Below are 61,005 nucleotides of genomic sequence, written 5' to 3'. Positions count from 1 at the left end.
AATCTAAGATGCTAATTGCACTCCAAGAACAAGAAGCTTTCAACTGTATTCACATTCTATGTGCAAACCTGCCAGTAAATGTCCGTCTGCTTCAAGTTCTGCTTCAATTTCTAATAATTGTCCTACACTCAATGAGTGACAGTGAGAACCAGAATCTCTCCAAGACTTTCCCAGCCTGTGGTTTTGTGTGTGTGCTAATGCTACATTTCATGGCTCAGAATTTAAGGAAAAATAAAATGTTGTCAAACATGTCAAAATGTAAGGAAATCTTATTTGAGATGTTTGAAGACAAATGGCACCTAACTGCAATGAAGTTGAATATCCATTTACGTAACTTGCACAATGCATATTAAATCAATTGAATATGTATACGTTAGCCTAATACTTGATGATATAATTAGAGAAGGTTTTAGAAGGTCTACTTTTTCAAATTAAAGTATCAGAGTGTAATATAATATAAATAATATAAAAAATATAATGTCCCTTAATTCAACATAAAATCCACGTAGTTATAATAAGAAAGCAAATAGGGAAACTTTCCACCCCTTGTTATGGGTGAATGAGCTCATTAACCTGTAACAACAGTGTGACCTTATGTGTCGACATTGAACACTATGTGGTGAAAAAATGGAGAGCAGCAAATGATGGCATGCTGGAGGCAGACAAGACGAAAGAGCTGTGCTAAAGGACTTCCAGTGCATGCTCATTTTAGAAAACGGTACCTACCTTCAACTGACATTCATGTCTTTGTCTCACTTTAAGAGAAACGCGTTCCCCAACATCAGCATGATCATCATGATCGTCATTAGCAACCCTGTAGGGAACCTCAGATACTGGAAAACTCTTTACATTTCCCCTCCCAAAAAAAAATCACCTACATATCATTTCTGATATACAAATGATGGCCTGTGACATTATTATGCAGAGCAGAGCGTCAGAGCCCTTATTTCATCCAATTTGAGATCTCCAAAGATTTATATTTAAATGAATGTCAGTTAAGTCACTGTCTATCACAGAGTGAAGTAACACATGGGGATATAGTCTTTGGCCCAGTGATAAATGCACTTGCAGGATTATAAATGGAACAGTGGAGACATTCCCGACATGCATTCAAATCCCAAGCTGTGCAGTGAGTGATGTGATTTATATCACCCAGCAGTTGTTGTTCCACCAGAGATGATAGACAGAGCCACAAACTCACTTGTGTGTGTAGTGCGTATAACTTTTTTCTCGCCATAGATGGCGCCAAATAAACTGAAATGGGTATCTTTGAGATTTTAACGCAAAACACTGGGTTTTTGACTGATGAAATGGAATATTTTTTGACTGCTTTCAACTGTTTAACAATAAGCATTTAGAGAGCCTGATGCTAAGTGAATTGATGGATATTTTTTTAAAAGGGCATTAAAGCCTACTGCATCTGTGCTAATGGATCTTATGAATATGTTGGCGTTAAGAGAGTTACATGAAGAGTCTGGAGAGAGATGTGGAAGACAGGATTCAGAGAAGGAGAGCAAAGGAGGAAAGGGCAAACGGTTTGTAAACATCTGTTCCCTCGTTTTTTTGTATTGAGATAAAACCCAGTTTCATTGCTGGTGTCAATCAAACCGTATTGCTACATGCACATAACGTCCCCTTTGGTTTTTGCCGCAGAACTCAAAGACAAAGGGAACAAAGCTTATACCCGACAAGACTTCCAACTGGCCGTGGAGTTTTACAGTGATGGGCTGGCAGAATTACGTGACATGCAGCCACTATACACCAACAGAGCACAGGTTAATCTTAAAATGCCTTCAATTAATGAATCAACCTGTTTGAGACTTGGTGCCCTGTCGATTGTTATTGTTTTTACATGAGGAGATGTGAGTCCAGTACCTGTTGAGTGGCTGATCAGCAGGAAGGTCTGATCACACCTGTCGAGTGTCTGGTCAAACTTTCTTTTGCAGGAGGAGGAGCAGTGTTGAGCTAACCCCAAGGGGTTCAACTCGTGTCTTGGAGTGCAGATTTTACTCCTTCATTAATGAGCCACAGTGTTTCTGATGTCTTCTGCCAAACAGACTTGTCTCAAGTAGTGTACAGTTAGAGGAATGGGGTCCGAATTGAATGCTCTGCTTTTAAAATCTAAAACATTTTCCCTATTGACGGAAATACTTCACTGCACCATTTTTGCCCACACAACGACCTAATATCCCTGCTTAAGAATCACCTGCTTTACCTCCTGCCGTCAGATTTATTCACTGTGGTTTGTTAGCGATTACTTAACGTTGTCTAACGCTGAACAATACCTTCCTATAGGCCTATATTAAGCTGGGAGAGTTCAACAAGGCCGTCAGTGACTGCGAATGGGCCCTGAAGGTGAGCTCTACTTTGGAAACTGCAGGTCGCTCAGTTGATACCTCATTTTTCATGGTGTCATCTCATGCCGAAGTTTCTGTAATCCTGGGTACTCAGAGGACCTAAGGTTTGGTGTTGCAGAGATCTAATAATGGGTATTGGTTTTTGTATTTTTTACACAAGGCTGCACTCATTGCACTGCATCGCTCGATGATGAGCTTTTCAGGTTGGATGAAAGAAAAAGAAAAATAATAAGAAAGGAATTTGGTATTCCTTCTCTTGTACTTGATTGCCTCTAGGCAGTAAAGATTTCAGAGAAAATGTGAATACACCGTTTGCTATGATAAATAGGCTCTTTAAAGCATCTGTTTGTTTCATGTTGAACAATGTAATCAAACATAACAGTTCACATGTAGCGCAAAATCTCAAATGTTCTGTTGAACTTCATAACGTGTCTTCAATCAGTGGGACCGTATAAAACAACTTGTAAAACATAACTGGCAGGATAGAAAGGTTGTGTGTGTGGTAAAATATATAATGTAACCTGTCCCTGTTTCTCTTACTTTCTGCCCGGTCTGTCAGTGCAATGAGAGATGTCTCAAAGCTTATGTACACATGGGCAAAGCATATGTTGGCCTACGGAATTATAAAGAGGTGAGCATGATCACCCCTCATTAAAACTAATCCCTCCCCCACATTTTATCATTGTACATATATCAATCTATATATACCAATCTCTCTGAAATACAGTCACCTGACATCTGCAATACATCTGTTTTTTTTTTAAATCTCGATTATAATAATTGCGATATGTATAAATGTTCGGTCACGCATATCCTGCAGCTTTCTGAAATCCTTAGTGGTAAATCTTGGCAAAGCAATATCTTACTGGCACCTGGCAAATGGTAATTAGAATGTAAATACTGCAGAATGCATGGTTTACTTCCTATCATGGTTTTACATTTCTCCTGGCCACTTATTCGTGCTGAGAGAGTACATATTGCTGATGCCACAGTCCTATTGATTTCCATGGTCCTGGAAGACATCAGGGGAGAACAACAACCTATCCTATTACAAGGGTGATGTACCAAAAAAATTCTCTCTTTTTTTTTTCGCAGGCAAGAAACTGCTATGAAAAGATTGTGGAAATTGAACCTGAGAGGCGGAAAATGGTGAACGGTAAAGAGAAGTTTAACAATAACATGCACAGCAGTGCGTAAGAGATAAGAAAGTTAATGTTGGAAACATATTGCTAGTTCTGTCCTCACTCCTTAGGCCTTATAATGTCAGACTATTGCAAATGTGACGTGAGGCAGGGTTGGGGGGTGTGGTTGGGGGATATTCTTTGTTATTATAGGTGACAAAAATTTCTCTATTCCCAAATAGTTTCATTATTATTCTTTGAATGCTTTCACATTGTCAAAGAAACTAATTCTGATTTTTATGACCAAACCATAAAGGAGACATCCTCTTTTCACTTTTCTCCCCTTTTAACACTTTTCATAGTGTCGCAATCATCCAACTCCTTAAATTATTCCAGTGAAAGGGACATTTAGGACGACAAGAGGGATTGTGTTCAATATTCATTTTAAAAGTTAGTACTTCTGTTTTTGCCAGGGCATTTAGCAAGTCTGGTTTGAATTTGAGTGAGCTGTGAAATGTAAATGGGTGTATGAAAAAATGAAAGGTATATTATTTTATACTATGCTCTGTGTAATTATTTCTTTGGCATTTGTCAGGAAAATGACAGTTTCTTTCAGGGGGGTTAGAAAGTAGCGTTACATTGATAATTCATTACTGAGGTAAGGTCAGTAATGGAAGATGGTGGGGGGAAGACGGCTTCATAGGAGGCCTAGCCTACTAAGTAGGGGGAGGGGACATGATGGCTCATCTACCTCTGATACCATCTTTTTTCGCATCTTTCATCTTCTTCCTTGCAGAATACCTGACTCAGCTGGAATGGGAGGAGGAGCGAGAGAGGCAGGAGTTAAGTGCCACAGAGGAGTTTGACAGGGGAGGACAGAAGGCCTCCACAGTGCCTCAGCTGCTGGATAAACTCTCAAGGCCCAACCAGAGCCCCCTATACTACTGCGGAGGGCTGCAACTTCTTTCGAAAGCCATTACTGACTGTGAGTGCACTATGGGGACATCCTCTCCAATCATTTTCTTTGATACGTTCTCCCTCTCATGTTGTTCGACTACCTGCTCAACTGGTTGCCACAGGTTCCTTGTCTTCTAAGGCCTACAGAGTCAGAATTTTTGAAAAAAGAGAGAGAGGGAGCCCCATTAGGTCAAAATAGGGAAGAGAAAAGGCGGGAAACAATTAGCTAGGCAGGTCACATTGACTTTCTATACTGCCTCATTTGTTTATACATGAGTGGATGAGGGAGACTTTTCAACACTTGGCGAAAGGTGAAACATCAAATTAAAAAGTCTGTTTGTTGTGGGTAACGGTCAATTTGTCGATGCCTACAAAAACGGAGGTGAAAGAGAGCCCTTACCATGGTCGTTATTGATCGCTCTTCATGTTCCATTTGCTCGTCCCAGTGAGAATGTTTTCCAATAGTTCTTGTAAACCCATGGTCAAAAGGCAAATATTGTGTTCTGCTTCGGGAGCCAATGGGCAAAGAACAGTTAAGCAACAGAAGTAATGGTAAAAAGTTATTACTCGTTTATTGTATCTTAGGGAATAAGTCTATTGGAAAAGCGACTACCGTAAATGTCGTAATACTGATGCTTTGGGCCTGTTATGGCTGCATGTATAGATTGGGGCCTAATCTAACAGCCTCATGCTTCAAATGCCATCTTGTTTGTAGCTATCTTTTCCCTGTGTCCTTCACAGGCCAGAGGTTTGCCTCTTCCTATGATATTAAGGAAGTGGCTGAGCGAGACAAAGTACAATGGTAATAGGGTTTGGGAGAATAAATAGCATATTTACAGCTAAAGCATTTCAGAGAGAGGAAGCGATGATTGAACATTAAATGACGGCAAATTAAATGGGTGGATTTACATTTGGGATGACATTCAAATGTTGGTGTTTAAATAGAGTATTACCGGCTTACACAGCACATTGGTTAGCCAACTGATCTAGGAAATAGCCACCGATATTACATTTTACATATTCTAAGCAAGTTGTAGCTGTTTATATGGTTTTATAAACTCATTTCGCTCTTCATATTTCTCCCAAATGACTTCACAGGATTACCATTAAATTACTAGTCGGCGTGATTAGTATTTTCTAAATTGACTTATCTGGCATGCTTCAAGAAATGTACAGCATCAAACTAGCTCTTATTTGAATGAGAATTTGAGGGTAACATTTGGGAAAGTGCACGTCAATTGGGAGTTGAAGTAGCTTTTTATGACGGCATTATAATTTTTATTTCTATATTCTCTTTATTTCAGGAAAATACTATTTCCCCAATAATCTCTCTAACACATACAGGTGGGTAGAGTAGATATCAGGTAAAATTATTGTTACGTTAAATTGATAATGACTCAAGAAGATGTCAAAGTAGTTATTCAAATAATTCGTAGCAAGATGTTCGTAAATATCCAGATTTCCAAATTATGTTTTATAAATGCTTGTGGAACATAAATTTAGCAAATATAAATATTGACATTCATTGGCATTTATGAGCTTGCAATGGAACTTATCTGTATGCATTTAATCTCACGCAAGTGTCGATTTAACACGGGTCTGCTCATTGAGGACGATAGGCTAGATCTCCCCCTATAGTGGATATCCATTCAAGACATTCCAATGTCACTAGGCAAATTAATGTTTTTTATAAATGAGGCTATGCTACGTTTCACAATGTCAACTTAAACCTTACCATGCAGAGTTTCATGAAAAATTCTCAAGAGGCGTTGCCTTGCTAACCCACATCAATGACACATTGACATGCGTCAATGAGTCGTTCATCACTGTAAGCCCTGTGTGGAAAAGAGTTTCCTCGACGCACAATGTTGTTGGTAAAAAGCATATTTTTACTTAAAAACAATACCACAACAGTCGAGTCACTTGCACAACTCAAGCCTCCCTCCAGTCTAGAACTCTGGCCCTCTTAAGGAGCACCAGAATGGGTGTGGCTCAATTAACCTATGAGCCACAGCTGCAGGCTATTACAGGGCTAACAGCCGGACAGGAACACGTGAATCTTTTAAAACATGTTAACACAGTGAAGATGCCCATCACATCTTCACACCCTGCAAAGGGCCTCTTGTGTCTTCATCACCTTGCTCAGCGTTTATTGTCCTACTCTTCCCTGTGTTGCATTTCAGCGCTCAGCTGCTCATCGCGCTTACGCCCATTTTCACACCGCTTTGTTCTTTTTGGTCATACTTGCGCTACTACCACCATCACGACTACTCCGACTGGTTATGTTTGATTGGTGAATGCAAACACCAGTCAGTCTCTTTGACTGAATCCCTCTGAGAGAACGAGTGGAATGTAGCCGTAAGCACAGTAAAATTAACAAGAATGTTTTCACAAATATACGTGAGTGAAAGTGAATGCTATGTAACAGAGTAAATATGACGCTTTACTACCCATATCTGCAAATATGAGATGATAAAGTATGTGCTATGCCTCTCAAAAAGAAAATTCTCAGTTGACTTTACAACATCTGTCCGATAGGATTCATTGAACGGCTTACAGTTGCTTACATTACACGATGACAACCTCATTTTTTTTTTACTTGAAAACGTTCACGGCTCTTTCACTTCCAGAGTGAAAACACCAGATCGTGTGCCGTGGCTGTTTCATCCACCTGACCCCTCTGTTGTTGACCATAATCCCACAATTACTCTTTGGACACCCCACCCTTCACAAGGAACCTCAATCCAGCACTTTCTGGCCTCTGCTCCTCCACACGCATTCTGCTCAAAGCTCTGCTGTGTGTGTGTGTGTGTGTGTGTGTGTGTGTGTGTGTGTGTGTGTGTGTGTGTGTGTGTGTGTGTGTGTGTGTGTGTGTGTGTGTGTGTGTGTGTGTGTGTGTGTGTGTGTGTGTGTGTGTGTGTCAACTAATTCATAAAAAATTGCACGATTATACATTTTATCTATTTGGCAAATAATGTTTACAAAAAACAAGTTAATGTACATCACAGTTTTAAACACTGATAGTAGCTGGTTCACATAATTGACAGCATATGGGAAATACAGGCATCAGTAGAATAGCGATACACTTAAAGTATAGTGTCACAAACACAGTGACAGTGATAGTGTAAAACAGTGAGTTGTCAGTAGCCTAGGGGCTACAGGCCCACATCTAGGGGGATGGATCGGGGAAGAGAGGCCTCCATTCGCAAAAGTAGGGGAAGACAGGGGTCCCTGTAGTAATCCCAGTGATTGCACTGAGCGCCACAACAAAAAGCCAGGGTAGGGATCCGGTGAGGGTTGCTCTGAGTAAGGCTTCTGTGTGTGCATATTTTATCCGGGTATCTGGTTCAAAGGATTCAACAATTCTGGGCCAAACTTAGTGAATTGTTGTGTTTGAGGTTGTTTGGTTTCAATTCCAAATGGTAAACATAGCCCAGAATGAATTGGATTAATGTCAGAGAACCTGAGCTGTATCTTCATTGATCGATGATGTGTAAGTGTAGTGCTATTGCGGGTAAGGTATCTGAAACTGAACAGCAGGACAAGCGCATGCACAAGCACGTCAAGAGCACAGACACGGGAAAACATTCTGGATGAAGATACACCAGAGAGGAAAAAACACCTTGTTAATTTAATTAGCAGGAAAAGTCTCTGAAATCCCAAAGCTATGATTGCAGGAAATTTCCCTATTGGCGTTGCAATCTCAAGTCTCCTTTCCTTAAATCTTTTAAATAACACTTAGCCACACTCTGCGATTGCTTTAAGCATTGCAGAGTTGTACGATGATTCCAAAACGAGTCAATTTTTCCAGTAGTTGAAAAGGCACAGTTGCTCAGCAGACATACAACTCAACAAGGGGTCCAAGCAGCTCTCACAATGCTCTCTGTCAAGTAGTTTTATAAGCGTCCTCGTCTGTTGCACAGCGGTTCTGTACACTTGCTGTTGCACTTGTGTCTCGGTGCACTAGGTCTCTGCACTTGAAATTAGACTGGAGATTTATTGTATTCTAACTTAAGAAGACAACTTGACATGGAAACTCAAATGCGGATATTGCAGGGTTGTGGTTTTTTTTGTTGCCATTTTGGCCATCCCCTACGGTTGGCTTGTCCATATTGGTTGACAGTACTAGTTAGGGCTGCTCGATTATGGAAAAAGTCATAATCACGGTTATTTTGAGTTTGAAAACATTATGTATTTGTTCAGCATGTCCCTCCGAAAAAACACTTTGTTACTGAGAACTTAAAAAAATACGCAAAATTGTCAAATAGAAAATGTTCAAATCTAAGATGATGTACAGATATGTATCCAGCTAAAATCAAAATCGCAATCAAAATTTGATTAATTAATCGCCCAACCCTAGTACTACTAAGTTTGTCAAGGTGCGGAGAACTGTCATGTTTGTGCAAACTGCATACGTTTACGTATTGTCAGTTAGTAGCTCACTGTTTACTTCTCCCACACCATGCACACAGTCTTTTGCTTGTATGCATTGGCTTCTTCCAGTGCTGGAAAATTGTACACCACATGCTTCCGGCTCTGATTCATTCATCGGTTTTGGTTTCATCATTAATGTATTCATCACCGATTGTATTCTGTAACTTGATTCTCTCTCTCTCTCTCTCTCTCTCTCTCTCTCTCTCTCTCTCTCTCTCTCTCTCTCTCTCTCTCTCTCTCTCTCTCTCTCTCTCTCTCTCTCTCTCTCTCTCTCTGTGTATCATGAAAAGGCACAAGCTGCACAAAATGAAAAGAGAGCAAGGCTCTAGGGAGAGGAGGAATGGTAATGCCAGCGTTGACTTGACAGATTCCTTCCCCTCAAAGCACAGCCCGGTCACCGGTCTGCTGTCTGCTGGGTTCAAGCTCTGTTTCAACTCCTTTTTCATACTCATTCTAGTAGGGAGATCTCACCAGTGTGGATGATCAAACCCCCGTAAACGTATCGTCAAGACACATCTGTTATCATTTATCATTTGTGAAATTGCCCTCCTTGTACAGAATCTGCCGGAGACCATTTATTTTCCACGTGCCTGTAAACAATGGCAATACTGCACTTTCATCCATCGGAATCCATGTGCGACTGTCAGTAAGGCATTTGTTGACCTCATATCAGTGAAATCCCATGCAAGCACCCATAACACAAAGTGTGGCGAGGATTTCCGTTTAACAAAGGATATCGGCAACGGATGCCAGGAGGCTCGGTTACAATGGATTGATAAGCCAGACCGACGTTTATGGAAGCATATATGTAGCAAAATTCAAATGGCAATGCAATTTGGAATTACATTATGCATTTGACAATTCATTATGCAATTTTATAATGTGATTTGTAAATACGTTATTCAAAGTGTATTTTAACATGCAAAGTGACAATGCAATCCTCAATTAAATTTGCAAAAGTTATAACAATACAAATAGAATAACATTTTGTCTTATTCTTTGAGTTCCTTTATACAAATTGAAAAGCTATAGCGTCCCCGTGATTGCAATCCACTTCGCCACGCTCCGTGTGTTGCGATATTCAAATGACATCTCAATCCGCAAAACGAACGCTTTGCAAAAGATTTGGCAAAACGGAATCCAAAGAGGAATCCAAAGAGGAATCCAAATAGGAATACAAATAGGAATCCAAAGAGGAATACAAATAGGAATCCAAAAAGTCAATATGCAAAGTGGCAAACGTATCAGCCAATCAGCGTCTGGGCGGCAACTACGTCACTTGCTCGTAATTTCCTTGTTCCCTTCTAGTTCGTAGCCTATGGTCCATGGTCACCAATGGAGATTATTGATACTCTCCGAAGTTTGGCCGATGATGTGGAGAACAATCGTGTTGAAGACACAGATGCAGTAGATAGAGTGCGTGTTCTGGGAGATAGGATACGACTTATCCTCACTGGTACGTTTTGACGCCAGTGTGGTATACACAAAGATTTCCCAAGTGCTACAGGCACTGGGTGCAAAACATAGGGTCGGGAGACCCACCGTCTCCACCCACTCCTCACCTACAAAGCTCTCCACAACCTAGCCCCCAGTTACCTCTGCGACCTCCTCCAAGAATACACTCCCTCCCGCTCCCTCCGCTCAATCTCTGCTGGACTAGGCCTACTATGTATCCCCACATCACGACTCATTACGAATGGGTGCCCGGTCATTCAGCTGTTCAGCACCCAGGCTCTGGAACTCCCTCCCCCCACACATAAAACAGTCATACACCATTACAACCTTCAAGTCACAACTCACCTGTTCAAACTCGCACAATACGTCTAACTGATCACTGTCTTGATTGTTTGTTTGTTTGTTTTGTCTTGTTTTTGTTTTATTTATTTATTTATTTATTATTATTATTTTTCCACAATGTGTTGTTTTAAACTATTTATGATAACTTTATGCTCTGTAAGGTGACCTTGGGTGTCTTGAAAGGCGCCCTTTAAATTAAATGTATTATTATTATTATTATTACCGTGGAGATATTTGGAGACAATAGAAAGTGACGTCCAGACGCTGATTGGCTGATACGTTTGCCACTTTGCATATTGACTTTTTGGATTCCTATTTGTATTCCTCTTTGGATTCCTATTTGGATTCCTATTTGGATTCCTCTTTGGATTCCGTTTTGGATTCCTATTTGTATTCCTCTTTGGATTCCGTTTTGGATTCCGTTTTGGATTCCGTTTTGCGGATTGAAATGTCATTTGAATATCGCAACACACGGAGCGTGGCGAAGTGGATTGCAATCACGGGGACGCTATAGCTTTTCAATTTGAATAAAGGAACTCAAAAGAATTTGACAAAATGTTATTGTATTTTTATTGTTATAACTTTTGCAAATGTAATTGAGGATTGCATTGTCACTTTGCATATTAAAATACACTTTGAATAACGTATTTACAAATTACATTATGAAATTGCATAATGCATTGTCAATTGCATAACGTAATTACTTATTGAATTGCAAATTGCAAATTGCATTGCCATTTGAATTTTGCTACATATATGCTTCCATAGACGTTGTCCTTGAACTAGTGGGCAAATTAAGCTTCACAATAAAATTTCTTTATTTGAAAAGATTATGTGTTAGAACGACCAAAATAAAACTACAACTGAACCTCCACAATGAATAAAACAACAAAAACTGGTGTCTGGAAGGCAGGAAGTTGTGTGTGCTGTAGACTTCTCCACTGAGGATTCAGGAGTTCTTGCTGTTCATGACTGATCATTGAGCGTTCTCTGTCACACAGGTACTGGTCAGACCCTCTTCCGGCTGAATAATGGATTCAGCATCGTCATCAGCAGTGACACAGTAAGGAGGTAAGAGGAAGTGGGCCAGAGGGGGAGTGTGGTGGGCAGATGACAGCTCTCACTGGGGCTCTGACTGACGATGACTGCACAACGGCTGCCCAGCGAGTAGAAGGCCGGTCAACTCTTTAACTCTATAAAAGCAGGGTATTTTGTCCTTGCCTTGGTACGTGTCTCTCCTACTCAATGACTTTTAAAAAACAAATGAGCGAGGCGACTCGGACTTGTCCATGAATTAGTGTTTTTTTTTCGTCCCTGAAACCCAAAAAAGATTCACTCCGAAAGGGCGGGAAGGAGGCTGGGGGGTGATTATGTTTCCCCTATGTCCGATTAGGACCAGGATAGTATTGTCCGTCACTTGATCCCAACGTCCCGGACATCATTCAAGGCCCCCGGAAATGGAGCGTCTCAGAAAGTTGTCCGATCTGATTGTGTAAAAAGTGTCAAGCATGATGAAATGGCCGACAGTGGTTAATAGAATGAGGGGGAGCCACATCTTACCGAGATCTTCAAGAGGCAACGTGTTGAGTGAAGGGCCACATCAGTCTTGCCCAACGCAGGCGAGCTGTATCACACTCCTGCCACACTCAAAAGGAAGCATGAACTAATGCCCTCGGCCTCGCTGCTGGAAACAGCCCAGGCTCAAGATCCAAAGAACCATGGGTCTTTTTATATTCTTTTCTGCAATTAGCCTAATCTGCACTCAAGGTGTTCTGTATTAACTCCCCCGCCCAAAACGCTGTATAATTTGTTCATGCACTGAACAAACCTTCTGACTGACTATTTGGTGATATTGTCAAACTTTTCCGCTTTTCCTTATACCATTTATCGTTTGTGCGTATCTGTTTTTATTTACATTTTGTGTCTCTCAGTTCCCTTTTCCTGCCTCATTTTTATTTGCTGATATAATTGTTTGTGTTTATGCACTGATGGCCAACCTTTAGACTGACTATTTGGTGATATTGTCAAACTATGTTTGTTAAGTCGTTTATTTGCTTTTGTCTACACGGTGGTCTCACTGTGCTTTCACGTGTTCATTCATTTAATGGTCGTCGTCGATCATTGTAGTTCGTCAGTGCACTGCCTGACACCCACTCGCCTTTTCATGGGACATTTAGGTTTTTATTATTAAGGTTGGCGACCTCTTCCGACGAGCTCCTTCACTGAGAACTCCCTCCTCTAATTCCTCCCCAGCGGTTTGTCCCGTGGTTCGAGGACTTTGTGCGCCCCAGAGCTGTGTGCTTCGCTGCTGAGATTATGGCGGGTGATTTGCAGTGGAAACGGTTGGTGGATTTTTAAGTTATATACTTCATTTCCCTTCCCCTTCACCCCCCCCCCCCCAACAGCCACCCCCGCGGACCCTTTCAGTCGAGCGACAATTCGTTCCCACCATGTTCAGGTGGGCAGGATCATGAAGGGAGAGACGCTTGAAGGGCCGTATATGCTTAATTACACCATTGTGTTATTACACAGCCTGTCAAGGAGCTGATCTGATGCCTCCCCTGTGATTAAGTCCTCGTGTTTCTTTTGAGTCAAGATGTGCGTGTGTGTGTGGGCGAGAGAGTTTTCATATTTCATTAACCCGTTTCTTTCGTTCATTTCTGTGTATGCTGATGCTAAATACATAGAACATGCATGTCGCTTTGGCAATATTGTGATTGTAATTGCAAAAGCGATTCTTGCAATTGAATTGCAATTATCCATATTCTCATAATGAGAATATGAGTGAATGAATATTGACTGGTAATATAATTTATTTTCTCACTATTCTTTTGTTTTTGTGTGTGTGCGTGTGTGTTTGTGTGTGAGATGAGCAAGTGTGGCGTCACTCCCCACTCAAAGAATATAACTGATGCTTTGTGTGTCTGTCTCTCCACGTCCGCATCCACTTTGATTCAATGTACTTCAGATGAAAACCAGAAAACACTGATGGCGTGCACCGTCTCCAGCCAGTCCATCGTGGACTGTCTAGCCTCGGAACACATGGCGGTGCGACAAGAGAGTCTGTCCCTCCTGTGCCTGTACTCCCAGACTCAGCGCAGCAGACACATGGCAATTGAAGGCCTGAATGTGCAAATGTATGACATTGCACCTTGTTTTCATCAGGCCACATTCAGCAGGATCAATATGACGATACAAAATGAAAAATGAAAATCTGCGACTCCTTACCCTGGCTAACAAGTTGTTTTTCTTCTGGGGAGCCCTATTAAAAATGAACTTGATTAAACGTAGTCCCTGCTGGGTCCCTGCAGATGGTAGTAAAATCGTGTTAGTATTTATAACTGCAATTTTGGAAGTTATACAGTAAGCTAGCTCTGTTGTATCAGCACAAGTTCCATCTTGTTTATTTCAATTTGATGCATTTATATGTGAATACGTTCTCTTCCTGTCTGTGTCAACATTGATTTAAAGGTTGATGAAGAATCTAATGCAATGCATCGCAAGCCCAAAGGATCAGGAAGAGATCAGAGCTCTGGCTGTGCTGGAGAACTTTGCATCTGAAAACAAGTATAACCCAGCTTTCTACTTTTCCCCTTTCTAAAGTGTATGCTGTAAAAACATGGAAGCACCTATTCAGTTGAGTTGAGTTAACGAATTGCCCATTGGTTTTGGGTCAGAGATCTGAATATTATTTAATTATTTCAAATTTTCCCCACAGATTTTGCATGCAGCTACGGGATAAGCTATCTGAAACTGTCTTAGTCCCGGTCACAACAATACTGGTAAGTATGCATTGTGTATACATGCACCAGCTGCATTGGAATTTAAATTTGATATACAAATGTAATGGTAAACTGAATTACACGGAACCCTTTTGGACCCACACTGTGTGTGTGTGTGTGTGTGTGTGTGTGTGTGTGTGTGTGTGTGTGTGTGTGTGTGTGTGTGTGTGTGTGTGTGTGTGTGTGTGTGTGTGTGTGTGTGTGTGTGTGTGTGTGCATCAATCCTATTTTAGAAAACCTTCGACCTGACCAATCAGCATGTTCTTCCATCTTTGATCTCATCAATCGGCTGTCTGGTCCGTGATGATGTCATCCGTCATAATATGGCTCACTCACCGAAATGTTGGGAGGCGTTTGTGGTTGCCTTGGTGAGTATAGATGGTGTCAGACTGTGTTGTCAGAGTGTGGAGTCTGTGGATGGTTTCCCCTGGCTATGTGTGTCTCTGGATTAGATTCATGGACGGCCCCAATCCCATGGATAAGGAAGTGAAATAAGTGGATGGAAATTCAAATAGCATCTTAAATGTCAGCCAATAAATTCAGCATTAAATGGATTAGGGAGATCCATCCCATTATCATAGTGACATTACTATACCTGGACACCTGCTGTTGTTTCTATATATATATAGATTATTGTTAACATTTGAATGGCTTTTGATGTTGCCGTGCAGAAACAGTGCAGTAGCAGTGAATACAGAGACAACCTTTATCCGCTGCTTGGACTGATCTTCAACATTTCAACCGTGGTCACCTCTCCTGGCCTCCAGGTAGGACATATGCTTTCTGAGGAGGAGAATAAACAACACCTTGTGGCTTTGATTTAGCGCCCAAGCCTTGATTTATGTGAGAATATTTCATGGGAAATAGAAAAATTTCAATATCTGTTTTTGTTTGAAGTGCAGTGCTGTCAAAGTATACCTCCCAAAATATAAAAGTTGTGAAGTGAAGTTCAAGCATCTCAAAGTTGTACTTAAGTGTAAGTACTTGGAAGTCCGCCCTGCTTAGGAGATGAAAAACGAGCGTCTGTGTGGAATAGATGTTCGGATAGCATTAAATGAACCTGTGTTGTGTATTCTCACCAGACAGAATTTTTACCTGTAGGAACACGGCATTCCCCTCTGCACATGGTGTCTGGCTCTGCTGAGTGATAGCCACGGAGGAATAATCACTGTGAGTAATGGAGCACTTCTTCTTCTTCCTCTTCGACTTCTTCTTCTTCACATTCAGAAAAGTCGGCGTCAAACAGACATAGTTAACTTTTGTTTGCTGTCATAGCTTCTGGTGAAACTCTGAACTGAATTTTGCTGCTTTTTTGGACTGATGGATATCCGACAACTCCCCCAGGTACAAAGAGACAAAAAACAAACATATTTCTGACAATGTGAGAAAATAAAACCATTCATCATGGGTAATTGGATGTTACGAATGTGATGTCAGTTTCACTGGCAATGCCCGCCCAAACAACAGAGAAATAACACCGCTTGCCGGAATGTGCAATGGCCCTGCTTTGTTCTGAGCGAGCCCGTCTGTGTTTGTGTGTTGTTCTTTCCGTGTGTCATCATTGTTGATTAAAGTCCTGGCTCCAGGAGCTGCTCTGTGTGCTAATGAGTAACACGGTAGTGTGTTCGTTGCCCTCTATGCTAATGAGTATTACTGCTGTACGCAATCTGTCCCCGTATGCTCCCGTCATACCCCCGTTTGTCCTTGAGTCATTTTATGGACTATATAATTCATTGTGCAGATTTTTCCATTTTGATTTAATCTTGACCTTTATCTTTTGCGCTCTGATCGTTTACATTTTCAACTTGTCACTTCAGCTACCGTGCCGTCTTAAGCGCAACACGTGTCCTATTCCGATAGCCAGTGAGAAGTACACTTAAGTTATACTGTGCCTCTTATATAGTCCTTCAGTACAAACTGATCTGATATTGTAATCCGTTTTACTTTATTCCCTAATGGATAAACTCTTTACCTGACTCGATAGTTTAGAGGCTCTGCATGGGAATGGTGTCCTGGGACCATACCTGGTGTGTTTATTTAGAATAGGACGCCTCCATGCCTTAAATTAAACTAAATTTAAACTTGCACGCTCTGTTTATTTTTGGCCCATCTGTTCTCTGTGAAAAGCTCCTCAGTACCCTGGTGCTGTACACAATTTATAAAGCTGACTACTCTCCAACTAAGGGGAAGAAGTGTTGTAGTGGATTTGTGTCTGTGTGGGTGGGGGTGGAGGTATTGCACAAAAGAACCGGATTAAAATGTGAGGTTGTTTTATTGGGCTGACTGGAGAAAGTAAGGGAGTTGGGGTACCTCTGATGGCCTTTTTTCGTCATCCTTCACTTTTGCTTCTGCCGTCTGAAATGTGATGTTCAATCTGCCATGGCATTTATTATCACTTCATGATCTCACTTTACCTCCAGAAATGGTCTCAGACCGCTGCTAACGGTCCATGGGTCCCCCTGCAGATCTCTGGGAAGTGCGGTTTACCCCCCTCCTCACCCCCTCTTCCCCCCTCAACCCTCCCCTCTCTGCACTCCCAATAACCCCTGCCTCCCCCAGCCTCCCTCTTTATAGGCCCACCTCTCTTTCTCCAAGAAGACTCTGTTTATTTATCTCTACTACTGCCCTCAGGCCATTCCTTCCCACCCAACTTGTTGCCTTGCGATACCTTTTTGCCTCTCTCACTCTCTCGCTCTCATCTGAGCCCCTCTGAGCGTGACCTCTGAGGCCTCTACTCTCTCCATCCCTTTGTTTTCCCTCCGTCCCACAGAGAGCTGCTGGTGTGCTCAGCCACGTCCTCCCACAATGCAGTGCGGCTCTTGAGCTCGCTGTCCGCAGGGGGGTGGTCACCACCATGCGCCGGCTCCTGAAGGTACGTACGGCGATCGTTATCGTTGTGGTTGTTGTAGCATCATCGTCATCATCATCTTCACCATCATCATAACTTTTCCCTTGTGTTTCGTCAATTCCCTTGGGCTTCATCACTCACATTCTGGCCGGCTTTGATGTCGGTATAATATATATTTTTGCACTCTTTATGTGCTAATGTCTTTATCAGGGCTCCACCCACATATTTGATCCCCGCCTCCACCTCACATCTCCAGAACCAATCGGCTCATCACTGACCAAAGCATGTTTTTGAAGGCATTTCTTTGGGGGGGGCATTTCAAAAACAATTGAAGATGATGATGGTTGATGTGATTTCAGGAAATATAGTCAGACTTCATGCAAAAAATCCATTAATTTTTGTATTCATGTATAAATACATATATAACTGTTTTATATAATTTATTTTGTCTCCATATATTTCCATATATAATCCAGGGAGCAGGACCAACCAGCACTAAGTATGCCATTAAGACCCTCACAGTGTGTACGGCTGCCAGTCACCTGGCACGAGAGGAGCTGCTGGAGTCTGATAAAAGTGAGGCATGATTGACACGCTGGCATTACATGTTCAAGCTGCTTCCTTAAACTATGAATAATGTGTGCTGCCTGACCTAGTATTCAGACGCTGAAACAGTGTGCGCACGCATTCATGCGCTTGTTTGGTGCGTGTGTAGGTAAGGGTGCATGTATGAGTAATATAATATTCACCTATTTCAATGTACACGCACACATTGTGTCTATACTTGCTTTGTGTCTGTGTTTATCTGTGTCCAGTATGTAGCACTGATTTATTGTTTATGCAGCTGAAAATGTAGAGGAAAGAACAATTAGCATATTACAAGATTAAATACGGACTGCTTTTCTTCTGAAAGTGTTCTCTGAATGCAAATCAGGGTGTAGAACTTCAAGAAATTTGGAAAATGTAAGTATACAGATGGACGTTTAACTCTAATGGAAAGCAAAGCATTTGAGTTTGCACTAACTGGGTGCGCCATCTGCTGCACAATCATTACAAATAATGGCTATGGGTGCTGTCGGACTCCAATAGCAAATTCGACCAATCTGTGTCTAAAATGTGCTTTAGCAAGGCGTTAAAGTACGTTGGCTCTCTCTGTTCCAGGGCTGTCGGTCCTCCGCCGCCTGCTGCGGTCCAGCGATGATGAGGTGGTGCTGGGGAACGCCGCCCTGTGCCTGAGCCACTGCCTGGAGGTGCAGGGAGCAGCCCTGAACCTGCTGGCCACCGACGCCGTTCCTCTGCTGCTGCGCCTGGCTGCAGCCGACAACACCCCCGCCGGGAGGACGGAGGCCCAGCGCAACGCCGCCATCGCGCTGGGGAAGCTGTGTCACACTGAACCCAGGTGGATCTCTCTCTCTCTCTCTCTCTGTGTCTCTCTCTCTCTCTCTGTGTCTCTCTCTCTCTCTCTGTGTCTCTCTCTCTCTCTCTGTGTGTCTCTCTCTCTCTCTCTGTGTCTCTCTCTCTCTCTCTCTCTGTGTCTCTCTCTCTCTCTCTCTCTCTCTCTCTCTCTCTCTCTCTCTCTCTCTCTCTCTCTCTCTCTCTCTCTCTCTCTCTGTCCGAGCCTACTGATTACTTTCTAGTGTATGGTACACCCTGGGGGTGGAGCTGCTGAAGGTATATATATATATATTTTTTAATTTAATTTATTTTTTTTGTCATATTTTGTCTTCACCTTTTACATAACAGATATTGGCTGAGTCATGGCAACATTGTACAACGGACGGAAAACAAGGTCTTACAAAATATTGATGATGATATTGTTTGATTTAGAATGTGCGTAGCGCATATGATTTATTTAATGGCGGAGTTGCACACCTAACAAACGGGGAATCGTAGATCCATGACTGCCGGGGCGTAGGAGACCAGATCAGGCCTAGCTTAGTGTTACCATCAATGGGCCTCATTAGGAGAATTTTAAGTATGCAATAAACAAATCAAAAGTTGTAATCCTATGAAAAATGAATCTGGCCGACAACATCGGCAGTCTCTGCGGAGGCACGGTTTGGGTCTAGGTAATATTTCCTTCTTTCACGCTCCAGCTCTTCAGATGGAAATGATGTGTAAATGAGGGAATGTTAACAGTAATGGAGCAACTCTATTGATGTAGTTCTTGCGGCGGTTTTCATGCATTTATTTGTCAAAGTTTGTCAAGTTTGTCCAGGCCGGGCTGTCGCATCTGCTTTGGTGTGAATAATTGGAAAGAGCATCCCAAGTGTGTTTCAGTGTAACGTCTTCGGTGCAACCCAGAATTGAATAACCTTGTAAACCAGATATAATTACATTTCAGGAAACCACGACACATGGAGTCAAATGTTACCCACCTTGAATGCTAAGTTTAGTCCCACACAGGCTTTGAAGGAATGAATCTCAGAACTCAAAGCCTAGAATAGATGCATAGATGATGATACTATAATGTTAATAATAATAATAATATGATGACTATATGCTCTGTAAGGTGACCTTGGGTGTCTTGAAAGGCGCCTCTAAATTAAATGTATTATTATTATTATTATAATAGCAGATAGTATAGATCCTATGTTATTTTTACTACACAGTTTGCAATATATTCAATCCCTGAGATTACTGAGTTGAGAATTTTGCAAGAATGTCTTTACGGCCTTCATTAAAATACCACATGCTTGAACCCTTCCAAAGAAATGTCCATGAATGAGGCGTAAACGCGCTCAGCATTGCGACTGTTGAGAAGTATGGGGACTAATGTGTTGCATAGAATGCACATCTTTGGCCAACAGCGGTTCATATGAGGTTGACTGACTGGCAGTGCGAGAGCTAAGCTAGTTGGCCGACTCAGAGTCTCCAGTTATAGTTATTAGTCCTGAAAGTCAGGGAAACTATTGTGACAAAAACATATTGAGAAGAACGGTTCCAGCCGGTTGCGTCTGAAACATACTCAGGGTTCGGGGAATTCATCTTTGTTCCAAACCGAAGAAAAGCTTCATACGGCGTGTGTCTAATGAAGATGACAGCCAAAGCGACTATGCATTTTCCTTTTAATGAGAGGGCAATAAATAATATCCTAATGCATAAGAAAGACATCTAAAATCATTCAGCCATTATGTTCTTATGATATATGTGCGTGATCAAAGAGTCATGGTTGTCGAGTCATCAGTGTGAGTTGTCGACAAAGTAGAGGTGTGTCTGATGCACAGCTTTGTTCCTACATAGGCACATGGCCTCAGGAGGGACTCCGGAATGATTTGTGGTTTATGATGATCAGACACAACAGGAGACAAACCATACCAGACGTGTCCACACTTGTTGGAGATACTCCTGGGAAGAGTGTGTAGGAGGCTGGAAGTAGAGTCAAACTTAAAGTCTCAGGGTTTTCTTGACAATACATCGACGATGGTGGGAGAGACGACCGTCTCCGTAACGCTGACTATTATTTTGGTGATGTTAATACTACGGATCCGCCATGTGAACAGAAGAGTGGAAAGCAGAAAGAAGTTGGAACGCAAACATTGGCGAGAAGAGAAAAGTACGAAGTAGCTACACTCCCTGGTCCCAGTTTCCCGCCAGTCTCACGATAGAAACCTCATCAACACGGCAGCCGCACGCCCACTCGCTCGTTGATACTCAGACCCTCCGATTCCCCAGACTTTATAGATTTAACTCCGGAGGGGGCAGATTCTGACATTTTTGACGACACATACGGCGGATTATAGAGAGGAGCTCAGGCTCTCTGTGCATGTGTGAAAGGCCTATTAGCTAGCTGTAACTTGACTCACAACGCTTACCTTTAACGTCCCCCGATAGAGACAGACAGAGACTCCCCGCCCTGACGCACGTCGAGGTCACAACAGGTTTCCCGGTCCTTGTCCCCTAATCCCTTTTTCCCCGCCTTCTCTTCCAGACATATGCACAAACTGCGGGAGCTGCACGGCGTCGAGGTCCTCCACTCCTGCATGAAGCTCATCACTTGAAGCTCATCACTGCTGAGCCACGGGTGTCACATCATTTTTCATAGCATTTCAATTTCTCCTTCCCGTGTGATTTCCCTTCGTCTTTGACCGTACGTCTCAATGTCACCTCTGCCTCGAGAAAGAAATTTAATAAATAAATCGACCCAGTGCCCATCACCCTTTTTCAAACAGGCTAATTACTCTGGACCAAATGTACCATCTCGTCCCATTGATTAAACCCCCAGATGAGCGGCATCACATCCTCTAGCCTCACCCCCTCCTCACAGCTGCGTGATCGTGTTAGAGGTGCCATAGCTCAGCTTTTATTCCCATTGAGGTATAGTTGATATAATCTTTTTTATATGTGTGTGTATGTAAACGGCTGTCAAGGGCGATTTGAGACGGCAGCTTTAGTTGATTGTCTCTGACCGCTACTTGGCCCCTCAGCCCTTTGATATAAGGCAGCCTGTTTGTGGCTCTGTCCTTACAAATAGGGAATTTATGGCTTTTTGCAACCACGTTTTTCCTGGCAATTCAAGGCTGAACGATTTCCATTCGCGCAGCTGCTACTGTGGTACTTATAATATGATACTTGGAAAACGACATTAAAAAAACATCGTTTTTTCTGCTTTAGTGGTTTGAGTATTGTATTGTTAAGTGCCGTGGCATCCTAAATATAAACGCATAAGTGGTAAGGTATTTGCTGAAAGAAAAATAGATGGAGGGCAAGGTGCTTGAGATCCGGTGAAAACAGCTTAAAATACATACACACAATGACAGGTCAATATTGCCCACAAAGCAACACCATTATGACGGGATGAGATTCCTTTATTGGGCTTTAGAGTTCATAAAACCATAAATCCTTCTGACGTTTGAACTGATGTATTCTTGTGTAAAGTGCAGTAGCATGCTGTTATGTTTAATGCATTGCTATTCTGCACAGTGCCTCACACATGGGCCGTAATTGCTGGTTTTACAATCGCGTGAGCCCTGTAGTATGCACGCCTCATTCTAACTCCACTGATAGGATCTGCATTTGAAAATGCTATTTTACTCCCAGACTCTGGTTAAATTGACTTTCCTTCTTCTCTTTGACATGATCTGTTTTTGTTATTCCAGAAAGGTCTCAAAAGATTGATTGGAAAATGAAATTGAAAGCTCACGACAGCTTAACCAAAAGTCAAATCAATTTCCCCCTAAAATAAGTATATGTAGATGGGGATCGACCTTTCGATACTTATTGCACCAACAATAATTTCTCTGTCGGCCTTTAATAAGTTGAGAGGCAAGTTAAACAAACAAAAAACGTAATATCCTGAAATCTTTTTACGGTGTGAATTTAATGAATCCATAATGTTGCAAACGCCCTTGTTGTGATGCGGCTGCCCAAACGTCCTTACCATATGCGATGAAATTACACATGCACGACCATCTTAAGAAACGTACCGTGACCAAAATGGGATACCTGCAGTGTTATCACTGTAAGCCTCCGTGTTGACGGGGGAGGCAGGAGCCAATGAAGATCTTGGTTTGTTTGTCATAGAAATTCAAACCGTGAATAAATCAAGTGTTGAGGACATAAGCTTCCAGTAAAAAGACTGTGAGGGTTATGTGTGCTTTGCAAAGTACACAATTTGCAATGAGGGCGTATTTATTCTTTCCGGATAGAGATAAGTCCAGAGATAAGTAAAACCCTGAAGCAAGAGGGCAAATTAATACACTGAGCTTTTTGTGCCCATTTTTTTTCCAACCTGTGCCCTGGTAAGTTATTTGTTTGTTTTCCATACATGTATAATTTATTAGGAACATCTCATTATTTTGTGTTTTTTGGGAGACAACATATTTTCATGATTGTTTCATCTCTGGATACATATATTAAACAAAACTTACCATATTAACTGAATATATATACAAATAGTTTGTTTAGATTTTCGCTGCACCCTTTTAAGGAAATACACAGGGTATATATCCATATAGTTGATCACTGTAAATGCCGGAGCATGCAACACGCTGCAACATATTGCAGCGTGTTGCATGCTGCAAAATCAATATAAAATAGATGAAAGAAATACAACAGTAATAGATAGTTGTTTTTTTTTGGCTTTTAAAATCCAAAAGTCATAACATCATCCCAGCTTTTGGAAAGGGAGATCTATGTTACTGGTCAAACGCAAATGGAGCAGCAGAGAGAATGCATATCAAGGCCGCTGGCTGTGAGCCGCCTCTTTTTTCCAATGGCCTTGTTTTACCCCAACCATCCGCTGTAATTGCTTCACCGCAAAATAGTCAATTTTGGTCCCAGCTACGGGCGAGATTGGTCCGCTGTCGTGGAGTGGGACAATCTTTCAGATGTGTTAGGCCTCATCATGCAACACACAACTATTAGTCCCTACTCATGAGTGGGTCATAAGTCACTTCCAAGAGAGAAACTTTTGAATCTATGATAAATGGCACCCGGAGGTCCTGGGTTGCTCGTTTTGTGTAGACGTTATTTTTTAACATGATGAGAATAAAGGAGAAGCTGATTGTGATCAGTTTCACGTTAGCTGGCAGCGGATATCCCGGCCCTGGACCGGGATAAACTGCCACCAGGGTTAAGGATGGGTTAGAAGAAGTCCGGAATTGGGAGGGAATAGAGTATCAACCTGCCCAGCGGTATCTGTCATCCAAAGTGACAGAGCTAAAGGTCTTAGTGACAAAAAAAAGCACAACAAACCTGTGTTTCTTCTGCAGCAAGATTGAAGAGCAGTGTCGTCCTGGAAGAATTCCCAGGACGCCTGGATGTTGTTAGCTGCGGGTCGCCCCCGTGCTGTCACTGTGGCGTGGCACCGTTAAATCACCATATTCCATCAACACTTCCTCGTCCAGTGGTTTATCAGACAATGGCGGTAAGAATGGAAAACGTGTGCCACAAGAAAGACACACCCCAGCTCCGCTCTAAAGGATTGATTGCCTTTTCACCAAGAGTCTTTCCCCGTTCAATAAACAAATACATAGATCACAATCTAAATATAAATTGTAGAGTTGCCCACATTGGGAGTTTATCACCGTTGTGCTTAAAAAATGTAGCAAAGAGAACGACCTGTTCATACCGTACAGAAGTAACTGAATCTCCATGCAAAACTGAAGAATTCCGTTTTCAAGACAAAACACATGTCTGCTTTAGGCGTGCCCAAGATATGAAATCAAAAGAGTAGACATTTTATATACTGGGGAAAAACAATCACAAAAAAAAACACACTTCAGATATGAATGATACCAGTCGTTGGAATATTCTGCCACAACAGGGAGAAAGAGAGAGCCATGCGCACAGTGATGAACACCAGCTGACCCATGACAACAAGAGGACTGAAGCATTGCAGGGCAGCAACCCCCCCCACCCCTGATTATGGATGCTGGAGACCACTTTTACAGTCAAATATCCGGTCACTCGCTCCCCTGGCAGAGGAAAAACAAATCTTTGATGTCTTTATCAAGTGGAATTGGCCACCTGCCAGCGAGGCCCCCGAGCTGCCCCAACAGGGTCCCCTCTATTGACTTTGTATCCAGACTGCTCACTCTGGCTCCTGACAGTTTTCCTAGGAAACCACACAAAAACACAACGTTATCACAAAGCAGTCTTATATACAGGACTAAACAGGCTAGTGATTTGCGTCATGATTATCATCAGGGACACAATCCTAGTGATGGATGCCCCCCCCCCACACACACACACACACACACACACACACACACACACACACACAAACAATATGTAAAGCTTTTTGGGCATCTTCAAGAACGCAATTTAAAAACGCAATTATTTAGGATTGTATAATTAATAAACACTGCCCTTAATTGAATAATTAATGAGTTTTTTTCTCTAACTAACTTGAGGAAGAAGGACGATTATGTTCACACATTAACGATTACAACGCCACCAAAGTTTGTGGAGGATAAACAATGAATATCATTGAATTGACCAAGACATTGCAGTTGGGAATGATTCAGCTAAAATACATTTGGAGTGTACCTCCAATAAGTGCGTAAACCTCAATCTAAACTGCATACAAATAAGAATATCAATGGTTTGGATTTAACGGCGCACATTTCAAAAGCAAAGAGATAACTTTGTTCAAGTTGAAAAGGATAAAGAGGCAGAAATGACCATTATAAAGGGCAGAAAGTTTCAAGAGACAAAGCTAGAGAATACCTTAGCGTGATGAAGAGGAGGAGGGAAGACGAAGAAGATGAAACAAAGATGAAAAAATTATGTACAAAATCAATTTTTAAGAGCTAGGGAGGACTACAGACTTGAAACAATGAACTTTTCTTCGAGGTAGGAAGAAAACCAGAATAATACAGAATGCTCAGAGGACTGCGGGGAGTGATAGACAATGCATCGACGCTTAGGACAGAGAGAGCAAACGTCAAGGCGGAATGACGATAAACAGGAGGGATTGAGATGACAGAAGCCCAAGCAAAGTGACAGACAAAGTGAAAATACGTGTTACAATCACATGAAAGCAGCGATCGAGCGTAGATCCTAAGAAGGAGCAGATTAGAGCTGTAAATTGGATTTTGAAACGGGGTGGGAGAGTGGGCTGCAGCTGAGGAGAGACGGGGACATACAGGACATGGAGAGGACACGCCATGAACGTTCACAGAGAGGACAAAGACAGTTGTGAACGTGCATGAAAAACATGCTGTTGTCCTTGGTTTCACCTGTTGTAACCCCAGTGGAGTCTGAGAACATAGAGGACCCCCTGTTACTGGCACATATTGTCCCCTACAATTTAATTAAACGGATGGATGCACACAGTCAATAAGTCGTCTGCATAGAAATGTACAATTTTGAGGGAAACTGGACATGGGCCATAGTCATTTACATAATACACCACAGAAATCCACTACAGAACAAAAACCAACGTCCACTGAGAATCCATGTGAAAGAGTAATTAATTCTCTACTTGAAAAGCTACCTTGTGTTGCCTGTTTCTATATATCATGCTATTATGACCTGCTATATTCTACAAAATACTTTTATGGTGAAATTATCATAAAAGTAAAAATGATAATTTAAAAAAAAAAAGAATTGAGGCTCCACTACCTGAAGCTTAAATATAACCAAGTTCCACAGCAACTAAATACACAATGTCCACACTGGTAAATCCCACACACTTATCACTTCCCAGTTGGTAATAACTGCCAGCTCCTCAGGTCCACTTAATACTAAATAAATCTCAGAGACAATACATCAAATATTTACAGCATTTTAGATCACAGTCATCCAGCTCTCCTTTACGGACCACCCGCGTTGGCCATGGCCGGAGAGCAAAACAGTCCCCATTAAACTTACAGAAATGTATGAAGGAGCTGCATAAATACATAGACCTACTTCCTCTGGTTATTTTCACCATGAATATGTTAGATCATCCGTCCACCAAGGTCCAATATGCATTATTTAGCCATGTAGCCTAAAGTGAACACCTAGCATTCAGAGCCGGGAGCCTTGATCCCAGCTCGAACCCTTTCGTGGTACGTGACGTCCTCCTCACAAAGGGTGAGTCAGAGCCGGAGCTACAGCGAGGTGAGACACTGAGTGTGAGAGAGAGAGAGAGAGAGCTGTGAGGCAACTCTGAATTCTTCACCTTCTCAAAGATCTGCAGGCCAATCATGCTCAAAGACAAACTTGAAAAGGAATGGCCCATTCGGTATGCGCTCCATGGCTCTCCTGATAACACGCTCGGCTCCTCGGAGGCTCCTGTTGCTCTCAAGGAACCAGAGGCAGAGAACGAGAGCGAGGCCTTCCCGGCGGTAGCACTCGTCACCACCACCTGCAGCGCAGCTCTTTATGATCTTAAGAAGGGGGACAGTTAATCTGCCTTCGAGATTCAAAGCCAGCCAACTGCACCGGAGCAACGAGAGGGGGGATATCAGGGTGGGACCTGTTGTGACGGTGGTGGTCCCACCAATGTCTGTGAGTGATGAGAACATCAAGGCTTTAGTCAATATCAGTCAGACTATTTGACTCTCCTCTGAGCAAATAAAGAAGAATGTATTAATAGCTAAACAGCTAATATGGTTTCACTTGGTTTGGTTTTCACCCACCTACCTGCCTGCACCCTGTCTCCGACCCCCCACTGTTAGTTGACCAAACAGCTTATGTGATTACATATTTTCCCTGCCCTCCCCCTCCCTTCCACAGCCCTGTCTCTGACCCCAACTATTAGCTGATCAAACAGCTAATATGATGAAAAATATGCCGTGCCTTCAGCCCTCCCTGAAAAGACCTCCACTGTTAATTGATAGTACAGCACATATGTTAGTCTTCATTCTGTACTCATCCTCTTCACTGCCAGATCTTGGCCCCCTACTGTTCCTAAGGAGTTGATCAATGGAGCAACTCAGGGGATCTCCCCTCATCCTTTTAAGCAGGCCCTTTTGTCAGTCCAACATCAGATATCCCACAGACCAATTGGTCTGGGTGCCAATCCTACCCAGGTATCACAGTCCGCCAATTGTTAAACCTAAAGAGGGTGTAGGCAGCTTGTGATTTGTCTCTTCTGAAAAACGGTAACCTAATAGGAAACAGTGTTTTTCACATTTCTGTACGTTTGACCTAGAAAACAGTAAATTATTGAAAGTTGTTGAGGTATCCTGCAGGAGCCTGTGCATAAAGAAGGGAAAATAGCGTCATTAAATTAAATCACTGTTGATACTGTAATCTATTTCAGTGTTTGCGAAACACTGCATATCATTTTTTATTTCTCTTTTAAAGAGAGTCAGGTAGACAGTGAGGGCAAGCCCTGCAACACAGCCAAATAGCATTAACACAAGCCCTAGACAGGACCACCTAAACCTCCCATTATGACCCATCTGGTCTTCTCAGGGTACTTTAATTCATTGTTTACGTTGTCGGCAAGGTCAATTACTGAATCGAATTTACCTCGGACGATATTAAAGCTAACATTATGACCTCATTGAACCACACATTCATGGTGATAACACGAGTTCTGATTAGTTTCTGCTTCGACACTTAGTGGTCAAGACAAGTTGTCAAGGCATGCCATATAAAGTAGGTAAATCAGACCCTGTAGGCTTGGCTGTTTTACCATTCCGCCCATAACATTATTGACTGAAGATTCGCCTGGGACCGGGATATGCTTCATGAACCACTTCCAGAGTTCATGTCCGTTTACATTGTACCTCTGAAAAAACATGCTGAACCCTTACCACTCTTTGCTCATCACAAAGCAAACAAACATGTTATTCCTTGTCTTATGTCTTTAAATAGGAATACAATTCAGCCAAGCGATCAAAAGATGTTCTGAAATAGTGTGCAGCCCATTTTTGTGCAGCCCAAGTGTTGAATACATTAGCCGTGGTCTGACTATGAATCCACTAATCTGATGAGCAATTCCCGGGATCATTTGCCAATAGAGAATCCTGGCAAAATTGAGCACTCCATGAATTAGGATCTGGGGGGCCACAATTGACTCCACTAAATTCAAGTCTCACATAATATAACTTTAATTGAAACTTGCAGCATGTGGGGCTTAGCCCCTCTGTTGGCCACATGTTCAAATAAATAGTGTTCCTAACTTGATCATATTTTAATCATCACTAGAGCAGCAATTGATTCAACAATGCACTGCTACCTTGCATACTATGTTCAGTATATTAATCCTACTCATTACGGATATTTGGTGTGGGGAATGGAAGGTCAAATCAATAGAAAGGACATAGAAAAGCGGACATCGGAAAATAACCGCAAAGACAAAAGCACAACAGCATAAACACAGGGTGATTTGGAAGGCAAAGCAAATCGTTTTCCATTCAGATTATTAACCTGTACGCCTGACTCAAACAAAACAAGAAGATATGAACTCACTGAGCCTGAACAAGTGTAGCTTTGAGGAATGGCTTATGGGAAAGGCCACCCGCAGATATGATGTTGTAAAACAATGCAACATTTACCACAGATATGGAAGCTGAACCATCCTTCCAAGTGTGATCATTCCAACGCAGAAAGTAAGCAGTGCTTTCAAAGGCATTCATGCCATGTCCTGGAGGGGGTCGAGGTAGGTATAATCATGAACTGGATGGAGCAGGATCCAAATCGAAATGTAACTGACCTTGACTGCGCACAAGTGGAGCTGAGTAAGCAATGCCTATACCTGCTACCTTTTCCACAATACCTATACTCTTCCTCAACACATCAGGCAAGGTAGACCAAAGTAGAAGTGGAACACCATCACTACAACTTGCACAAAGTCCAAAATGTACATCAAAAAGAAAGCCTAAGCCTGCTTAGTTTTCGTAGAACTGCATCGTCACAGACTATAGATAAGCTTATCTGTTCAGCAAAAAACACCCAATAATGTCCAACAAGCCTTATTGCATTCAAAGAGCGAGACACAATACATGTGAAGAAAATCAAGTGGCTTAAGTCCACAAAACAAAAACAAAAAGCATCTTTGGGTGGAAATTGTAAGAAAGGAAGCTATTTTATCGCATTACATTATTTTTTTTTAAATATTGACCAGACCACTGGAAAGTTGACAACAGGGGAGAAAAACTCCTCACCAAACCACAGCCAAATAAGTGACAAGCTAAAGGCTGTGACATTTGTAACACAGAATGCCATGAGGTCAGTCTGGCCCACACTGTCTGCACAAGGGACCCCAATTCACAAGTTTATGCACAGGGTGTCCATGTTAAACACCTGATCTAATGAGGCTACATCAGTCGCCTGGAAACCCACCTCCCAGCCTCAACCCTTCCACTCGATGCAGGCTCTCCAGATAGATAACACTGTCCGTCTGTATGAAGGTCCTGCCTGTCTACTAATGATGGCTAGGTTTTCTCCCCTTTTTTTGTTGTAAGATAAGGATCCCTGCTTCTAGTCACAATATAATACTAATTATAGTATTATCACGAAAGCACTATGGTCATTCGTGGTCATTCGGATTATGAATATCTTCGAACAAATATCACATTGAATGGATTTGAATCGACCAGCCTTTGTAAACAACCCTAGATCCGTGCCCATCTGCCCGTCTGGGGTGCAATGCTCTCCGAGGTTGTGCGTGGGGTAAACCTGAAGCTGGGCCTGAGAAGGATTCCAATAGATTGGAGCATACACAGAGTGTTGAATATTTCTGGGCCGGAGCATAGAAATGTGGCCTCTGCCGAAGGTCTTATCTCCAGGAGCAGGCATTGGAAATTGAATGTTTCCCCCACACAGTGAGAGGGTGCAGCCAAGAGCAGTGACCTCGAAACACTGTGAGATGGACCAACCCAGTTAGCTGTGGACTCCAACTAAAGGTGCACATGTGGATGGCACCGGGGGATGATGCCGGTGTGCGGCTAATGCATTGTGATGGTATGTGGAAATATGATACCATTGAGTGGTGTAGACTGTAGACATATCGACATATTAGTGGATTCATCCAAAAAGGTAATTTCTTTCTATACAATCTACGATTTCCTGTCTTACTGTTACTGTTATTATGTTTACTGCTCATGCTGTTACTATTACCACTAGTTCTAATGTTTCTCACTGCTTTCCCTCATACTAACACTGTTTATCCTATTACCCACATCTAGAGTTACAACTAACTCACAGACAATGAACTTTAGTGAAAACTCTCAAAGGCTGAACAGGTTTCCTGTGGAATGGGAACTATTTGCCTCTTTTCCAAATTGATGAATGTATCAGTGCCTTCTAGGGAGATGAGTGCCTGCTGGAGTTGGTAGCTGTGTGTGTGTGTGTGTGTGTGCGAGCGCTTCCCGGGACTCCCCAGGTTAGCAGGAGGGCCAGTGGGGACTCGCCCGGTACCCAGGGCCCTGTCAGCCGGCGCCAGCCTAACCATCAGTCTCTTCCACATGATTAATTACTCACCAGCGGTGTACCTGCACTGGCATCCCAGCACCCAGCCCTGCTCTCCTCGGGCTGGGAGAGGGAGAGCAGCGTGTGGGTGGGTGGGTGGTGGTGGGTGGAGTGTAGTGCAGCAGGGGACGTGCTGGAGTGATGAGAAAATGAGCGGAAGCAGAGAAAGAGTGCTTTAATTTGGTGATACGGTGTGTGGGGGGCGCCGTGAAGAAGCGTGAAAAATAGGAAGTCGCCTTGGCTGCAGCGATGGTGGAGGAGGGGGAAGAGAAGAGACTGACGTGGATGAAGATAGAGGAGGGTTGTGGGTGTGTGTGTGTGTGTGTGTGTGTGTGTGTGTGAGAGGAATCAACAGAATGTGGAATGCGGCGGAGAAGAGGCAGAGGGCTGCTGGCAGAGGAACAGTAGCCTGGCCATACCGATATACACAAAATAAAGACATGAATAGATATGAATAAAATTATCATGTAAATGTACGAAAAAATGCCAGTGTGAAACAAAAGGGGATGTTTGTAAGGGGGCGGAGGGGGGGAGAGTGTACGCCGTACGGCGATCCATGGCGGCATTTACGCAGCGCATCTTTGCCTTGACATTTCACAGGTGTTGTTTACGAGACACAAATATAAAGAAAGAAAAAAGGCAGCCAGTGCTTAGACAAGGGCGTCGAGTCTCAGCATAAACATCGGATATCACCACATTCGCTGCGCCGCAAAGGTTAGATAAGGCTCCGGAGAAGAAAAGGCATTAACACTCCAACCCATAGCACGTGAGAGCGTTCGAGGCAGAGATGGGCTGATAGCTGAGGAGGCTACCTGTGTTTTGGGGACGAGGAGGAGAAGGAGGAGGTGGAGGAGCCTGGGTTAACGAGAAAAAAGGGGTGCTTCAAGACGCTTTGGTTTGGAGGGCTTAACTTGCGTTTGAACTCAGATCTTAGCGGAGGATTAGCCTGGCAGGCAGGCAGGGACCGCGTCGCCTTGACAGAGGCCTCCCTGTTTTCTTTCTATGAGAGCGAACACGTGTTTTCCCACAAGGAGGTGTGTAGAACATGGCCACTCATCATCTTTATTTGAACTTAACAGGCTATCGAGTTCCAAAGGATCCACCGTATTTTGTCTCTTTGCAAGTAAACCTCTTCTCTGTTCAGGATTAATGAGCATCTTGGATTCTAGACACGAGGCACAAAAAGATTTCCAAGACTCTTTGGTAATAGTTGCAGCAGAAGCCATCCTTTTGTCTCAGTGAAATGAACTCGGCAGGAACCAGCGCCTCGGCATTTATCAGAGAGCGGCTAAAAGATTTGTGTGCGTAGTTAACAGCCCCCCCTCCCTACCCCTGCTGCTCTCCAGGTAAACTGGGCCCTTCTCTTGGATGGTTGGTCATAATTACGAGTTATCACCCGTATCATGTTTATGCATGTGTTAAAAAAAGCCATCTTCCCCTCGTCAGTGTGATCATAGCAGCTCCCTCGGTGGGAGTGCTTTCTGTTCAGTAGGTCCAGTTGGGCTATGGGAGCCAATCTTCAGAATCTCATCACCTCCCATCAGTCCCACGTCGAAAGGCGCAGGGGCTGCCTGCGCCTTTCGAGGAAATATAGTTCATTATTATCTTTGCCTTCAAACTACAGATGCACCAGACAGGAGACGCCCTTGGACAGGAAATGAGGGATGAGCAGGTTATTTGTCTTCTGCCAGAAAGATGGCCAGGTTGAACTTAAGAATGAAAGTTTTTGTGTGCAAGTGCGTGTGTGTGTGTGTGTGTGTGTGTGTGTGTGTGTGTGTGTGTGTGTGCGCGTGCGTGCGTCAGTGGGTGAACAAGTGTCTATGTGTTTCTGTAGCTCCGTCGTGGTATGCGTGCTCACTTCTGCAGCAGAACTTTGTTTCTGTTTGACAATAAAGAAAAGAAAAGAAAACATAACTTCAATTAAACCCTTGTGTAGCACCCATCCCCCTCCCTTCTGCCTAGTAGTTTGTAGTTTGTCAGGGTGACTCCAGGGGTAAGGCTGGCAGGCATGCCAGCTGATGCAATCACTGGCCCCAGCCACAGAGGCGGCTCCAACCGGCGCTGCAGGCCGCCTTCACAGAGGAGGGCCGTCGTGGTCCTATACCGTGACCAAGGAGGAACCACCGGCAATTACGCTGTTTGCGTCAGCAACAAATCGAGGCGGCCAATTACATTAGTCAACAGACACAGGAGCAGTCAATCATATTAGCTGTAGAGCCCAGGCGGGCCAATCGCATCAGACGGTGTGGAGCAGACTAGATGATGAGGAGCAATCCAATTCACGCCTGCGCTCGTATGTGACACAGCTGCTGCAGTCAGATTTCACACTTTGCCCCGTTTGCCGTCTATTATCATCGGCGAGGAAAACACTGTCAAAATAGCAGCCGCAAATAGAACGGTCACTGGGATTTGTATCTCTGACGCTGACAACAAATCAATAGCCTTAACGGCGCTGTAATGTAATGTAAATCTGCTATCTGCCGATGTGAATGGTATTTAACACCACTTGGATGTGACGTGAGCATGCCGCCGGCAGCGCCATTACCCGGCAAATACAACCATGGCTGCACCAAACATTAGCTTTTTATTAGGTTTGAGAAGGCCCAAGGCATTCAGACCTAGTATTTGTTTCCTGTTTATTTACGAGAACACACTTTGTTAAAGCAGGAGTGTTAGGGAAAACATCGTATTGCCTCTCAGTGGTGCCCCTCAGAACTGAAAAGGACAATAAGTTTGATGAGATGAGAAGTGTGATGAAATAAAACGTAATTCTGGCTAATTAAGTAATTAACCCCTTTATCCAATAGGATTTATTTTTCATATTCACAGCTGGCAGGGACCGGAGACAATTATTTAGCAACTTCTGCATTAATGTGTAGAGACGTGTGGAGAATATTTTTTTCTCCTTCATTTCCACTTCCCTAAATACCTGTTTAGCTAATAATAGACCATGATAAATTATGAATGCACATTGTTTGTCACTTGGGTTTTCTACACTTCTCATGTGCTCCCCTGGTAATCAGTGAAACACATGGGAAAGGAAACAGCACACGTCTAAAAGGTTGATCTGCCTTCCCTTGTCATGGCGCTAATAAATGAATTACCTTGAAATTTATACCAGTATAAATCCAAGCTTAGCTAATAATATTCAACCAATCGCATCGCCACAGCTGATAACAGACATTAAAGCCTCCTCGTAGGCACCACACGCTCTTCAATAATGCACGGTATTACATTAGGCTACGCTACCGCCTCCAAGCCCGCCAATCTGAGATAAATGCTACATTTAATCAGCCACAAATGACCACCAGACATATATATAGCCAATGCGTCTCGCAAGTTTGTTGTAATCTTTTAATCTCACTCACCTACAATTTGATTAAGACAGACCGCTGTTCCTCAATGAAAGATGAATACTGATTGTCTGGTTTAGCTATTTAGCTACTTTAGCAATTAAATAGCCTGTATAGGCATATATAACAATTAGAATTTACGCAATGAGCAATTGCAATAAAACAGTCCATGTTTTTGCTAAGGAAATGAATACCCACCCACCCACCAATATCATAGAAAATATCTGCCTGACCCTGTTTTTGAAAATGAAACATCATCTTTAAAATAACAACACTGGTAAACATTTCAAACAATTTAATTTTGACTTGCCAGTTCAGTGCTAGGTAGTCTTGTATCATTGATTCCCAACAACACTTCCCTGCATGAGCAAATATTAGCTCAGGGTTTTTTCTATGCAAAATTTCAACAACTTGCTTAAATTATCTTTCTCTTATTTGGATCCATAGCTAGGCAATCTTAACAAGCTACCCGCTCTTAGGCTACTGCACTCAGATAATGGGAGCCAGGGAGTCTTGCTCTACACATGTTGATTTTTTTAGTAACAAATTTTACAAATTTATAATGTACGTTTGACTTTTGGCCTACAACAATCATAGGAAAATTAATCCCCTAAATACAAATTTTGAGTTATTACATATTTCTGCTTGCAACACATGTTTGTTGTTACTCTACCATGCATTCTCTTACACTTTAATCCTATTCACTTGAATCCCCCCCCCCCGCCACCACCCAGTGTGGCCATGTTACATTATGTATATATATTGATAATGTTTCGGTACGTATAGGCCTTCGCACATCCCATATGGATCACTGAGAAGCCTTGTAGCCTACAGTTAGCCTTGTTGGGTCGTCTACGCACAATACCGATGCCAGTAGCGACTCTGTTGTTTCTCATTTTATTCAGCTTATCCTTTGCGTTGATTGGCTGAGCCAAGAGGTGTGGGTACCATTGATAAAGAGCAAGTCATCATCTCCCCTCAGGTAACCCATCAGAAAGGAGGTCATGAGTCTTGCTTGCCGCATGCACTGGAACATCAATCCAAAAGTGAAGAAATGGTTCAACCATGAAACAAATGCGGCCAATGAACGTTCAATCCATCTATTACCATACTTGAAAGCGTAACGAGAAGAGGGATGAGAGGATAAGGTGGCCAAGTGAGAGAGCGATTGAAGTAACACTGCAGATTGTGCTGTGGTACTAACTCAAACCAACCAAACCTTTGGCAGACTTTCATGTTAGCTATAGCAGGTTCACTCAGGAATGAATAGATTCCTTTTAGCTTTGTCAAATCCGCCATTGTATTGTCTTACGATAAAATATAATGGCCCGCCAGTGTAGACAGGGTGGATTATTTTTCCACGATGCTCTGTGTTTTTGGTTGTGTTCTGTATGGATTGCTCAAGGGTGATGTCGAAATGTAGGCCTGTACAGTAGAGCAGTTTGCTGTGCAGTCTGAGAAGTTTGAGTAGTTGGGTTTTTTAATCTGCAAACAGTGAATAGTTTGAGATTGCATTTGGATTAAAAAAACTAAAGTCGTTGAACGATAAGCCGTTGATTACGATCAGGGACCGTGTTATTGTTTTTAAATGAGAGATCGCTGTTGTTTCCACCACCAATATAAATGGATTCGGAAATGTATGGATGTATAACCAATTTTCTTTTAGTTTTGGTTAATGGTTTTGGTTAATGATAAACAAAAGGCATGGGGCTCGGGATGAGTGAACATTCTGGTGATTCGACAGCACGTCTACTCTGTCATGGGGCCCTGTGGGAACAGAGAAGCGAAGCACACAGAGGAAATACTTATTCTACTGAGATGGAGTTATCATGGAAAAAACAACATATAATAGGATTTCAGAATGTGGCTCATAAAAAACACAACCGCATAAGAAGCATGAACAATAGAATCGTCCTAACGGTTGATTGTTCTGTTTTTCGGATATATGGATCAACAACCGTCAAAAAGATTCACCCTTGAGAAAAAGTCTCTTAAATAATTCTCTGCAGCGTAGATAAAACAGAGGGATCGCTACAGAGGATGGTTGTGACATCGTTTACACCAAATCCTCATAAAACCACCAAAGGTAGTGGTTTAAACCCTGAGGACCAATTTAAGCAGTGTGAACATGCCTGACTGTGTGTATGCCTCTGTGTTACCGTAGACATTAAGACATAAAGGCTCCATCCATATATGTATGAAAACATACTTTCCCCCTCTTTTTTCAAATCGATTCCTGTCCAAACCTGCGGCACTATAAAACATGTCTCCAATGCAACGTGGGGTCATGCACCAAAGAGGAACATTCGGGGCATGCGCATTGATGGGCTTCTTCTTGAGTGGCGAATACAACAACAACCGCTCCCACATTTATGCCACTAGCTGCTAGATCAACCTGGTCTGATCAAGAACCGTTGTTGGTAGTGTTCTTTGAATCGCGGTTGAGACCAGGAATGAGAAGTATTGGCCCCAGTGTATTTAAACACGTCCACATGGTGGTGTAGTGACCAAGAAACGCTACATTGACTTGTAAACATCTAATTAAATACGGTACAAGCCACATGTCAACACACTGGTGATCTTGATGTTGTTGTCTGGCCAAGCTTATGTTCCACCTGTCCATTCGAATACACAGAGAATTTTGTATTGAGAAAGCTTACTTTTCAGTGACCTTGAACACCATTTTGGTGTGAATAAGTGGCCTTTACTAAATAGAAAAGAATATACCACTTTTATAGAGATACCCAAGTCCATGAGTGGATGAGGCCTAAGGTTTGAAAAACAATCCCATAAAAAGAAAATTATATCCCCCTAAATTGTATTTGCGGTTGTGAACAAATCGTGTTTTGCTGTCAGCCAAGGTGTTTTTCATCTACTGGCTGCATCGATTCACCATCACTGAGTACCACTCAGTCACACCTCTGGCATTCCAATCAGCACCACCCTGTACACGTGTGGAGGGAATGGAGACAAGCAGTATCACTTCGATTCTCCTTCACTGAAACATGGGTGAAACATGTGCACTCTGATCGTCAGACCGTCTTCATTACGACACATCGGATGCTGAGTTGTTAGAAGTAATCAATGCTGTTTTAGAGGAGTGTGTGTTATACTACATAAAGATGTCGTGTCTGCGTGTGTGTGTGTGTGTGTGTGTATGTGTGTGTGGTTGTAGGAATCAAAAATGTCACATTGCGGATGGATAGATATAATTACTATTGCAGAGGTGATGTCGAGAAGTGTGAAGATACCTTAGTGAGGTGAGGATAACAAAAAGTGCTCCTATGCTGTGGTAGAACTTTGTGAAGGATCGGGGAGATATTGTCGATGATTCGGAACAGTGCTAACCCTCCAGCTCCCAGTACTGCCCCCCCCAGCCTTCCTGAGCATGTTATTCAGTTTGCATCTATTGTCCTCATTATCAGTCTCCCAGCACACAAAGGCCTAGAAAGTGGCACTAGCCACCACCAACTTATTTAACTTCTGTATTATAAAGTGTTGCAGACCTATAGACTGTTTGCAGTCGATAAATGACCAAGTGTCCTCAGAAAGTAAAGTCTGCTCTGACCTTTTTGGTACACCGCCTCTGAGTTCTGTGCAGGTGTCCTCCAGGTATTGGTATTCCTGGACAAACCTCACACCCGGCCCCTTGATGGAAAAAGAAGTCCTCCAAACAGCATTGTGCCTCCTATTTTAGACGTTAATTTTCGCTTACTTTAATCTTAGCAACCACACTGAAGATGAGGAAGATCCAAGATGTTAAGAGAAGGAAACAAAGAGCGAATCATGGTATTTTTTTTTTTCTTTGGATTTGTGATTTGAATTCTCGCTCTGGGTTTGACATGTTCTTGTTGTTGAGATTTGTTGAGATGGTCCTTTATATTTGAACTATCTTCCCTCTGGCCTGTGAAACATCCCTAATGCGGCTGGACCAGAGGCAGCGCGGGGGCTGAGCCCCCTCTAAGTCCCCCTCTCCCTAAACCCCCAATCATGTTGTGATGAAGAATATTTATCGAAAAATCCAGGTTTTTTAATAATAATGTGGCAAGCAGCATGGGAATGACCGGACGCGAGCCCAGATCATAGGAGTTCTCAACTCTCGTGCCCCATACACCACATGTAGGCGTCGGGTTGCCCATCCCGGTGTACTGGCCAAGTTTCACCCTGCTCTTGCACCAACAAGCTTCAAGAGCACAATATTGCCCCCTAATCATCCCACTGTTTCATTATTATTATTATTATTATTAATAAGTCAGTTTAAAATCTAACTATTTTTCAATTATAATTTGGCTGGTTAAAGATTGGTTGAATAAAATAAATAAACACAAATAAAATACATTTGATGTCGTGGTACCACAATGATCAAACCAAAGCAACCATTCGCTCCTCTGACATTTTCTTCTCCAGGTTCTGACCCTTGCGGACAGGCCATTTATCTTTCTTAGGTACCTGCAGACTTCACCACTTCTAAAAAGTTTATCTTCCAGACAGGCAAAGGTTATACCCTTGGTAGGTCAAATCTCCTTTGTTTTTCATGTTTTACTGTATGCTCTTTAAGACAAAAATACACACTTACATCAATCCTTTAACACTTGCAAAAAAGCTACAGCTTTCATATATATGCCTTGTCAAGACGGAGCTGGCTTATTCACACACACACACACACACACACACACACACACACACACACACACACACACACACACACACACACACACACACACACACAACCTTTACATTATGCAGGCATATTATTCACACACAACATACGCAAACAAACACGTTTCCACTTCACACCACAATCACAACCACCCATTTTTTTTTTTATCTTTTCACTACTACTCATTCAGGTAGCATCAATGGGGCAAAGGAAAACGAGTCAAAGAAATCAATTAAAACAGACGCTTCTTACTCGCTTGTGTGCCTGCGCTACAGAACAAGCTCTTTCAGGTGATTGATAATCTGTTGACACCAAAGTGACAACGTTTGTTGCCACTCCTCTATCTGTAACTCAGTAGGTTATAAATAAGAATTTGATGGAGAAAGGTAGGATGAAGCAATAGCTGACATGTGGAAGATCCAGTTTCCCTTTTAAAGTAGAAAGCTTTGCCAGAAATCTTCAGGCAGTCTGATAGAAACCGGTCCTGTGACATTACAGGACAAGCAACTTCCCAGTTGGCACTCCTAAATTCAGTTGTGACAACCAAGTCCGAGCAGGCTCTCCCCTGATTTAAAGCGCTGTTGTAAAGCCATTGACATTGAAATGCATGGAGCTCTTACACCATGCCGTCCCCTGGGCACTTCTACGTGGCTGACGCAGCGCAGCGAGTACCTGTGCAGCTCGTAATCTCTCTCGGGCCCGGAGCCTAATCCTTGTTTGTGTGTGTGATTAGCGAGTAAATCTGTGTAGCATTAGCTTGTGTTGGTGAGGATCAATTGTCCGTATGGATTGTCTCGACGGAGCTCCTGGAAAGTTGAGGAACTTCAAGAAGAGTGACTTTGGGCCCGACTGGATAAAAGTGGCTGAGCGCAGGTTCAGCAAAGTGTACCGAGTCAGGCTGAATGTCTGGAGGGAGCAATGTGCCCTGAAATGCTTAGATACCAGCGTGTCGGCAAACAAATTCTACAGGTGAGGCTTGATTTTCATTCTGCTTTGATTTCTCCTTTGATTCTTTTGTATTTTACTGCTTATAATCTCTTCAAAAAATACAAGATAAATAGTAGTTTGGTCTGGTACCTTTCTCTGAATCACAACAGAGACATGTCGGCCTAATCTAACAATCCACCTCATGCGATGTATCGAAGGCCATAACAACCCTACAACCGTCTTCACTCGCCTCTTCTCCCCCCCCTCCCTCCTTCAACCCCCTACAGAAGAATGACAGAGGAGGCCTCAGAGATAGCAAAAGTGAAAATCAAATATATCGTTTCCATCTATGGGCTGTGCAGCGATCCTGCTGCGGTGGTGATGGAGTACATGAGTAATGGCTCCCTGGACCATCTCCTGGACAGTCACACCATCATGTGGCCCAAGAAGTTCCAGATGATTCACGAGGTCACCATGGGCATGAATTTCCTCCACAGCATGACTCCCCCCATGCTTCATCTCAACCTCAAGACGTCCAACCTACTGCTCGACGAGCACCTCCACATCAAAGTGAGAACCAAAATTGCGTTTCTGTAAACAAGTGAAACAGCCTAGCGTAATAAGGCACAGCAGTGTGGACATATATATATATATATATATATATATATATATATATATAATGAGCCTAGCAAAATGCCTGGGAGATGCTAGAGCGTGTTTGCGGGCTCATTAAATATACTTGTCTGGGCTCGCAAGGCGTTAATTAGGGGGAGAATAAAAAATCATTGAAGGTGGGGTAGGTGCCACCTTGAGTTTGTGTAAGATTCCCAACGCAGACAATTGGCTCTGATTAATTTTTTGATGGCTTTTTTTTGTAATCAAAAGATTTCAGATTCCGGGTTAATCAGGTGGGAAGAGGGCTTGGACAAGGGGATTTTCCTGGATTACCTGACGTCAAGAGGGAACATCAGTTACATTCCTCCTGAGATGTTCAACATGTCTCCCCAACCCCCTGGAGCTGCTTTTGACGTGTATAGGTATGCCATATGTATTTCTTTTTTTTCAGAACCTCTTCTATTCACTTTATTCCTAGGAATAAAGTGAAGTAAAGAGGGTAGAAGAGAGAAAATGTGAAATAGGAATCCTATTTCACATTTTCTCCACTTTCTTAAACACTGAAGCAATCATTTATTTCTGAAGATTCTTCACTGGAATTGCATAAGGTGGAAGTGGAAGTGGCTTAGAACAACAACCAACAAGTATGCAAAGCAGCCTCAGGGTTACATCTCCGTAATCAATGTTTGAAAACTTCATATTGTGAGCTTATTTACGTCTTTAAACCTATCTATAAACTCTGCCGATATCTCACCAGGTGTGAATTTGTCGTTTTCCAGCATTGCTACTTAGGATATGAAAAGTAAACATGAAAACTTTGACTAATTGGGACCACTTTTTTTAAAACTGACTGGAAGGTGCTCTCTCCCTGTAGTTTCGCAATTGTCATCTGGGAGATTCTGACACAGCAAAGACCGTACCCAGGTAGATAACTCTCCTAACAAACAAATCATACATTTTTTTCCAACACATTTAACTACAGTCATTTATGTGTGTGTGTGTGTGTGTGTGTGTGTGTGTGTGTGTGTGTGTGTGTGTGTGTGTGTGTGTGTGTGTGTGTGTGTGTGTGTGTGTGTGGTGTGTGCACGTATTTATATGTGTGTGTGAGTGTGTGTGTGTGTACGTATTTATATGTGTGTGCGTGTGTGTGTGTGTGTGTGTGTGTGTGTGTGCAGGGCGCAGTGTGACCACGCTACTGGTGCAGGTATCAGGGGGTAAGCGGCCCTCTGTAGACATGGTGCCTGACGACAAGCCCCCTGAGTGTGGCCAGATGATTGACATCATGGAGCAATGCTGGGACCAGGACCTTCACTCAAGGCCATCGTTTGCAGGTACACTCTAGGCCTCGCAGCTCCTTCGCCTCCCCCAGACAAAACACGCCAGGCACTATGAGTGACAGGCTAATGGATGTCAAAATTGAAAGTTAGAGTTCAAATAGTGACTATGTTCTGGGTTTTCTCTATCTCTTTGTCTGTATCTATGTATAGATAGACCTTTCACAAAGGAACTATGTATGATGAAATCTTGAGGATAAAATATTGTATGCCTGTCACTACTATTGCTAACCATCATGGATACAGTTGCTCTTACAGTTGCGGACAAAAGAGATATATTGTCCATGCATATATGAATAAAAGACATTATGTATCTGTGTGGGAGGGCACTATAGTGAGCTTGTAAAACAGGAAGGAACATTGAGACTAGCACATGCTCTGCTGCACAACATTTCTTGGCGTTGTGTCTTGCAGATATCGTGAGTAAAACAGAGGTGCTCAGCGAAGTCCTGAAGATTCCAGGCATCAACGGTTCTGTCAAGCAGAGACCAGAATACCTTCAGCTGACCAGTCCACCGCAGAAAGTCTGTGTCATCTGTCTGACTGCCTGTATATATATATCCCATCATTCCATATACATCTTACAAATTAACAAAGTCCATATGAGCAACTATATTCGACTAAAACTAAATTTCTGTTAGAGATTAAGCAATTTTCTTGAATGATAAATGATGGATCATTAAATCATGTATATATTATTTTTGGTACTCTAATGTAGATTGCGCATCCGGACATGGCTGACCTTCCTCCAGGTAAGACTATGAGTGTACTGCGGGCTGTTATTTTGTTCTTTGTAGGCTGCAGAGCTGACAGTTAAGTTAAAAAAAACAACACCGTTTCAATAACTTCCACCCCTAAAAGCCGAATCAACAAATAATAAAAAATATATACAATTATTTGAATTTATTAAATTTGATTTAGAACCAAGAAACTGAAACTCAAAGTCATCTTTTCTGCTGTTACGACCCCAAATAGTAACCAGGGCAATCAGGGGCATAACAAAGAATATTTAAGTTTCCGGGGGACAAGGAGGAGACACAGACAGAGGTAATGGTAAGCAAAAAGGTTTATTGACGTGCCAAAGAACTAAACCACTTTTCCAAGCACGAAAAAAAATAACTAACTACAAACCAACCAAATACTCTACTACTCAGGGCCCCGTTTCCCGAAAGCATCTTTAGCCTAAGTGGATCGCAGAGTGGGTCGTACGAGCATCGTACAGTTTTCACACCGTTTCCCGAAAGCATCTTTGGTAACGAACCTCGTAAAAACGCTCACGAGTCACGAGTAGCTAACGAGTGCTCCAGGGTACTCGTAGGACGCGAAGAGCCTCGTTAGCCTACTATAGCCTCAGTGGCGTAGCCAGCGGACATTCCTAGTATTGAATGCGTTTTATTATAACACATTGGTAATGGTGTATCACGTGCGTCTGAGCCTAATGTGGGCCATTATGTTCTTAGTTTGAGAGAGACAGTCCAGGAAATGTTTGAGCAGGCAGGGCACTTAAAATGTGTGAGAGAAAGTGGGGGGGATTTGTGCAGACTGACATAGGCTACTCATAAAACGTAGCATAAAATAATGTATTTTTTTTTTAAAAATAAGCAAAGGAGCAGGCAAAAGGCTGGGATATGGTGGGGATTGGTCACGTTGACGGAGAAATTATCGATGGTTCGAAAGATCCACCTTTCGAACCATCTTGCGAGCGAAGATCCATCGATATCGGGAAACGGGGCCCAGAACCAATAGCTCACTACCCGATCCACAAGATCACACCAACAACGGCACTCCGTCACTAGTTCCAACACACAACAATCGTCGACCGCTTGCTGGCAAAAAAAGGGCTGTGCGCCTGTCTGCTCCCAGCTTATATAGCCATCAGGTGAGCTCAGGTGCACTCAATTTCCTGATTGCTAGGGTTGCAATCAGAAAGGGGGGGAAAGAGCATCAGTCTGGGGCCCCGTTTACACAAAGGGAAAACGCAGATGTTTCCACGCGGTTTGGCCTCTCATTTGCACGAAAACACAGTTTTTATCACAGAAAACGATCATTTCTAAAAACTCTGGCCGAAGTGGAGATTTCTGAAAACGCTGGTTATGTGTTGTCGTGTCAACGGGGAGAAACGGGTTTTTAGGTTCTGAAGCGTTGCATTATGCGCCAGGAAATACTTAATGTCATATGAGCGCCCTATGTTTACAGTTTGTTTGTTACAGGAAGACGCTTGTGTTATTCGTTGTTGTTGATTCTGAGGATTCTGATTGGCTTTCATGGCTTTATCCTTCTCCCTACACTGCCGCCCATAGGTTTGGCATAGTTATATTGGCGCTCGACGGTGTATTTATGTGTTTTGATGTAAACAACAACTTTTTTGGTGTTGTGTGCACAATGTTATTTTTGAAAACGGAGGGGGGGAAATATTTGTTTCTATAAATACCCTGCTACGTATAAACATGGCCTGGGAGAGAACACAGTGAAACACAAACACAACACACTACGTCCGTAACATCTGCAAACAATCAATGTTCTTCTTATTTTATAGGTTCTACCGCCATGCTGTCGCTCCTGAGAAAGAAGGATTTTAAAAGTTTCCGTCAGTCTGTGCAGAAGGAGCACACCTCAACGTTGTTCTCAGAGAACAACACTCTGCTTCACCACACCGTCGCTACCGGGGATGCAGAGAGTGTCCGGCATCTCCTTCATCTCGGTGCCGAGGTCAACTGCCAGAGCGCCAGGGGTTACACACCTCTCATCGTCGCCGTCCTACACAGGTCTCAGAAAGAAAACTGAATAACAACAGATCCTATTCTGTTAACTAGTCATTTTACATTATCACCATTCACACCATTCAGTCATCCATTCAATATTTAAACCACTCATCCACCCATCAACCCATCAACCCATTCAATATTTTCCCAAGCGTGTAAAATGCAGTCGATTTTCAGTTTTTTCTCCACACTAACACGCGTGGTAGACTTATCAGCATGACTAAACAATGTCTCCTCCCAGGATGCATGAGATCACGTCCCTGCTGCTGGAGCATGGGGCGTCGGCGACCAACTTAGACCAGGACCAGTGGACGCCGCTTCACTTCGCCTGTCAGAACGGCGACGACAGGACCGCGCGGCTTCTGTTGGACCACGCAGCGGAGGCGGACGCGCCGGACACCATGGGCTGGATCGCCCTCCACCTGGCCTGCCAGAACGGCCACGAGGCGGTGGTGCGGCTGCTCCTGTCTCGGCAGCCGCCGCCGCCGCCGCCGCCGTCGACGACGGAGGAGGGGGGGACGGTGGCGGCGGAGGCGCTCAGTCGAGCCGAGCTGAAACATGGGAGAGTGCCTCTTCACCTGGCCTGCTACTACGGACACCTGGGCATCGCCAAGCTGCTTCTCTGCAAGGGGGCCGACCCCAACGCTGCCGACCGCTCCCGGGCCACCCCCCTGCACCTGGCGGCCGAGGGGGGCTTTAACCGGGTGGTGAGGCACCTGGTGAAGAGCGGGGCGCTCGTCGACAGCGTGGACAGCAGTGGCTGCACGCCGCTGCACGTGGCCGCCCGCAAGGCCCACAGGGGCATCTGTAGGACACTGCTGTCCGGCGGGGGCCACCCCGACCCCCGGAACGAGCAGGGCTGGACCCCTATGCATTTGGCCGCGTCCAAAGGCCACAGGACCACTGTGCTCGAGCTGGAGAGTCAGGGCTGCAGTGTGAACGCCAAGGGGGAGAACGAATGGACGCCGCTGCACCTAGCGTGCAAACATGGCTATGGAGAAATGGTGGCCGATCTCTTGGCTGCCAAGGCAGAGCCCAACGTGGTGGAGAACATAGCGGGCAGGATGCCGCTACATCTGGCCTGCATCAGTTGCAGTTTCACCAGCGTGCTGGAGCTTATCTTACACCAGGCGGAGGTCAACGCGGTAAACAAGTACAATGACACACCGCTACACCTGGCGGCAAATCACGGCTGCGCTGCCATCGTGAAGGCCTTGCTACTCAATGGGGCTGACGGGACTCTGCTGGATTCCTCTGGTTCCACAGCACTAGATCTGGCCCGAAAGGGGCAACGGGAGGAAATAGTACAGCTATTGGTAAAGAAATAATCCAGACTGCCAAAGTACAGTGCTAGCAACTCAGCCCTAAATAGGTTGGTAACATACCGGGGCGAAGCGTCCACGCAGTATGTATAGGAAAATGTGTAACGTTTTATTTCAATAAAAAAATGTATCAACTTGTAAAAAGAAAGGATTTAGTGATTGCATCACCAAAGCCGAGCAGGCATTCCAACCGAGGAGCACTACTGGCTGATAGGGAGAACTCCCCTCTTCACCTGGATAAATGAAAGAAGAAACTCTGCCAACCCTTTCGCTTTATCTCTAACCGTAAGTCCCATATTCACCATGCTTGATTTATGTTGATAAAATCTTTACGTGTAAAGCCGGACGAGACGACTCTGTTTCCAACAACGTCAGCTCGTCAAAAGCTAGATCCGGTGAGTGGTGAATTAGAGGAGATAGAAAGACGGTATCGATTGTCAGCCAGGGTCCATTTATTCCCTCTACATTACAAAATAAACATGTGGCATAAGTTGAAATGATAAATGGATGGCCGTCCATGCTCGCGTAATGAGTTATTGAAGCAGGATTTATAAAACAGGGCACCTCTCAGACTATGAACATGGTGTCTGAGTGTGTGTAGCCAGGGAACCAGCCGGGAGGAGAGGCCATTAGCTCGGAAAGCCCGGGCTTAGCAAGACTGCATTGCAAATGTGACACATTGTGGTTGTATTTATCTGCTCATCTCCATTGTTCTATCGTCTATAGAGTAATGTTTCTGATGCTAATCATGCATATAATGACATTTCCTTAATGTATTCGTCTCCCCTGGCAACAAGACAGAGGGTCCTGCTTGATGTACGTGACGAACGTTGCATCCTCTCTGTAAGACGTGACAGTGATAGGTGCAGAGATCGAGATCTGGTGTTCCGGAAGGTGTTTTACAAATATTTGTGGTATGCTCGCGGCTTCCCTGAGATGCTCAACCTGTCGGACTGTGTTTCATTTTGCTGTCAGTGAGGCCTGTGTATGACGGGAAACTTCAGGTCATCAGGTGTACAGTTCTCCTCAACCTGAATATATGATGGACAGCAGTGATAACATGCAAATCAGAATGGTTTATTTTGTACTCGTAATGTGAATTATTATTATATTTTTTATTGTTGTTATTATTGAAACATCCCATGTGATAAACTCTCGTGTCCCTGTGTTCCCTTGTGAATTGGTCCCAAATCTCCCGAAAGCATCTAATGGTGAGTGCATAAATCAATGGTGCAGCCTGACCTTTTTACACCAACCGCGCCACAATGGATACCTCCTATTAGCCCTTAATTGGGTTTGCAAATGCCTAACTTAATTTCACTTTGGATGCAGGAAACATGCGGGAGGAAGGTGATGTCATTTATGAAGCTAAAAGACAAACCTGGACTAGAGTGACATTGAACTTAAGGATTTTGAACTTTGCGCAAATAAGATGTGACATGTGGAAGCTAAGCATTTAATTAATTATTTATTGGAAAAAAAAAAAATTATGGGGGTTACCCGTAGGAGGCATCCACCGGCATCATGTAACATTAAAACATCCGATTAATTTCAGAAACCATGTCTTTGAATGAAGATTTCTGAAATTATAACTGGGGCGGTGTGATATGTCATTATTTTATGAACTGCCAAACCGGCAGTCCATAAATCAAAAATGTATCTGATATTATTTCTGAAATGAAAAAAAGGGACATTATATATTTTGTCTATTTTTATCATGATATTTTTGTAGTTAAATATTGGGATAAACACAGAATATAGAACAAACAAATAAGGTATTGTTCTATATTGTATTGTTTATGATCAGTCCGCTTATGGTATAAAGTAGATGGAGGACCCTGAAGTGGCCTGTGTCACACGAGACTAATTACCAGCAGCATGGAAATTAATATTTATGAGCAAGCTAGAACATTTGCCATTAAATAAATCGATCTATCACTATAAATAAATATATATATCAGATAACACAAATTGTGTCTTCACATTTGGTCAGATTACATGTACTGTGTCTCCAAACCAAAGGGATTTCCAATTTATTTGGTTTAATTACTTTTTAGCTGTAAAACCTGAATTACAGGGAGACCTTGGAAAACTCTTTGGGCCCTATTTTAACGGTCTGAAACGCAAATGAGAAGCGCCAAGCGCAAGTAGCTTTGTGGGCGGTTCTATGGTGATGCCGCTAGTTTACCGGCGCAAAAATTACTCTTGGGTGTAACGTGCAATAAACCAATGAGAGTGCCAGCTCCCATCCCCTTTAAGAGCCATGAGTGTTTCAAACTTCAAATGGCTCCATTTATGGCCAAATAATATGGCCTAATTCACACATGGAATAAGGTTTTCTTCCACAACTTCAGAAATACTGAGTCTTCAAATAAATTTTGGCAAAGAAAAGTTAACACACATATGATATGCGGTAACTGTGGTTGTATTTAATGAGATACGCAATACATTATAAACATCGTTTCTTATCAGTATTGTATGCATTATCGTTATCGACTTGTGTTCCTAATATGTCCCCCAGTTAATATACATTGCCATGGACTGTATTATGCGTTACGTGTTTAGTTTGCGTGTGTTTAAACCGATGAATGATCAAATACACATCAATCCTAAGAGTTATGGGCATGTACACGATGTCTGTGTCAAGAAAATATGTGTTTGCTGTACGGTGTTTGCAGATGCATTGATATAAAAGTACAACTTATTACCGCTGTATCAGCTGTTCTTTCCCAAATAATTGACCAGGAATGTGTGGCTAGGTAGATGAGAGAAGCAAAGTGTATGCGCGAGGTACACAAGCAACATTATGCATGCGCCCTTAAAATAGCATCTGAACAACGCACCACTGACTTTAAACCAGGTATTTCCTGGTTTGTGGCGCAAGTGGTTTCTGAAACTGCAAAATAGCACCAGGGAACGTTTGCGCCAGTACACGCCTCCTCCTTTCGCAGAACCGCCCCTTGGGGCGCAAGATCATTCCCTAATTTACCGACGCGTGGCGCAGGAGGGAAAAGTACACCCTGCGCCAGTTGCAAACTAGCAACGACCCATGCGCCAGTGAGAAGGTCAATTGTGCCGGATGCAAGATAGGGCCCTTTATCTCAATGTCATAACCATCGCTGACCTTGCAGCTCAGAGAACCTGAGCATACTCAATATATACAATTAATAACCCACATTCAACATTGTGCAATATATTAACAAGGACAAATGATTTCTTCTGTCATAATTCAAATCGCGGTATTATGAATGAGAGTGTCTGCTTAACATTCACATGCTCCACCTCTCACAGGAAGTCATCGGTACATTTACCCTCCCTAGGGAGACATGATTAGGTCTCAGCGGAACCTGTCTTACCTGGCAGGGTTAAGCTATTTATTCAGCCCTTCCCTACCCTGTAAATGAAACTGCAATTGTGACTAATGCAGCCGTCTCTTTGACCTAGGTGTGTCACCTCAGAAGGACCAAGCTCATATCTAGAGAGGCTGCTCTGGCCCGTGCTGGGCTAATTATATGTGAGTGATCTATCACGCCTCAGAGGAGATGTGTTCTTCCTTTTTTCTCCTTTTTTTTTTGGAGAGATGATGTGGAAGAAAAATCTCTTGCCCTTGTCATCACGTAGAGACCTTCTGCTTTGCAATATAATTGTCGAAAAAAATAAATAAAAAACACTGTCTGGTCCCAACCTATCCTCTCATTTGATGCCTACTGTGTCTTGCCACTGGTGGCTCTATTTTGGGCTTGAAGAGCTTGGGGATTGTAGAGATGATAGTTAATTTACACAGTATGCTATTTATGAAATGTATCACTGCATTAAAAAATGCAAAACACACAAGTCCACACACATGCACACAATAACACACACACACATGCATGGAACAATGCAAAACACACAAGTGTGCACACATGCAAACATACGTGCACACACTCACACAAAAATGCACGTGCAAATAACGTAAACACAATACAAAAACAAGTCTTGCCTTTGATGCTTGCAGCCTTCGGCAAGTGATTACGTATTCTATAGAGCACCAAATGTCATCTGGAGTAATACAACAGTGTAGCTCAGCATGCTTTTATTTTGTCATCGCCCTGTCCTGAATGGCCTTGTTCTCTCCAGAACAATAGAACAAGGGCCTGATTCTCCTCTCTTATTCTCCCTTTCCCCTACCTCCCCTCTGCTCTGGTCATATTATCACATGTGTTCCTCAGGGATGATTAATGGTGGACCTTGCCCTTATCTCTGAAAGCCCAGAGCGGAAAGCGCAGCACACTCCGTTTACACTTCATAAACACCCTACACATCTCTGTGTCCAACATCCATGGCTTTGCCATACATGCTCAGACAAATCTACAAGCATATGTCATGTTACAGCTCGCCATTTGATTTGGTCTCTCATTGCATGATTGTTAATACCTGCAGAGTCCCAGATAGCTAGACAACATCCCATAATGTATGCTGATTTATGATTTCGCCTGGTTTCAGCGAAACTCATAACCCCCTAAAACAATAGTTTTCTCCTGTTGTGTTTATCTTTTCAATTTCAAGGTCTTCCTTCACATTGCGTGAAGTACTGTTCCTTCAGAAACCATTTACATCGAAGGCTGTTCAATTTTCTGGGGGCCACATCTCATCATAGAAAATGATCACAAAGCATAGCCCGTCTCAGGCCGTGGAAAGGCCAGCAATCAAGTCTTCCATCAGGAATAATAGTGCTGCTTCATGATGAAAGTGAGTCTTTGGAGAAGTGCCCTGAGTAACTTTCCTCCCAAGACTGCGGTATAGTTCTGACGCTTGCCCAAGATCAAAGTTTGGCACATGAGTACGAGAAGGAAGAGGACATGCTGCCCGCCCCACTCAAGGCGGGTCCCAAACGCATCCCTAATGGCTGCCATCCTACCATTGATCTAGGGGTGGTTATCCTCATCCCAGTTTACATGTAGAGGATTACCCAAAGCCCTTTCCATCCCATTGCCCTCCTTGGTTCCTCTATGATGATGAGCTGCCGAAAAGTCCTCCACTCCACTTTTTATTTACTATGAATATATCGCCAGTTGCAGACGTTGTGGCAATTATACGATTTAATCAGCACATTTGGGGCCTTCCTAATAACTAAATAATTTCCATCCTTTCTATTTTTTTTTCATTTTAGGAAACACATAAATAACATTAACAGAATAAATGAAACTATTTTTGTTCATGCTATTATCAGGGCAGCCAACATGGATTTGGTGTTAAATAAAAATAATCCTATTTTTAAATCGGCCAAATGTTTTACTTGACTGGCAAACAGACGTGAATAGGACGTGATATGAATCTCTTTCATTTTCTTCTACCTTCAACACACAGGCCCCTCAGTCCTCGAGGATTGTTTTCCACACAGCTTGTGACTTCCCAGCTAAACATCACACTCTCAATCTTCAACTTATCCCATAACCAGCGGATTCACACCTATCGCTCCCGCCGACACAGAGACGACGCCATGGAGATGCCACTTTGTCTCTCGGCCCACATCTTCCAGAGGTGTAAATCTTTACTTACTGTCACTACTTACTTAATTCACAGCCACATGCTGAATGTATAGTCAGAATATTTGCTCTCCAAGCCTTGGACTAATTCTCCTCCAATTACAATGACAACCGTTTATGCCCTGTTTACACCTACCCGATAGTGGGCCCCGATGGTGCCCGATGGCTAAATCAGCAGCTATCGTTATAACATCGGCAAATAGCGTGGTTGCATCGGGAAACACCGTTACTCTTCCCGGGAACATCGTTAGACAACGGGAAGAAACGGGAAGAAATGCTCAATGATCGGGCAACAACGGGCAACATCGGCAAAGAACGAACATATTTGTTAATTTTGGGTCTATCGGGGTAGAATCGGTTACCAGGTGTTGCTATGGGCTAATCGGCTATAATCGGGAATAGAACGGGAGTACAACGTAAGACATCGCAAATCGTTCGGGAATTTTCCTGGGCACATCGGCTATATTCGTTAATCTTCCGCGCTTTATCGTGTTTTATCGTCTTTATATCGGCAACCTCAACACACGAAAGACCCTCGAGAACCCAAGACAAATAACGATTTTGAGTGACCAGATTGTGTTAAGGAAGACCCTCAATCTGCCACTTGGGTATAAATAGGGGGTGATGGATGGATGTCCTACTTTTATAATTACAGGGTACTTCGCCCATTTAGAACCGACGTTCTATTATTATAAAATCGCTATTGTAATATAAATAAATATATAAATAAATATCAGTCTAAACCAGTCTCCCCTTCTTCTCTGCCTTCTCCCGAAATGACGCCAAATGACGTCAAATGACGCCAAACGCACTTCGGGTGTCTTCCCTGGCATACATCGTTATGTTATCGTTATAACATCGGGTATGTGTAAATGCTACCCCGATAAATTGACCCGATCATACATTTTTAGCCCGATGTCACCCGAATCACCCCGACTTCCACATCGGTGGTCCATCGGCCATTAGCGGCCATTAGCGGGATGGTGTAAACGGGGCATTAGCAGCAAGCTTGAAAATGTGATAACTTTTTTAATATTGCAATTGTAATGACTGTCTGTGCTTGAATTAGATCAACTTTAGTAACTTTTAGTATTTAATACAAATGACTGATGGCTTTGATTAAGGTGAGGCTCCTAAACCTTTGGACCTATTATATTTTTTTCAAGAGACCCCGTTGGATCCATTCTCATACTTAGAAGTTAAGAAGGTACTTTTCTTTATAGGATGACAGCCCATATAGTGGATAAATGGTTGCATCTCTTCCTCTCTGAGATGCACCAGTGGATAGAACCTCCTTCCCTTTAGTCCAGTTCTCGTTAGTGGGCAGCTCTGTCTCTCTGCCACCACAGGACTTGGGCATCGATCCGCACGTAGGGACAGGGGTCGACGTTCTACCGTGTGTTAAATTGGGCAAGAAAGGTCATCTGAGTCAGTGCAGCAGGCCAGCGTGAAGTCCAAGCATGAAAACAATGCCCACTAGGCCTGCCTCCCGTCCCGTAGATTTTGGGCACATTGGATGCCAACCAGATGTTTTTCAGAACCCGGACAAGCGGTTGATGTGGCTGCACTGTCTAACCCCCTCCCTCCTTCCTTTGCCATGGTGTCTTCTAGAAATCCGTTTTTGAGAAGAAGTGGACCGGATGATTGACAGGGAGGGGCGGTCTCCCCTTGCCGTCCACCACCAAACCTCTCTAAGACCCTCCCATTCCGTGGGACAGCTTGATTACCTCGCCCCCCCCCCCCCCCTGTTGCTTTTGTCAGTCAGTCATCCCTGAACTCATTCAACAATCACTGCTGGGGCCTTGTGCAGCAGGACAGTCCCTACGCTCGCCTGCTTCCTCCAGTCCACTCACTTGTCCAACAGTGAAACACATTGGTACATTTTGTTCACAGACTGGATGGATTTAAGTGATCCATGCAGTTCTCACGTCGTGTCCAGAGTAGGTACAGATTTGCTTCCTTTTGCACACAGGCCTCCACCCCATTTGATACTCAAACTCATATGTCATGTTACAGCTCGCCATTTGATTTGATACTCAAAAAAGTATACAGTAACAGGCACTCGGGAATGTTCAAGGAGAGGCATTGAAACATTACTCTTTCATGCAGACACCCATGCGATATACCATTAAGAGATATATGTTGAGGGTACAGTAATTGTTGGGCTAGTAAAGTGGGGTTGGAATACAAATAAGGAGCCTAACACATTTATATTTGTAACAATCTCGTCTGTTTGCAAGTTTTCTGCACTCCCTTCCAACCGCTATCGATGCATGTGTTTTAATTAATTGAAATGAAGTATTTTTATTCGTTTTTATGTTTTTGGTTCTACCCAAAAATCTCCTGCATTAAAAAGATAGACAGGATAAACTCAACGGGGCAATATCTAAAAATGATTAATTCTCCTTCAATTTAGTGAAATGTTTTCAGAGGTTCTTATGAGGGACTTTAAAGTATTATTTATGAATAACACATATCCTTATTGGTCTTAATAGTGTTTATCTCGATTAATATTGCAGGGATCTTTAAAGATGCAATTGATTTTTCTGAAATTTGAAGGATCACATACACAGCTATACAAAAATAGGCCTCAGTAATTCGCATAGACCTTAATGACAGTACGTCAATGTTGGTGGAAATCTGAACGCTTTATTCCGAACATTGGAATCCATATTTGACATAAAAATGATATTGGAACACTTCAAATATGTCAATATAATTTTCCTCTAGCCAGCCTCCCTACTATAGTTTTCACACTGACTCGACCCATGGGTCACCTAGAAAGGAAAGAGACAAATATACACTGCATCCAAAATAACAAATAACAAAGCGCCCAAGCTTGTTTGTCAAATTATCTTACCTGTCAGTGGAATCCATGGTTCACTTCGATCACCTAATTCACATTTCCATTAGGAGCGACGCAGGTGCTGACTGCTATATTCCGTCGATATGTAACATATCGTCAAGACAAGAGCACACAACTTTGATATGTGTGCCCTGAAACTGGGGAAATAAATAACCTTCATGAATAAACCAGGCAAAATGTGTACACTTGTAAAAGAGGTAAGCTAGATTTGGCATGAGAGTATGGTAATATTGTGTGCCAGTGAGCTAGAGAGCTAACACACAATATTTCTCCAGTCACGCCCTTGTATCCTGTCATTTTGAATGTTACTATTAGTATGTTATATTGTAACACTGAGCTTGCTTCCTACGCTACCCAATATTCAACCAACATGTCTAACATGTCAGTTATTTAAATTTGTATTGCACTGATGAAGTACAATTACTTGTCAACTCTATGGGTGGAAGCGTTTCCAATTTCAACAACCGTTGGTTAAGCTTTTCTTTTCTGACTCTGACAGATTTAGCTACTTGAAGCAAAATCTTCTCCCTTTTACCAAACCAAATAACAACATCATTATTAGCTATTGTGTTTATTGTGTTATCATTTTGATTCAATTACAAGAGCTAAATCTATTATGGTAAAAGTATTTGTATTTAGGGTCTGTTTACTTATGTCAGGGCTATTTATTTAATACGAATATCAGGGTAAATTTGTTTGGCATTTTTGAGCTGAAAACAGCAACAGTCTACATACATTATATTGTTTTTGTCTGGTGGAGGCTTGGAGCGCTTGCTGATCCCCTTATTATATATACAGGATAAGATTACTTGATATTGGATTGTAACGCACTACTTAACATATTAGCTTAATAATATATAATAAAAAATACATATTTCTTTATATAATTGAGAATAAAAAATTATATTATACATAATATGCATAAAAGTAATATATATATATATATATATATATATATATATATATATATATATATATATAATGCAGTACTTGATATATACATATATATATAAATATATATGTATATGCATACATATATTTATCTTAGCTCAAGCCTTTCAGTGATCACCATTGTCCCACTTTGAGCGAACAGGTTGAACAAGAGAATATTTTTTTGTGTCAAAAGGGTGTTTGTAAATGGAAAAGTAGAAATACTCATCAGATAAACATTCAGTTTCTAACCACCCCTGCCAAAGGAGTTCTCCATTTCCCTGCTTTAAATCCCAGCGCAACTGACATCCTACCCCGATACTCCTCCGGAAAATGTCCTTGCCTCTAATGGGATTGTGTTAATGTTTAGATTGATTCTGGACCTGAAATGGATAAATAATGACAAATGACTAGATCCCGTCTCCACCGATTTCTGCTGGAAGGAGATGAAAAACAGCCAGGCGGATACCTTTGGAAGAGTAGTAGTTTCTGGAATACACAAGCTGTTATTCATCTACAGTCAGCACTATGCTCTAACTCACTTGCCATGCATATCCACCAACAAGTTTTTAACTTGTGTTGGCAGAATCAAAGTGATGACAAAGTGTTTCCCCCGAGGCCCAGTGAGACGTTGAACATGATCCACGCTGTGAAGCCATAGGAGGGAGGATAGAAGGACAGGAGTACAGCAGTAAATTACCTTACTGGGACACTGGTTCACTGTTGAATATGTCACATGATGGATTGGAGTACAAAGTATTGCTGCTCTTTTATGGCTTTTGAAAAGGAAAGTGAAGGCAGTCTGAATTCATAAAGAATGTATTGGAATATATGAGAGAATTTTATTTTAAACACCATTTGTCATAATAATGTCATCCATATGGTAATCTGTATCTGTATCACTTCAATACACGTATGCATTTATCGTTATCTACTCTTGTTTTGATCTACTATAACTAAGAGGAATAAAATGTAAAAATCCTGTACTGTTGACACTGACTGATGTCTTAATGGTCTTTAACTAAAAATATATGTATTATATACATTATGCATGCCAATTAAAAAATAATACTACATCAAAGGCATGACACCTGTATCAGCCTTGTTTGTTGTTACCTGTCAAGCACATCTCTATTAGGTTTAATAATAGCTCAAAATCACTACTTTCTGATTTAACTCAGTGCACTTGATTAGGAAATATAAGGCAATTATGCTTAATTGAGTTATGACACATTATCTTTTTAGTTTGCATACAACACAAGACACCCCAGTATTTCTCAGTGTTCCTAAAGCAATCTCAACATATATGTTAATATAACTCATGTTTAGTGCAGCAAAACATAGATTGCACAATTTCACGGTAGAGAGGCATTTAAATGAAGTTTCAACTCTCTATTTCTTTTATGGGACAATTTCTCTGGAAAGCCATATACACCCAGGCTTAAATGTAAAAAAATTACAAACGGCCCACATATTTCGTTATCCTTTCCACTGTGTCGAAGTTCCTCAGTAAAATTGAACCAATTGTAAAGACTTTGTTTGTTGTTCCATCCTAAAGTACTTTAGAACACTGCACTTACTTTGCTAGTCTATACAGTGTGCTGTTGATGGCTATTATAAGTTATTTGACAATTCCAAAAGATTATTTTTTCATTTAAGACTAGTATTCTGCTGACTGTTATCCTTAAGCCTCTGTAATCCATCATCGCAGAGAACAGGAAATGACTTGTCCTTTTCAGGCAATGTGTTTGAAAAAGGAATTAAATCAATATTCGAGAGACGAGTGGCTTTTCGCTATAAGCGCGAGATGCCTTTGTGCGTCGGAAGTGTTACCTTGAAGTCTTTGTATCTTGACACCTACACGCACACAGACTTCAAACTAGACTTTGCTAAGGTATCAGCCCACTGATTATTAGGATGCCGATCCATCATTATCTTATTAAAAGAAGAGTCCCCCTTCGTGTGCACTCTGTCTTCCCCCGCCACTATGTTTAGAGATGCCAATCACCAAATCCGGCACAGCTCTCACAATGTCAATCTCCCAGTGGAATTTGGAGGAAGGGAAAACCGAAGATATGGCCAGACAAAACAGGCCTTGTGTAAACAGGCATCTTAATCCCACTTTGGCACAGATGGCCTCTGTGGTTATCTGAGTTTGTCACTAAACATTCCTTTCAATATTCAGATTGTATTTTGGAGCTCACAGGAGAGGGAACAATAAATCCCTATTGGAGAGGCCGAGCGCTGCTCTGTGGTTGTGGGGTTTCCGAGTTTCCGAGCAACGTTGATGGACAGTGACTAGGGAGGGTGTGTCGTGGTGCTGTCACTCCCATGCAACCTTGGGGCCCCCCCCCTAGAGGGAAATGGGGAGGAAATAGGTCAGCAGCAACAGGTAGATGGAATCGGATGAATTAGGGCCCAGGAGAGCAACCTTATAACAAGGGCAGTGCGAGATTATATTAAGGACGTAGATCAGGTGGGGGCAACGGTTAAATATTTCAATCTGGGGGTTATATGCGAGAAAAAAGAATCCTTTCCTTCTACCTGCGTGTATTAAATTGCCAAATAGTCATATCTATGCTTGACTACGATTCAACGTTTAATAATAGGATTTAATAGCAAATTGCACTAAACCTGAGCAGACTATAGACTTGTTAAGTTAAAGTGAGTTATTAAAGGTCACCAGTTCTGTAAGAGATGCCGTACCGGTAATGATGAGTGGTATATGACTTTATGCAAGATAGATGCAGTGGGGCCAACAGAGCCACCAGATATGATTGGTGTGAATCCAGGAATTGGTGTGCAGGGGGACATCTCTCTGGGGATATAAATAAGGACACGTTAGGGAAGGGCTAAAGGAGATCTGTCTTTAGTCGAGAGAATACATGCATTTTTATGACACTCACAACCAGTTAGGCAAAGAAATTCACCAGGTAGTAATACGATTCCATATGAATGAATATTGTATGGCATTTTACACATTCATATTTCAGAATAGTATTTTCAGAATTGTTGGCCTCATTAAATGAAGGAAGGACAAGCAGTTATGTAGTGTTAGCCACAATTAAAGATACCAATCAATCGATGGTTTTATGAATACCGCTGGAACTTTGTTTTTTTTCACAAAGATATCAACGAGAGAAAAAATCCAGAATTTACCGTCATTCTGATCATGCATGTAAGCCCTCAAATATAATATGATATTGTTGGTTGAAAATGTAAGTATGTTTTGGGTCCTCTGTCTGCCATTCATGCAGCAGATCTTCTTCACACTACTTGGCACGCGCACATGTTGTGTGAGTGTGAGAGAGAGAGAGAGAGAGAGAGAGAGAGAGAGAGAGAGAGAGAGAGAGAGAGAGAGAGAGAGAGAGAGAGAGAGAGATAGAGACAGAGACAGAGACAGAGACAGAGACAGAGACAGAGAGAGAGAGAGAGAGATGTAGACAGCGAGTACACCAGTTATAGGATTTGTCATCGCACTACACTGCATGAACTGTATCCAAAAATTGCGTGTGTGTGTGTGCGTGTGCGTGTGTGTGTGTGTGTGTGTGTGTAATGGAGTTGCCACTGTCCTAGAAGGTGCTGAAAGTCAGTGGGAATGTGTGACTAAACCCATCACATCATCCACTGCCTCAGGCTCAACTTAATTGTTGAAGGGCCATGATTAGAACTCAGAGTACAATGTGAAATGCTGAAATACTTTTGAGTACAACTCATGCAATGTGTTGCAACTCATGCAATGTCAATAAAACATTTGCAGTAAAAATGCTAAAACATTTCAGACTTTGGAGATGTGTAAATACAGATTTTAGGCAGTTTGTGTTTCTAAGTGTTGGAAATAACACATCACTTCAATCTACCCTCAAAGACGAATTTTAGCCAAAAATATATTGTAGGCACAGCAATGCATTTATTTTGTGACACTCATTACCGACTCATCTTTCATGAGAACACATTCTTATTTACAGAAAAGGCATGAGAGATCCTTTTTTTTCAAAACATTTCTTCTCCAATGTCTTACTCTGAGATTCTTTAAACCGTTGCTTCTCACAGAATTTTGTGTCCTGTATTAAGAGTCCCTTCGTTTACAGCAAAGTACATCTGTCCAAGTGTCGGTAGGTTGTCTTTAAGCTGGATGAATAGCAACATCTTTGTGGCATATACCCTTGTATGTTACTTAAATGGATTTGTTGGAATTCTTCACAACAATACATTTCATTAGAAGTCAAGTAGAGGAGCAGTTAGCATGCATCACATTTTAATTTCAGGCATATAATCACAGTAAATGTGTTAAAAAAAAACATGTACATATAATAATAATAATAATAATAATAATAATAATACTTCTACTATATATAGATATTTTTTTTATGTATTTTTTAATATATTCAATTTATTAAACTGTATTTTAGGTCTGTTGGCAAAGCCACATGACACTGTAATTAAATACTCTGTTTATATTCTTAATGTAATACCCGTTCCAAAGAGTGGAACATTTCAGATAAAGCGCTTTGAGTCATTTTTAATACTGCAATGCACACTTGAATCAAGATGAACTGCAGAAAACTCTCATCACCAAAAACCACAGAATATAACCTTATCATAAATAGCATGTCGGAGTTGTATCAAACACAACTAGTCACGTGTGCGTTGTATCAACAGATGGCTCCCGATATGACAATAACAATGATTTCAAGAGAACAATATTACGCTTTCCACTTCGCCATACAGATGATCCATACAGACATTATTTCATAATGTGTACATTCAATAATTCAGGAGAACATGAGTCCATAGGTAATTGGTGACGAATCAATATGTTCGTTAGTTATACACTGCCAATGTGCAAGTCTTTGCCGCTGTGACTGGAACCAGGTTCGCCGCTCTGAACCATGTTTCTCCTCTCACACGGCGAGAGGAGAGGTGTGGCTTGAGCTTTCCTCGGTCACATCCCAGAGTGGTCGTCTCCCCTGGTCCTAGCAGTGCAAGATCTTGATGAAGGCCTTCCTGAACTCCACGTTGAAAGTGGTGTATATGATGGGATTCACAGCACTGTTCACGTAGCCCAGCCAAGTGAAGGCATTGTACATCTCAGCGGGTACCTTGCATTTAGTGCAATGAGTGTTCAGGATATGGGTGATGAAGAATGGCAGCCAGCAGATGATGAATACACCTGATGGATTAAGGAGAGGAAGGTATTAGATGAGAAGGGGCGGGGGGGGGGGGGGGGGGGGGGGGGGATATAGTGTAAGATAGTGAGAGGAAGAGGAAACATCAACGTAAACAGTTTAAATCACTCTAGAAGCACCTTTTTGACATGCATAGATGTGGAAGTGGAGAAGTAGGTAAAATTAATTGGCATCTGTCTACTGGACAATAAACACAGTCTGTTCTGTTTGTTGCATTCTCTCTGTTGTCTGAAGGATAATCTCCAGACTATTTATCATATTTGATACAAAATACAACAGTCCGGGCACAGTCAGTCTGAGATCGGATGCTGAGATCAGAATACTGCAAAATATGAAGATTGTTGAGGTTTGTTTTTAGCCCTAGTTTTT

The 61,005-nt window shown here is 42.5% G+C and overlaps 3 protein-coding genes across 6 annotated transcripts in view; 2 read left to right on the top strand and 1 right to left on the bottom strand.

Moving 5' to 3' along the window:
- Positions 1–484: 484 nt before the first annotated feature.
- Positions 485–23,174, top strand: ttc12 (tetratricopeptide repeat domain 12). The gene is made up of 18 exons (XM_060074710.1): positions 485–1,535; positions 1,654–1,775; positions 2,296–2,355; positions 2,917–2,988; positions 3,453–3,513; positions 4,275–4,463; positions 11,668–11,737; positions 12,920–13,008; positions 13,635–13,803; positions 14,138–14,233; positions 14,385–14,448; positions 14,682–14,816; positions 15,120–15,215; positions 15,550–15,618; positions 17,219–17,320; positions 17,773–17,872; positions 18,458–18,695; positions 21,228–23,174. The coding sequence occupies exons 1-18, from the start codon at positions 1,466–1,468 to the stop codon at positions 21,295–21,297; spliced, it is 1,872 nt and encodes a 623-aa protein (XP_059930693.1). The 5' UTR covers positions 485–1,465; the 3' UTR covers positions 21,298–23,174.
- A 16,481-nt stretch (positions 23,175–39,655) lies between these two features.
- ankk1 (ankyrin repeat and kinase domain containing 1) lies at positions 39,656–47,291 on the top strand. Of its 2 annotated transcripts, none has more exons than XM_060075395.1 (9): positions 39,656–40,132; positions 40,453–40,660; positions 40,976–41,127; positions 41,580–41,629; positions 41,881–42,036; positions 42,454–42,563; positions 42,758–42,791; positions 44,576–44,804; positions 45,043–47,291. In XM_060075395.1, exons 1-9 carry the CDS (start codon positions 39,948–39,950, stop codon positions 46,127–46,129), a joined length of 2,211 nt encoding a protein of 736 aa, XP_059931378.1. In that variant the 5' UTR covers positions 39,656–39,947; the 3' UTR covers positions 46,130–47,291. The 2 variants fall into 2 exon arrangements, with proteins under 2 accessions (XP_059931378.1, XP_059931377.1); XM_060075394.1 differs by having other exon boundaries at positions 40,378–40,660.
- A 12,042-nt stretch (positions 47,292–59,333) lies between these two features.
- Positions 59,334–61,005, bottom strand: part of drd2a (dopamine receptor D2a) — a 31,050-nt gene continuing 29,378 nt past the window's right edge. For all 3 annotated transcript variants that reach the window (XM_060075158.1, XM_060075160.1, XM_060075159.1), the window contains one exon: positions 59,334–60,620. In XM_060075158.1, the coding sequence (XP_059931141.1) occupies positions 60,424–60,620 (197 nt within the window). In that variant the 3' untranslated portion in view covers positions 59,334–60,423. The remainder of the gene's footprint in view (positions 60,621–61,005) is intronic.

Source organism: Gadus macrocephalus, chromosome 16 (genome assembly GCF_031168955.1).
Source record: "Gadus macrocephalus chromosome 16, ASM3116895v1".
NCBI lineage: Eukaryota > Metazoa > Chordata > Actinopteri > Gadiformes > Gadidae > Gadus > Gadus macrocephalus.
The sequence above is the reverse complement of the archived record's forward strand: the minus strand, read 5'-3'. Positions and strand labels throughout refer to the sequence as shown.

Coding starts and splice junctions, on each gene's coding strand:
- ttc12 (XM_060074710.1), top strand. CDS start 1,466: ATGAAGAGTCTGGAGAGAGATGTGGAAGACAGGATTCAGAGAAGGAGA. Junction 17,321..17,772: donor CCATGCGCCGGCTCCTGAAG/GTACGTACGGCG, acceptor TATATAATCCAG/GGAGCAGGACCAACCAGCAC. Junction 17,873..18,457: donor GCTGCTGGAGTCTGATAAAA/GTGAGGCATGAT, acceptor TCTCTGTTCCAG/GGCTGTCGGTCCTCCGCCGC.
- ankk1 (XM_060075394.1), top strand. CDS start 39,948: ATGGATTGTCTCGACGGAGCTCCTGGAAAGTTGAGGAACTTCAAGAAG. Junction 41,630..41,880: donor ACAGCAAAGACCGTACCCAG/GTAGATAACTCT, acceptor GTGTGTGTGCAG/GGCGCAGTGTGACCACGCTA. Junction 42,792..44,575: donor CATGGCTGACCTTCCTCCAG/GTAAGACTATGA, acceptor CTTATTTTATAG/GTTCTACCGCCATGCTGTCG.